This window comes from Seriola dumerili, unplaced genomic scaffold (assembly GCF_002260705.1).
Source record: "Seriola dumerili isolate Sdu_G_001 unplaced genomic scaffold, Sdu_1.0 BDQW01000216.1, whole genome shotgun sequence".
NCBI lineage: Eukaryota > Metazoa > Chordata > Actinopteri > Carangiformes > Carangidae > Seriola > Seriola dumerili.
In genome coordinates this window covers 4,873,549-4,945,637 of record NW_019174471.1, presented here as the reverse complement: position 1 = coordinate 4,945,637, position 72,089 = coordinate 4,873,549, and the positions used below count along the sequence as shown (strand labels likewise).

Sequence of the window (72,089 nt, the reverse complement as noted above, 5' to 3'; positions counted from 1 at the left end):
ACTGATGTGTCATGTGCTCACATCAGTCTGTTTCACTGACATTAAAGCTTCAATCCACAACTTTTTTTCCTACAAGCACAGTGGATTTAGGGTCCTTCCTGTGCAGGTAGTCACACTCCTCTCAGTCATGCTTACATGACTCTGTCCACCTGTGCATTGTTCTACATTCTTCCTGGGTATGACAGTCTCATTGCAAGAAGAGTAAGGACAAGAGTGACAACAGACCAGTGGGATGAGGGAGAGGGGAGATATTCAAACTCTGGTTCAGGCTTCAACAACACAGAATCCATGGTATGCAAGTATTCACTAATTGGCAGAAGATGATCTCAAAACTGAGCTGATGAGCAGGATCCAATTTTCTGAAATCAAAATTATACTCTATATGTACTGCAACAACATTTTCCACCTGTATTTCATTCACATACAAGCCGTGTCTGTTCAGTATTGATCATTTCCCCGTAAAGAGTGGATGGTCTTAGTTTAGTTTAGATTTAGTTTCCTGAAATCCACATTATGAAATATTGCATATGCCCTACCACGACATCTTCTGACTATACTTCCTCTTTTCCTGTCTAAGATGAATTCAAGCTGGTTCCATCCCTGGTCAATAGATCACTGAGAATAAATAGTTTGATGTATGTGGTGTGTGAAACAAATAAAACAAAAACTCTGATCTCCTCAGTCAGCAGCATCTTTGCCTATACTGCAGCCCAGACAGTTGTCTCAAACATGCTGTTCTTTATTCCCTCTGCACCCGGTGGGCAACAGGCTCGCAGGCCTCAAAGCCCCATCAGTCAGCTGAATGTCATCAAGTTCATATCCACACTGACCTGCAATTATCCACACTGAAATAGGGACTGAAGCTGCAAGATGTAAAAACTGACTGCAATCAGCTTTCAATAGTATATTTTAATATACGAGACAAAGATAAATCTATTTTTATGAATTGTTTTATTGTTTGTAATTTCAGAGAATGCCTTTGACTTTGTTTTGAAGAATACAGGATACTGAAATAGGTTGGTTTCAATACTGAATGACTGAATTTCAAGGAAATTAGTCATGGAATCCATGAAGTTTATCACCTTCTATTTTTGTGTGTACAATACAACAGCAATTTTACAGTGGGAATTCAAGCTGTAAATAGGAAATGGCTGAATGATTTCCCACATTTTGTTAATTGTATTCTATGGGGAAGATTGCCTGAATAGAATACAGGCAGGGGTACTGTACGCCATCTTGTAAGATGAACATGATATCATAGACACGGCAGTGAAACTCTGTCAGAAAGACAAACTGACTATAATAGAGAGCTTGTTAGTGGAAAAGGGAAAGAGTTCATCCTAAAGATTAATTGGTTTGAGAGAAAGGCTCCATGTTCGTGGGTTCAAGGTATGACATTTTGAGCCAACAGGGGAGTGAACTTCATTATAAAGATTTATGAAAATAATTCAGGTAGAAAATTCGATTCAGCTTCCTATTATTAATTCTATCTTAAAAGCAAACTGAATTAAGTGGCGCATTATTCTCTCTAATTATGATGTCCATATTAGTTCTTTTAAAAAAGCGATTGAAGCTGAATAAAAGAGATGCTGAAAAGCACTCTAACCTGACCAAATGGAAAATGAATAAGCTTTGTACTGGTATCTCTTTGTTGTTCTAAAACATAACTGAAGAAGGAAGCTCAGACTATAGACTTGTCTTTCTCAGCACAGTCTTGTTTGTTTCTGTAAAGCCAGCTTTGGCCATTAGTACACAGGGGAGATAAGGAGTTATTGAACCATTATTGATTGCACACTAGAAAAGTCTAGTGATTTATACATATTGTCCTTTCCCAAGGTAAGCAACCAATAAGTACCAGAATGGCTGAATTCTCCACTTTTGTGTTGGCAATTATGACAGTTTCTCATTTCCTTACTTTTGGAAATCACATTTCAGCAGATAGCAAGAAGAAGTATAAGACTATAAACAACTAGAGGGGCTCACAGCAACCCTCCACCAAGGCCAATCTCAAACAAACATACACCAGACTTCAGTGAAAAAAATTCAAAATGATCTGGATCTGCCATAAAATTCAAGGTTCTTCCTTGGCCCATGCCCCTTCCAAGTTTGGTGCAAATCAGTTCAGGACTTTTTGTTTAATCCTGCTGACAAAAAAAACTAACAAACAAACAAACAAACAGACATGGTTTAAAACATAACCTCCTCTTGTAGCATGTGCACAAGTACACGCATGTATGCATGTAAGCATGCAAATGATGCAATGCACACCAAGCCAAATGGAGAGGCGATGATGCAAATATGTAGTGCATTCAAGCTGTATAACATACCTCAGTTTAGTGTTTACCACTAATCGACAGTTGGTGGTGAGTCACTAACAAATGATGTGCCAGCAAAATAAGCAAAGAAGACAACTGATGTGAACACAAATGTAAACAAAGTCAAAATATTCCAAAAACTGACTTTGAAAATACTCGAGGAAGGAAATGCCTTCATTTGAGATACACATAATGCATTTAGTCAGCAACAGCAAAAGTATGCATAAGTGTGTTTACAAGAAACCTCCACAGGAGGAAGAACTTATTTTTAATACAGTACAGTTGCATGCAAAGCCTTTTTGGCAGGCTTATTAGACTGCTCCATTACATGCTCCAGTCCTCCTCTTTTTAGTGCAAATGCAACTTCCTTTGCAAACATTGGACCTCATTCACAAACAGCGCTTACACATAAATCTGTACTTTAACCGTGTGTACAAACATTTTAAGCACAAATCCAGGATTCATCAATATTTTCTTACCTGAATTTGTTCAAACAAATTAGAACTGTCTCAGACCATCTATACGCACAAAATGGTGAAGCCTGGCTGTTTTAGAAAATGATGAGACACCTTTTAACTAAATGCATTACAAAAGGCTTTTATAGACAACAATATTTAAAACTGTTAATTTACTAATGCACTGGCCAAATATATTTAATAACCATGAAACTGGTGCCCTTTAATCCTCATCAATTCTGTCATGATTCAAATATTCGAGTGTCGCAGTCATAGCTTACAATGGAGTATATGTCCATTTTGAAACGTAACAGTTTTGATTCTTCATTCAGGCTCGCCATGACTTAATGCAGCATCTCTGGTGGCCAACAAGATTCCGGCAATGTGCTTTGGGAATTGGACAGTATGACTGGCAGAGAGGTTGATGGCCAATACAGCTTCATCTGGACCTACAATTAAAATTTCAAGTTTTGTTTGCATACTATTTTCATTGGAATAAAATGTAAATGTTATTCTGATTACATTGTGCTTGTTCATAAGCTTACAAAAACACAGGCGATTGCAAATAGGCTACACTAGTTTATACTAGTTTAAGAATTACATTTTCTCTGGGTGAAAGTCCTTGCTGGATGTTATCACTTTCACCCTCATTTTTCTAAAGTTCCAATTAAGGATATTTGTCAGATAATTACAGTGATACTCTCACCTTTATCTGACAGATCAGCTGGTCCTGGTCCTCCACCTGTTTCCTTTGTTTTCTTCTGCTCTGTTATTCTATTTTTTTTCGTATCAACTTTAATATCAAACCATTTCTTTATTCATCTGGGCCACAGTCCTTATCTCAGGAGACACAGCGTCCACTGCCAGAGTTATTGTAGCCCAAGCCTTTATTTTTTTAAACCATGGGGACTCCTGAGGAAACACTCCAGGAAAGTTTTCCTTTGCCTCTGACTTTTGTTTCAATTTCTGCGGTTGTGAAATTCTTCTGCTTTTGCTTTAAGAACTACGCCTCTCTCTTACAAACACCGCTTTCTCCATGATACACATCTGCGCAAATGTATTTCTTTATATCGACAAATGGGCACGTAGCAGTGTGCTAAATGCAAATAGCAGACATGCAGCTCTCAATTTCCAATGATTCTGATTCAATAACATTTGACAGTGGTACCATCAAAATTGGTCGATGCGCACTTGTGAATATGACAGTTATTATGGGTGAGGATTTATTTTGTGCACAAAATAAGAACATTTTTACAGGCATAATAGTGAATAAGGCCCACTGTTAGCCCACATGGTAGGTGACACGGCATCAATGCAAAAGCTGGAGGACTGAAAAGTACACAGCCTGTATCTGCAAAGCCTGATTGATCCAGCACTGTTACTTTTCTCTGTACAATATCTTAAAAAATAAATCTTAACATTGGGGATCATAAATATAATATAATAAAAACAAATAAGAAAACCTTTATCAGATGTTGTGTTCAAAACTGACCAAAAAATTCTCTGCAGTCCAGTCCTGTGAACATTATGCCAAGCAGCCTCTATGTACAACTTGGCATAATGTTAAGAGGACTGGACTGCACTAAATGTAGTTTTACATTTCACTATCGTTTATCTAATATTTATCATATTAAAATTGTTATTACATTATTGTGTCCTACGATCAGCCAGCTAAAGCAGCCGGATCACACATAACTGCAAACAGTGCAATTGATCCAGAAAGACAGGAAGTGAGTCGGGATAAGCATTTTCATATGTAGCCTCTACATAAAAGGTGGGCGTGGCTTGAGGTGCCACAGGTACAAGTCACTTTTGCTCCACGTTTTACAGAGATGTTTGGTGCAAAAGTCAGAGCATACAGATCTTGCCATTTGAGACTCGCAGCGGAATATTCAAGCAGTTATGATTATTGACTTGTGTTTGTGCAATAAAAAAATATCCGGAATAAAAGTATTTGTGAGAAAATATGTTACAGATTTGCAACTCTCATTGCATGAATTCACATTCTGATTTGCAGGATTTGTGCACCTGCGATGAAGAATTTGAGAAGGTGTAACTGTTGTGTTGTGTTTGTGGGAGAGAAAAAAATCTAGTGTGCAACTCCTAGGGCATTTTTTCCTCTGTGACCTCAAATTTACTGATACACATGTGTGACTATTTTATACAACTACTAATTCCACTGTCACAGGTGCTCAGTTGTTTTGCACCAAACATACCTTCATACAACCAGCAACTGTCTCTCAAAAATATAAATATTACTTACTTCTATACAGTACATGTTTTGAGTGATGGTGATTGCAATTAAAACCAGGTAACATGAATTCCTGGAGCTGGAGTGTGCATGATAATGTTTTAGAATGTCAAAGCCCCACACCAGCAATATTTTCTGTCAGACCCTATTCAATGGAAGGAGCCAAAATTAACTTAGATTCATTTTGGGCCATACTTTCCTTAATTTGCCATCTGTGCTTGTTTAGATGGAGGTATCTGGAATCAGATGAGAGCAATTACAAATCTTCCTCAAAGTCCTTCTTTCAAAGCTGGAAGGCCTAGAGAGAAGTGACATGTTAGGGGGTTTCATGTGCAAGAAATTTCCATTCACACAAAAACAAACAGGCATTCTCTCGTGCACTGCTTTCCTCTTCTAACTCAACTGCTCTTTAATTTAACAGTTGATATTAGGGTAATCACTGATCATTACTTGGTTTTTCACCAGCATTTTCACCAGCTCTATTTGTATACATCATTTAGCAGTGACATGCATCCAGGAACTGAAAGTGTGACCTTTTAAAGTTAAACAAAACAGAAGATTCCCTCCAACCACATTATCACATTTACCTGCAACACACACAAACACCCGCACCCAAACAAAAGCATTGACAAAAGGTCTGAGCTGAAAAACTGACTAGATTCTATTTTCAAGTTTCAAGTTTCAAGGTGAGCACTGTCATGGAGACATCAGGTTTCTTATTACTTGGCTAAGCAGGCTCCCTTATTAAGGATTCTGGTTGGACGCATCTTCTCGAAGAATCCTAATTAGTGTGACTTTAACAAAAGACACAGGATTGTGCCATCTGCCTCACATAACGAGGATTCCTCACTAATTAAAAACACCTAGGAGTGCAGTTAGGAAGTAGTACCTGGTTAGGTTTGTAAGGTTAGGGAGATCTAATGAACATGAAAACGAGTAATACAGCTATAAGTTCTTCCTTTATAACAGCAGGCATTATCCCTTTAGGGAAACAAATCTGTGCATGACAACAACATTTTTGCTCTTGCTGGGTTGTTAGACACCTGCATTGTAATAACATGACAGAATAATAGTCACAGTTTCAGCCTACTAATCAATTTAATTTTAAATACTAATGTACAGTCTACTATATTCAGTTTTTATGTGGTTAAAATAGTTAGGACAGGTTGGTATAGTTCTTAAAAAAAGATATATATATATATATATACTGTATATATATATATACTGTTTATATATTTATAGTGGTTTAGGATTCTGCAGACAATTTGTAAGTGTTTTTTGTATGTATTATACAGCTGTTCTCATAACAATAAGTTTTACATTTACAGGAATTATTCATATCATCTTCTATCAACTTCTATACAACAAACAGGAGCTGGAAAAATCAATTACTTAAGCATAACACTGGAAGTAAGTGTACCAGTTACATTTTCTAGTGGTGAAACATCACCACACCAATTGCTTGTAATCACCCCCACACCCCACACCCCACCTCCACCCCCACCCCCGATGAATAGGCCCCAAAATGTTCCACTCGCTGTGAAGCAAAGTGAATTCCTCTAAGTCCTTAATTGATAGTTCAGACTAAAATCTGTTCCACTTGAAAAGATCATTTGTAAGAAATGAATTTGTCACAGAGAGTTTAGTCCTGTGTGCAGGTCAAGATTAGGGAAACACAGTTCTCCCCGGTTCTACCTACATCTGAGGAGATAAAAGGCGGGGGAAGAAATCTGACCAGTATTTGGTTGATTTTTTAGATCCACATAAGTCTATGCTGCACAGTGCGTTTTAATTGCGCTGAATGTAAACTAAATGGACTTGCATATTACATTACATATATATTACTATTACAATATGATAATGGCTGCCATGTACAAAGGCACTTTTCTTTGGGTTGTCTTTTTGCTATGTCTAACATACACGCATATTTACACACACACTCACTCACTCACACGCACACACATACACACACACACACACACGCACACACACACACACACAAATATATCATCTCTATAATACACTGCAAATGCCCTCCAGACACAGGTTTCATTTGAGCACATTCATTACCTTTTAATTGCCTCTAAATTGCAATGTGACCCATCACATCAATAACACTATCTTTGTAACAGGAGAAATGAACCGCAGCAGGATTACGCTGCGCGTGTACGTGTGTCTGTGTTTGTGTGTGAATGCTTGCATGCAAATAATTGTATATGATGATGATGATGTGTGTGTGGGATTGGTGTTTTTATGGGGAGTGGTTTCTGAAGAAAGGGGGGCAAGGTGTGTGCAGGGTGCAAACAGCCGCTGATGCTGTATGTCCTCAGCTGGAGTAGTCAGCGTGTTTTGAAAGGAGCAGATATTACAACGATGAAGGTGAATCAAAATGTGTTTCAATTTAATCCCTTCTGATTACACACCGTTGTGCCCTACCTAAGCTTGCCAGCACTGCTGATCTCAGACATTCCCTGTGACCTTCAGTCTATGCAGAGGTGGCATCCTGCTGGCTGAAACCATTATACAAGAAGAGCTGATTAAAACACTATTACCAATCACCAGGAATTTACCAGCATCATATTTGGCATTTTCTGACCCAAATTCTAGAAATTATATAATATCAATCTCTACAGAGTTTATACCAGAGTGGAGAAGTCACACTCCTGAAAACAAACAAGCTGGTCTCTCTGGGAGGTGAAAGAAGCTGCAGGATGTTAATTCCACATAAGGAGATCTCTGATATACAAATTAACCTGTATATGAACTCTTTAGGCAAAACTAGCTTGGATTCTTCAATTGATAAGACTTCAAATTAAGCTTGCTGGTGTTAGACAGGGAATCATGTATTAATATTACTAATACTAACAACCACTACACACACCACACTGATGAAAACCACAACAAAGACTGTTGTCCAACTACTAGTACGAACACTTCTTACAATGCTATTAACACTGTGGTTAGCACAGGTAGCACTGCTGCTACAGGAGGAAGAGCACAGGTATAAACATTAATGATGACTGAATTCCATTTAGCTGCTGTTGTGAATGCTGCCCTACTCTCAAACTTTCATGGCTTACATATATTTGAAAAGAGCAGAGCCTTCATTAATGTTACTAGTAAAACCTGTGATTTTCCTGCTTTAGTTTCCTCCTGAAACAGGACAATTAACATTATTAAGCTGGCACTAATGCAAAACTGTGACTCCTGCTGCTCGTGGAATGATGCAGTACCTTTACTATAACTACTACTTCCTATTGCTATTATTAATATTATTACAGTCACAGGTTGTTATTGGTCATTTTTGTTTGGTTCCAATCTCTTGAATCTCCTGCCTAATACGAGCCTGCCGAAGGGCAGATGTAACAAAATCCTATGAAAAAAGAAAGGCAGTTATATTTTCAGTTTTTGAAGAACACATCATCAATATTCACAATTATTCCAAACTAAAAGTTTCACTATTTAGCTGCTTTCATCCACCCGCCTTAACATGCCTGACAGAGAACGCCAATATTATCACAAGAGCATAAAGCAGAATAAACAGCATAAAGATATGTTAATTTTAACTAGTATGAAGCCACTTTGTATATTGTAAGTGGTAACAACAAGTGGAAAAAGTACTGGTTTGATTTTTTTTTATTTACTTATTTTATCTAAAAGCCAGTATTCCTGTAAACTCACATCAGTAAACTAAACGGAACGCACTCGTGTTTACTGTCCTTGTTTATCTGTGACCAAAGAGGCAAAACATGTAGTGAGGCCAGCTTTGACTTGCTTAAGAGAGACACTTGGATTTCCCTCTGAAGATGTGCTTCATAATTTCTTGTGGGAGGGAAGTGTTCATAGCCACCAGCAGAATCTAATCTGGCCAATCAGAGTGAAGTCGTAGTGTTTCAATTAGTGGAGATGTGATGATCCTCTCTGTGGTAATGTATTTAAAATCATCTCTATCAAGAGAGCAATTAGTCTCATGCAACACAGTTAGTGTATGTAGATAAGACTAACTGCACATGAACATACAAACAGGGAACAAACTAAACCACTACAAGTCTCTAATCTGACACTCTGCTGGACTGACCTCACATTTCTGGCTTTAAAAATGGAACACGCTGACAAAACCAGACAAGGAAAATCTGCTCCGCACAGACAGAACCAGAACTAGTATTTTCTGCTGTCAGGTGACAGTGCTCACCACAGGGCCACTGTGCCAAACCAGAGATAAGCCACCACAGTTTAGAAACATAACAAGATTGCTGAAGAAAGCACTCATTGTTCATGATGAAAAAGTCATGGCAAACAGAAAAAATGTCTCTAGCAGCATCTTTGAGATGCAGGTGAGCTCTGCTCTTACAGCCAAACGTGGCTCTGAGTTTACAGCCCAGTCCAGCATTCCCTCAAATCCAGCTCCTGCAGTGCCCCACACCACACATCCACTCTCAACTCTTGCCATGTTTTTCATTACAGGACTGTAAACCTGTGCTGTGAGTTGCATACGTGCATCATTACCTTTGAGTATCGCTAGCCACAGAATTAATTAAAGTCTAATATAGCCTTGTCTGGAGAATGTGGCAGACTGAGGGGTTGCTAAAAGCAAATCAAGACCAGAGCCCCCTCATGGACCTGAGAAAATGATTCTTAATTGTAAGGTGCAATTAAATGGGACAGCAGTGTTGAGGGTGGCACTGAGGGAAATCTTTACTTAAGCTACACTTTTCACTCGGTCTGTCAGTGGTCATATCTCAGTGTCTGACACAGTGGTAACAGGCCATTGTTCAGGTTAGGTTCTCTATAGGGACTACTTCTGTGTAAAGATGCTGATACTATGATGCACAAACAGGATCTACTGCAGCGCTCTGTAGCCATAAAACTATGGCTTTTCATACCCGGTATTTTGTTTAGGTCACTTCCTGGGTACAGCAGGATGTTTCCAGGGGAATACCTAGAAGACACTGAAGAATGGATTCACGTCTATCCGTCAAAGCACAGGGCAAATTTACGTTGCACCTTTCATTCAATTTGCGCTCCCACACTGCATGTAATTAGCACCTGATTTACTAAGGCAGCAGGTAATTACGTAGTCAGCAGGAGAAATCTGTGTAAGATATGCAAATTGGGGAAAGAAATTATAGTGATGCTGAAATAATGAAATGACAGATTCCAAAGCATTTACTGTGGCTGCAATTCAGATCTGCCTCGGATCAATTATTTGGGAATACTTTAGTTTATAAATTTGAATAATAGTCTCTATTGATAGAAGGATTTGTGAAAATTAATGCAACAGGACTCATTAAAGGAAATGAAAAACAGATGGAATGACATAATAAGATGCATAAAACAAAATGTATCGAGTAGAAGCTCAGGATGGAGCAGGTGGAGGACATGGAGGGAGTAGCACAGCTGACGTGTCCCTGCAGCCAAATACACACTAGAAATGTTCAAACAAAGGTAAAATTGAAAACAAAAACAGCTTAGTGAAGCTGAGGTTAAACTTGAATCAACATAACACCACTACCCCCTTGAGTCATATTTTTAGGTACTGTTATTCTTTTTTGAAATATGCTGTTAAGTTCATTTTTTATTTATTCTAAAGTTATTCAGTCCAGCTGCTTTATATATGTTGTGGTGCACTCACGCTGTCCGCTGCATTTCACGGAGGGTCTGTTTTAACCCACCTACACAAGTTGCACTTTCGCTTGACAGGGAAATTACAACTTAAGTCCTGGCTGCTGACATACAGCTGCTGCTAGGTCAATTCTACTAAATGTACTGAAAGTGGGAGGTTGGGAACAGTGGGGAAGTGGTACTGTACACGCATGCTGCTGTAAGTCTGTTTAAATCCACATTTAAAATTCCACATTAAACATATGTCTCCTGGGACACCACTGCCAACCAAGCAACACAGGGTTTGCTGTGGTCCTATCTGCTACCTGACTGGGCAGAAAGCACCCTGCAGTGTCTCTCATCTCGACTGAAAAGTCTGTCCATCCTGTTTGTATTGAGGAGTATTCTGTACTCTGACAGTGTGCCACACCTGAGCAAGGACTGGCAGGTAACCGACAGCTTATCATATCTGTTCAGAACTACAAATCATGGCAAATTCTGTCTTTTTTTAGTAAGTTATTTACTTCTAATGCCACAGCACATCCGAAGGTAATTTGGTCAATTGAAATTTTGAACTTGTCTTGATTATGTCACATTTAACTACATGATTACATTTAATGCCATGAAAACACACACTAAATACTTAACTTTTGCAGCTGGTATCTTTTTACATCACCAGGAAATCATACAACACGTGTCCTGTCAGACATTAATCAGAGTGTGACTTTAGAGTTCACTGCCAATTAAACTTCACAAATCAAAGCCAAATAGTTCTCCAAATTTTTTTTTTATTTTTCATTATTTGTTTTTCCTGAAATCTCTCTGGCGCACTCTTACTACCATCTGCAAATTTATTTTAATTTTCAACAGTTGTCAGTAGCTCCTCCACTTCCTTTGTGCATTGACTTATAGGGCTCTATTTTAACAGTACAAAGCGCATGACACAAGTGCATTTAGGGCATGTCCATATCCACTTTTGCTATTCTAATGGCAGAAAAAAAACAGTCACTGTGCCAGGCACATGGTTCAAAAGGCTTGTACTTATAGTCTCTTAATTATGGGTGTGTTATATTGTATTGTTGTATGGGTTGTAACATACAATAAACCAATCAGAGTGCCACCTCCCATTCCCTGGAAAGGCAAGGCATGCTTGCGCCTTGGCAGATTGCTATTATAATGGCGCAGGGCTTGACACAGAATTAAATTCTATTTGTCTTGACTTGATAACATAATGTGACTGACCAGTGAGCACAGTCCCATCACTTGCACGCAACAGGTCTGTCCACCCCAAGGGGCAAGAAGGGGCTGAGGGAATCGATGTGCTGCACACAGCTCTACAAAGGAGCAACAGAACAAATCACATCATTAAGTAGTGTAAATACATATGTATGCCAACCTTCTGAGGGTTGTAATGTTCCATTTGACTTATCCAAACACCTGAAGTGCATTTTCAGCACACACTGCTTGTGTGTGATGGGCGAAGTGTACACGTGTTGTGAACCCACCTATGTAGACGCATATTGAGCTACTATCTTGATAATGCATCCTTAAAATGGAAGTGAAATACTGCACCACCAGGTTTTTGTTGGTCAGGCAACGTTTGCGTTGCTTTGCACTGGATGTAAGATAGGGCCCATAGTGATAATGGGGTACATCACCAGGATACTCCAAAAGCAGGTGTTTTCTTTACTATGTATGCTGGCATTTTTCAGTATAATTAATTTGGAAACTTTGCCAGCGTGAACACACAGCATATTCAAAACCTTCTTAGAATTAGTAAGTGTTGTGAAGGAGGGACGCAGATTTGATGACAAACCAAAAATCTATTTTAGATAACTGAATCAAAGTTGCAGTTTTCTAATAATGATTATAAATGGGAAAACTGATGCGCTGAAACCATATGCTTCAGCCAGAATGATCAAACACTACTGACCATGTGAATATAGCTGGTCTATGATTAACCTCATCCTAATATGTCATTTCACACAATTATATCTTAAGACCTGTAAAAACCAGATGGCTCATGAGGATAAAAAAATAAATTGTGGAGGCATTTATTTTAATAAAAGATAATTCCATTGTCTTACTTCCACAGACAGCCAGGTAGCTTGATATATACTGAAGCATCAAAAGTCACATGTCGTATGAAGTGATTTCATTTCTTGAGTCCAAGTCCTTCACTTGGCTCAAGCTCCCCTCCAGGAGCTGATTACCAGTTCAAGGAAGGACTTTGTCTTCCTTGGAGCAAGCAAAGGCCACAGCTCTGTCGATCCGAGAGGAAGAGGAAGTGGACTCATCAAAGCCTTCCAGGCTCTTTGATGGTACCTTGTTCAGCCCATCCCAATCCCTTGCAAGATACAGCACTAAGGACAAGATAAAAAGAAATAGTTTCAATAATCTCCCTTCTCTATGAAACACAGTACACTGGGTGCAGGAATTATATAGGACTTGGGGTATTTAGATCGAGACTAAGCTGAAAATGTACCAAGTATAATACAACGGTAGAATCATCAGAATGTGAATCTGAATGTGATACTGGTTGTCTTGGTGGAAATTAGTCATCTGTGCAGCTACTTTCAGGGACTACTTCACAGAAAATGCTGAGAATTTCCGCTCAGACACTTCCCCCCCATGTGGAGGTGTTGATTACCTTAGCACTCGATTCCTGTTAGTATGTAATTCATTTTTGTCTGGCCCTCAGGTATTAACAAGATTGTCTAATATTTCCATCTTTACTGCTCCAGCCTCTTGCACACTTAATCACTCCAGGCACTGCTCCCTTTCTATATCCATCCACATCTTAAAGTGACTCTGAAATCACAATTTGGCTGCCTTTGCCTCTGCCTGAACTATGTTTAGCTACAGTTCACTGGTTATTTATGGGTACTTACATGATATAACCCCCCCCCCCACCCCCTCGCCTCTCTCTCTCTCTCTCTCACACACACACACACGCACACACACACACACACACATAATGACTAAGTAGGTGGATGAATATTTTATTCTCCACAATTCTTCTCATCATCTAAGTCTGGAGAAAAGAATGCATTGCCGGAATCAGGAATCATCCATGATCCTGGAAGAGTGATAAAAAAAGAGGCTATATATAGATGATGAATTACTATCTCAGGGAAAAACTGCTTTTTGAATATTTCATGGGACAGACTTTCACTTCCCTGGTGGAGAGACAGAAGAATTCCCTTTCTTTCTTCAAGAAATCAGTTATTTACTTTATCAAGCTTGTATGTGCCTACTATAGATCCATTAACTCAACAGAGTCTCACATACTGTTACCTCTTCTATTTTATTAGTTTCGGGTATCCTTGCATGGCCCTCAGCCACACGCAGAGCCTTCACTCTGCAGATTGAAATGGCAGCAAGTTTGTGGCAAAACATCAAAAGCAAACAGGTGTTTATAAATCTGCTGCCTCTTGGCTCTGTGCCTAATTTCCATAAAATGATGCATTAACATTTTCACTGAATATTCAGCCCTTTCTACAAACGCCTGCTTGGTCGGTCTTGTTAGTCATTCAAATGAAATTATAAAAAATGCAGGATGGTACTGCATCCAACAGGCTGTGCGGTGTCCTACACGTCGGCAGCATATGGTAGAGGGAATACCGTTCATTCGAATGCTTGATTGATTGGTGCGCCATTGCTATCCAGCTGTCAATCACACTTTTGCTCCGTTGAATGAAACCACCAGACTCAAAACAATTGTAATTATAAATATTCATGACATCCTCATGTTTTTCTTCAGTGTTTTTTTCATGTTGTATTTGTTCTCCACCGCACTGACGGCTGGGTTTCATGTGAATGTCAGGATAACTTACTGTTTGACTCTTTTGTTCTGCAAGATACCAATCTGAAAGTTGCTTGTTGTTATTCATGCTATTGTAATTTATCCTAGTTTCCTAATTTGTACTGCACCACTGGCGCCAACAGTTGCATATTGTAACATATAATCTATATACTGTATGTTACCACATAATCTTTGTCAAAACATTTTAGACTTTTGTTTATAATGTTTTTCAAAATATATTCCAAAATATTGTTACCTGTTTGAATATCAGATGCGAGAGGGAAATGCCGCATGCATGATACCAAACAGGAACACACACCTGATGGAAATTCACCACATCAGTCTCACATGTAGACAGGCTAGTGTACACAGCATGGCATGAGGCAATCTGTGACAGCAACAAAACCCTCTGTCAGCTCCCATGACTTCACAGTACTGTGATAATGCAGCCCTCTGTCCTGAGTTCAACCGCAGCACCTAGCTGCGAAATACAATAAAGAACAGTTGACACTCCTTTGCTGCCATATTGTGTCAGTAGAAGACATTTTGCAGTTCAGCCAGTGGGCAACAGCTGGAGGGGCTGTTTGATTAAAACAGCTCCCTACTTCTGCTCCAAAAACCCCACCCCTCTGTGAATATTACCCCCACCCGCACTGTGTGCCGGTGAACATATGGGCCACACTCTGGCTTTTATGATACAGCATGAGGTAACAAGTGAATGCTCACTCCCCAGTCATTCTGGGGAAATTACAGTCACGTCACCTTGCAATGCACTTTCAGTGTGTGAAATGAGGTGAAGACAGAATATAAACTGCAATTTCATAAATAACATTAAGGCCCTTAAAAGGCTGCATCTCTTGCCAGTCACAGATTAACTATCACTCGAGAGACATTTATCATTATCCATAACAGGATTTATTGCTCTTAAAGCTGCATGAAAGCCGAATGTCGCTTTATTCTGTTTTACATTTAACTGAGCAGAAACAAAACTTTGAAAAGGAAATTACAATGTTTGCAAATTGTTAGATTGTTGAAAAATACCAAAGAAAAGCTATTAAAGGCCATTTCAATACATGCACAGTGTATCCTCCTCCATTGTGGGCAGTAAATGAATCAGTATGTTTTGAAAAAGCCCTCCGATGTCATCTGTGGAAGGAGTTGATAAAATTGGCCAGGCCTAACTATTCAGAAATGTATTTTGAGTGCTCTCGGACACTACAGTTTATATCGAGAAGGAATCTTTAAATAAATACTGTTCCCCTGAGTGAGAAGTATGTGATGTTCTTTCTGTTACCTCAACACAGCAGCTTTTGAAATGATGCAAAAGGTGACAGTGTATGAATGCTAATAAACCAGAGACAGATTTTCTGGTTCCAAAACGTTTAAACTATTAGAAAATAATGATACACAAATGAGCCACACAAATTCAGCCTCTCATTAATTGTCAGAAGGCTGTTTGTACATCTTGGTTGCATCACACATCAAAGTCTTGGCTGTCTGCTCTATGGCTTTGAATGAAAGTTGTTCAAGTCTACAAATACAGATTTGAAAAGGCAAAATTACATGTCGTCTCTAAAACTGGGTGGTTATCAGTCGTTAATGTCTCACAGAGACTGCACAGTGGCACTGTTTCACAGCTCTACTAAAAAGCAAGCTTTGGAAATGTCTGGGTAAATTTTTGCCCCCCCCCCCCCCGCCAATGGCAGTGACTACTTTTTTCACTGCCTTTAGGTTTTATTTTACCATACATCTTGCCAGCAGAAAAAAGCCAAGAACATTTGGAAGGAAAAGTACTGTCGCCTCGAATGGTTAACATGGGAATTGCCGCAAGAGCTGTAAAGACAAATGTTATCCATCACATTGATTAAATTCCTCTTAGCTGGTGTCCTTGGCCAAGTAAGTTTGTGTGAGTGGCTGTGGTGCTAGCAGCAGCTCCATGGAGAGTTACTGGATTAATTAGAATTGTACCAAATGGCCGGTTTTGTGGAAGTCAATCTGCTCCCAGTTACATCACATGTCACCTTTCCCACTGCGCCTCTGGTGTCCAGTGACTGTTTTAATGTCTATATGTGATTTGGTAAACTCTCTGTTTCTGTGGCACACTGCTGCTGTCTATGTCTTATAAGAGACCTGGTGTATGTTTATCTATGCTTAGCCTATCATTTTCACACCATGGAGCTCATTAAAAAATACTGTGTGAAAAAAGTGTGTCACTTTATCCTCATAGAAAGCTTTCTAGTGAAAACGGCATATTGGATCTACAGCACACTAATAAACATCTATACATCTATAGACCTTACCCCCCACCTCCCAGGACATGTTTCTGCAAAGCCCTCTTCTCTAAAGTAAAAGTTCCCCAGAAATGCAACTACTTTTAAAGTCTCTAGCCGAGCAATTGCTGAGTCATTGTTGCTGATCTACAATCTTACAAAGATATTATGGTCATTTTGTTCAATTGTGGCCTGAGAAACTGTATTTTCAGACCCTCTGAGTTATCATTTTATTGCTTTTCTAAAATATTTATCTACCTGGCGAGAGGTCTGCTGAGCATGCAGCCTCATCTTAGTAATACACAGTACATAGTGCATACACTTACATACATTCACCCTGCATGAATCTGGTTACAATCACAGTCTTGTACTGTCTAACACGTTTAGCACAACATGATATTGACATTATATTTTCATTATCCAAAACAAAAATGTGACAGAATCTAAAATATTTGCAAAGACTGACCTCTGATTCATATAACAGGGAGTTGGTTTTTTTTTTTTAAAGTCTTGCTACAACACACCAGCATGCTTTGGCACAAGTCCTGTGGTGGCATGCAATCTGCTGCTGTTAATTCATCTTATTCATATTTTCCAGAAGGGTTCAAAGCAAAGATTTCCTTTACACGATTAGTCTTCACTGGGTGTGCCAACTCTGCGCTAGTTTTCCAAAGGCACATCTTATCACAACCCCAATCTCCATATAAAGTGCCCTCAGGTTATGTTCATATTGAATTAGCTCACATCAAAGCGATTCCACACGACAAGCCTTTTAAGATTAAATGCTCTTTTAATTCCCTGATTACAAACAATTTACTCCATTGGGACACTGTTACATAGACGCAAAACGATAAAGATCCTATTTACCTCTGAAAGGATATTATGGGAAAACAACACATCTGAATAGAATGAAAGATGAAGATGAGGCTCTGTCGAATGCATGTGATTCAAAGAATTTAATCAAGAACATTACAGTTACCATTTAAAACAGGCGGCAAAGCCCCAGTAAATAGCAGATTTTCAGCACACTGCAAATGCTTTCAGAAAATTGCTTTGTGGCTACACAACTGTATAAAGATATCTTAAAGGTAGGAGTCTTGATGATAGTAGGAGGTTTTTAGGAGTTTAAACAACTCTGTGGAAAAGTCAAGACACAAAGAAAAAGTCAGCATCAAAGACCAAAGCTTGAAACCACCCTGTCCCAATGATCCCTCCTCATTTTGATTTAGGATTGTAAATAGCAAGGATTTATAGAAAACCATGAGCTAACAGCCCTTCTCAAAAGGCTAATGCTGTTAACTGCCTATGAGAAACAAATGCAGATGGATGCTAACATGACTATCGGTATTGTCTTCAGAAGATGGATCACTTAGCTGTGTAATCAGTGGTTTGGTATGAGCCTTGGTTGTTTGTCAGAGTTGGTTATACCACGAGTCACTTGGACAGTCGGCATAAGTCGTTGCAGGCATTCAGTGAGATTGATTCTTTTAAGGGAGAATTGGGCTCCACCAGTCACCTAATCTTGATAGATGTGACAGTTCTGGGAAAGCTGAAGAAAAGCACCCAGACAGATTATTATGGATGAATATTTTTCTGTTGCTGCTCTATAGCAGACCAACAACAGCACTTACACGCTTACATTTTAAGAACAAAAACTTCCTTTGGATAAGCTAAGGAGCATAAAATGCCCTGTCTCCTTTAGCCACACACCCCCCCACCCCCACCCCCCCTTGTCATCAAGCTGCCAGTTAGAATTAGGGAGTGGTTTGGGATCCAATCAATCAAGCTGATTGGGAGTGTCAGGAAGTAGCTGCAATAAGCAGCCAGAGGTTGCGCCTGTTGCAAACACCATTTAACCACCACAGCATGTTTAGCCAGCATGATAATTAGGGCAAAGTCCTTGCTCATCTCCCCTCTTAATCTTCAGACTTAGTGTAAGTCAAACCGCAAATGGCACATACTATGTTGCAACTAACAGGGCTTCAAATGACAGCACTGATACTGTACTTTGATTTTTCCAGTTCAGAGAGAAATACTGAACATGGCAATACTCGTATTAGTGCCAGGAATGAATACATTAATACCCTGCCTCTTTCAAACACATTACTGCTGTCAAATAAAAACTGGATAGACACAAAATGTTGTATCTGAAAGGTCTGAACAGAGATTGGTATTCGTTGCCAAATAATTTGTAAGGTATTAAGATTTGATCAACATGCTAAAAAACAATCATTTTAATTTGTGAGAAAGCATGTGTGTGTGTGTGTCTCCACAAAGAGCAACAGTTGCTACGGGAAAAAGCTAGTACAGTATTTTTAAGGCAATTATTCCTTCACACAGCTAAGCTAGCACATTGCTATTTAGACAGATGGTTGCAAGATGGAACGGTGGCCTCTAAAACAGCCCATCTGTACATTACACATATGCCTAGCACAGACCACAAACATCAACCCATAGTGTGAGATCTGAAGAGGCTACGAGTGACAACACCGCAAGGAAGAAGGTTTTACAGTACGCTTCGCAACCCCTTGGCACAACACAGACGAGCCAAGCCCTCGGGTCAGGACTCACACATTTTGACCAGAGCAGACCAATGGTTTGAAAGAGTAAAAGACTGGAATGACCATCATTAAACAGACGAGGTGGTTTACAACACCACTTACCAGCCACTAGCCAGCTAGAACTGAAGAAGTCTTTCGGTGAAACGTCTTCAAGAATCTCAGGCAAGTCCAGTGGTCTCGTCAAGCTCTAAGAGATTAACATGACGTGGATCACTGAGAATCTTCACAGACAGTGTTTACAATGTGGCTTCACCAGCCATCTTAAAAATGTCTTTTTTTCAAGCATGGAGGAGGAACTGATTGGGTTCAGTATGCATAATCTGACTACCTGCCAAACCTACTGTAGACATCTTAATATGAAGTGGCAAAGCTAATTGCTTAATTAAAACAGTCCAGCACAGTAACAGAACCTCAAATCCTTCCTGAAGCAGATGCCATGTTTGAACTTTCTCTGACGATACCATCACATCACAGTCTTTACTATTTACAGAATGTAGACATTTATCAAAAGTTGCTGTGGACGTGTTGAATATAGACTTGACAGGAAGCTCCATGAAAATCCTGAACACTATTTCAGCTTAAAAATGGAGACTTTTGCTTCTCTGCTTTTTCTTTGAGCAAACGGTGTGACGGTGAGTGTGGCATACTCACAGTAAATAGAAAATTTAAAAAGCAAATGTGTAAATGAGCTTAATTTAGTCCAATCTGATGTTATAAAACTCAAGGATTTACAATGTGTCTTGCATTGACCTTGCCATTGCTATTGCATTACCCCTGTACAATACAACAGGATAAAAGGTCTAAAAAATTGTATTGCTTTACAGTTTTCCTGTTACAGTGTAATTGAAGCTGCACTTGAAATATCTACGTGTTTGATTTGCCATGTCTCTACAGAAATACCACCAAACCATAAAATGGGTTCATAAATGAAAACATTGCCAATAACCATGAGGTCTGGAGCACCAGAGGTTGGTTTCTTCTCTTATCAAGATTAGGGTGTTGATAGTGTCATAACTATAGAGCAGGTATTCACAAGAACAATATCAAGGTTATGAACAGAGCTTACAGCCAGGGAGAGAGCAGGTTTGCATTGATTACCAGAGTGGCCAGTTTGAGCAGAGAATATGACCCGAGCCCCTAAGCCATCGCTCCATCAGTCCTCCCTCCCACCTCAGCTCAACCAGTGCTGTCTGTCTCCCTGAGCTGTCAATACAGCCTGATGGGCCTTTTAGAGACTTATCAATATTTAACCAGCCTCCCCCATTGACTCAGCAATTACTGCCTAATTGATTTGAGATTGATTATCATCAGCACCATAATGGCAGTGTGGGTCAGCGACAAGTGCTGATAAAAATCCTTGATGTAAAATTAAATTATCTTTTTATGCAACCAGTGTGTAAAGTGGAGCGTGTGTGTGTAAAGAATTAAAAGTGACTGTACCATGTCAAGGTGCAAGCCTCCAGCTATCAGCTCAGCTTAGTGTGGACACACTCTGGATGTGTTTTCCCTGCCTTCATTGGCAGGGCTGAAAGAAAGACAAAAGTGCTGCGTACAGTACTAGATCTAAGTGAGCCTGTCATCGTGAAATACAAGGCTTTCTGGTGATGTAAAATATATGTACAAGTTCTTGATCTGAGGACTGTTACCCTACAGAGAGTTCAGTTCATTTTTTAACTTAAAACTTCACCTCCTCAACAGCTGGAGGTGACAAGGTTTATGTTTGTGCTGTCTTTGATTGATAATTTTCTGAGTGAATTATCTGTCTGATACGTTCAAATGATGTCATCTTGTTGGTGAGCTAACAATTGTGCCTGATCACTTTTGTCTTGCAAACACTTCCTAGAAGATCATATTAGTGTTAAATGCAACAACTGCATGTTTTCACGGACAGCTTAGCCAAATCATCATGTCTATAATTTTGGCCCTGTTCATATCTGGCATTAACATCCGTCTCAGGTGATCCGATCGCATGTGGATGGCTCTAAGTTCAGGTGTAAACGCTCCCAAAACGTATTGAGGACATATTTGAGATCCGATCACTTAGACCACATTCAGAGGTGATCTGGGCCACATGTGGCCACATTCTTTTGGCAGTGTGAACACAAATGTGTCCGGGGCCACATTGAAGGACTGCCTACTCAATTGACGTCCTCTGCCACAGTCTAATTAGCCCCCGCCACAGTTTTATCATAAACCAAAAATATTATACATTATATTTCAAATGGCTAAATCTTCTTTCATTGTAGAGGCATGGACAGCGCATTGATTCACTCAGCCCCTCCTTGCCTCGTTCTCTCTCTCTTTCACTCACTCTCACTAACACACAAACACATTGACAACGCACCCATCAGATTGGCTAAAAACAACAACGCATATGTCTTTATTTGCATAGAGAGCTGGGAAGTAGGATGCGAGCCAGGTCTGAACTGTACGGAGCTAACAAGGCAAAATTTAGGTTCACCTCTTTCATCCTCTTTTCAAGGATTCTAAAAAAGACTCAAGTTAAAAGGGTTCTCCATTTATTAAGTGGGTGAGAGAGACATTATTAACAGTCAGAATTAAGTAAATTAAAGGGTTGTATTTTTAAGGCTACAACTAAATCCAATTCCAATACGAGTCTCCTTGAACTAAACTGTGCTTCAGAAAAAAAAAAAACACGTGGTTAACACTTTGTGTATCAATTACAGTAAGGTGTACAGTTCATCCTTTACGTGATACTGATATCAAGTGTATCACTCATAGGTTTGGTATCTCTGCTCCCAAATCTATGAGGGGTAAACATATCAGCATTTCCCATGCCATCATTACAGAATGGAGTGATCCTACCATGAACCAAATTCAAATGGCTGAGCTGTATCACATCCTTTTACAGAAAACCACTGTCAAAGCTGCCTCATTTCACTTATGAGAGCTGTGAAAGAGCTTTTCCTTTTAGGCCAAAATACTTTATAGTTGATGCCAGAAACAGAGCTGAACTACAGAGGGTGATCCAACTTCTGACTAATCAAAGCTTTTTCTGCTGTGTGTGTGTGTGTGCGTGTTTGTTATGTATGACCGAACAGCAAGGGACGAGGCTTTCCAGGAAGTGCAGCCATCAGATTCATTCAGCACTGGCCAAAGCTTTAGACGCATCTCTGATGTTCCCTCTGAAATCTTTCTGGACATCATGACTGCTTACATTCGTCATTTCAGCATAAATGGCTTTCACTTCCCAAGTTCTTTATGAAATGCTGTGGACGCAAGTGTAGAATGACTGTATACGTTTATGCAATGAATGAATTTCTCTTGGTGAATTTGGTGCAGAAGAAACTCATGGTGTGACCACACTTGTAGTTAATGCCCTTCAGTCTGATTGTCACCTGGGAAATATTCACTGATTGCATCTAGTCAGATTAGTTCACACTGCTTCATCACAAATGAAGAGCTGTGAGCACAAGTCACATGCACTGACAACTCTTTCAGGTACGCTGTTGGAGTGTCATTCTTGTGGCATTGTGGTAAAATTAACACCCAGACCACTCAGAAAAACTCTAGTACGTTAACCTTGTTACATTCACTTGAAAATTACCCAAATATTTCAGTGCATTGAAATTTTTTTTAATATATCCTCACAAATTGAACAGAGCTACAACAATCAGTCGATTAATTTATTAGTTTATTCGTCCGTTTTTTTGAAAATAAATAGGCCGATATACTTTTTCAATGGAACCTCCTTCTACCCATCCATCACCAGCCCCAAATCATTGCCACTTCCAACTAAATGAATTATTGTATACCACTGACACAGACATTAGTTAGATTCAAATCTGTATATGAATATAATCCGTCTGAGTCTTCACTTGTTTGTTCATAACACTGCGTCAAATGCTCAAACAAACTGGCTTCAGCAGTAGTAGATGCACTTGTACCGTCTATACGGCTTGCACTAAGCCAAGCTGGGCCGTATCTATGGAGACGTTATGTGGCGTGCCGTAAAACTGTCATAAAACATGAGCTAAAACGTGAGCTAAAACTGTCGTAAAACGTCACGGTCATGTTCATCATTTGTAAACTGATTCGTTCAGTTCAGCGTTCACTAAAATGCACAACACTGACCATATGATAACTGCACACCCCCATTCTTTCACACACACACACACACTCAAACTGTGCTTTAATATCCGGTCAAGTCAAGTCACAGCACTATCCACTTAGTAAGCTACATTTAACCAAATACTACATTGAAATTCTGTTCAAACGATGCTGAATTCAAACTTTAACAAAAGATACAGAGATTAGAAAAGTTTAATGGAGATAAAGTGTGCAAGAACTTGGTGTTACCTGTTAGCTGGTATGTACTTTACATGTACTTTACCTAAATATTCCAATTCTTATATTGTACCTTTTACTCCAATACATTTGTCTGACTGCTGTAGTAGGCCTACTTTGCAGATTCATATCTTACATAGAAATAATATGATCAGTTAATAAAATACAGAATAATGCAATGTTATATCACCTGACCAGCATTAAAATGCTGCTGACATGCAAATAGTCATAATAATTCACCAATGTAACTACTGAATTAGAGTTTTGAATGCCTTTCCTTGGCATTGCTATTTTTACTTCAACAGAAGATCTGAGTACTTCTTCCACCCTCAATAAGCCATGTCAATGAGCCAACATGAATAACACAAAATCTTGGAACTGGCAAATCTGCATGTAATGTGGTAATTATGAATGTTATTAATTACACCTGTGCTTTTTGTGTCCTGACATGTCAAAATCTCTGCTGTCTGTGGGAGAAGAAGAACAACAGCAAAGGCAACAGCACAATAAGAGCAATAATTAGATTTTCAATATCTTTATTTGGTCCAAGGTGGAAGAATATATTAAAAGACTGAAATAAAAGTGAGTAAAAATGTTGTGGTCATCAAGAGTAGTTGTTATCATTAGCTGCTCAATTACTTAATACATTAACAAATATTTAATCTACAGTCCACATGCTGAGGAAATCATTTGGATGAATATTAAAATGATCAAACCAAATTCAGAAATCCAAACAATTTGCCAATCTTAAATCAAACAAGTAAAACTGAAAGCATTCCACCACAGACTTTCACTTGAACTTGGCAGATCTTCATATCTACATAGTACTGGTAAGTTTTAAAGTCTCAAACAACACGCAGCACATGAACACATGCTGGGTGAGTTTAGTTTGCTGCATACACAGATTAAGTATATTATATTTACCCACAGAGCCACAGATCAAGAGGTTAGGAACAAAGTAAGTGCTACTTACTGCTCCTCTTTGAATATGACAGCTTAGCAGAAGAGGATGGCTGTGAAGACCAATGCAGGTCATTAGCTCGCTGAAATACCTTCAGCTTAATTTATTTCTGAAGTGATTATGACTGCACGATAGGCTAATTAGGAACTCTGCTTAACATTTTACAGATACTGTTTGTAAAGCATTAACTTCCACTGATTAAATACAGAATCCCTGATGTGTGCTTGCCTGTGTGTTTGACAGAAAACCTCGCCTTAGCTGCATGCAAATTCAAATGCAGCTTTTAGGTGTTTTATGAAATGATGAGAAGTCAAGTGTGTATATCTCAATTACTGTGAAAAGATCCTCCCATTGTGGGTGGAGATCGAGTGGGTGCACACAGGCACCAGGGAGAGCTTCTTCCAGACAAAGTGATAGGCTGTCAAGTTGAAAACAGAAATCTTCCATCTAACATTGACAAAAAGTATTTACGTCATGTTTGTTTTATCTTAGACTCATATTTGGTCTCTAACCTTTTCTGCTTAACCTGTTTGCTTACACTGATTTAATTTTGTCTATTTCTCCATCCCCCACATCCTCCATCTTTTCCCTCCATCCTCCTACTGTCCTTCACTTATCCGTTCTTTAAAAGTCATCTCAGGTTAGCTGGAATGTCACATCGCTCAAGTGTGCCCTCTGGGGCAGCCCCTGTTATTTTAAGGGGTCATGTACATTTATCCAAGCAATGAATAAAGAAGCACCCAGAGGCTGGAAAAAGAGGCCTGAGCAGACCCATGGCTGAAAGGACAAAAAAAACAAAAAAAAAACATTTACTTTGGAGAAGTGGGATTAAACAAGGAGCCTTTTTAAAGATCAAAGGTCAAAGATGGCTTCCACCTGTCATTAGTTGGCCTTTGGCCTGGCTCGACGGACCTTGGTCTCTTGGCCATCCACCCAAGAAACTGGCTTATAGAGATTTTTCAAGGAGAGGAAATCTGTCAGACTGCTTTCAGTAACCCATCCCAAATTCCAGTCTTTACGTGTGAGCAGGAATGTTTCCACTAGAAAAACCTCTGCAACAGCATCAAGAGCATCAGCACACACCAAAACACCACTGAAACTCATACTAATGAAATTCTTTTAGGGTCAGCAGTTCCTTAAGGTAGTGTCACAGCTACTCACTCGTAAGGGAAAATCTGAAGAGACAGCTTGAAAACGGTCAGTTCTGAATACATGCCATTTGAGTGGTTGTTTTCATCAGCATTTGGACCTGGTCAAATCATTTTGACAGAATCAATTGCAGAAAGTTTCATCATCTACAGTATGTAAACATTTTAATTAACTCAGATGTATACTCATGCATACTCTGAGAAAAGCAAGTAAGAGAAAGTGCAGCTTTTTGACCATTAGCTGTTGCCTGGAATGCTTGCAGTGGGTGTAGTGCTCATTAAGCAGTGATATAAAGCACAATCTCATAATGACTTAAGATCTGTTGTCTGGTAAGCACTAACAAAACGATTGATTCGTAAGCAGAGGAAGAGAGGAAGCCAAGAGGAAAGGGAGAAAATTATAATGAGAGTGTGAGAGAGGGAGGGAAGGAGGGAGAGGCATTTAGTTGGCAGACAGTTTCCTGATTCAGCCAGGCTGGAGAGCAGGGGTAGCTGTCTTCTTCCATGTACCTCATCTATCACTGCCTATTTCTAGGAGACTCACCCGTTTCCCCCACCACACACACAGATGGAAGGGAGTGAGAATTCAATCTTTCCTTGCCTCACAGTCATCTGCAGAAATGCATTTGTTCACCCTTCGCGGCAGGGCCCCAAAACCTGCCAATAATCGTCCACCAGGGCGGGAAAAAAATCACTGCAGGTAACCGAGCTTTCTTCGTGTGATCTATTTCCAATCTGTAAAGTCCCACAGGTAGATTAGGGACAAGTAGAAATGGGCTTTACGGGGTAGAGGTGGTCTTTGACGCCAGGGATCCAGTGGCACTTGTAGAAAACACACATAGAGTATACCGCTCAGGACATATTCACATTCATCACAGGGGAATATTACTTTAAGGAAAATAATTAACATTTTTAAGAGTTTTTCTTAGTTATTCTTAGTCTTAACATATTCTTTTATTGAGTAAAAATATTTTAAAATATAGAGAGTGAGTACCTGTTAGACTGATGTGTATTTTCATAAATCGTATATGTAGTACAGGCTTAAAGAAAAAAATCAATAACAGATTTTTTCATACACTAGGGGGCAGCATAAACAAGCTGTGAAAACAAAACTTACATTATTAGCACCTGATTTAGAAAACTTGCTAGCAAACATTTGCCTATGTCCAAATCCAGCATGATGGAGCAAAATTTGACATTGATTTGTTTTTTCTGTCTAAGTGTTAGCATTAGTGGCTACTTGCTGTGTCATCATGAATGGTTCCATAAAAGTATTATTATTATTATTATTTTGACTTTCGATGTTTCGAAATGGTTCGGTCATTGGCCATTAACATGGTGAACTCCACAACAAGCTGAAAATCACAAACATTTGAAATCTTATGGCTGTTTATATGGTTAACATTAGCAGAAAATTGCCAGTGTAGACATTCAGGAGCAAAATGGTGGAGCGTTTTCTGGGCAACTAAGGAATGTCAGTCCAATATATACGCATGCAGTGGGTTTTTAAAGCTTTTTCACTGAAAACAGCTGCCTGCTGCAGCTGAAAACAACACAATCAGTGCAGTGGGAGTGAACCAGAACAGTCAAGTGGCTGGAAAACCAAAAGAATGAGCTGAAAGACACAAAAATGCTTCATAAAGCTGAGGGGAACTGCAATAAGTGTCTTAGGCTTCTTCACTATGACCGACCCCTTTTACAGACAAGTAACCATGTGATTTACTGTTAAGGTGAAAATGTTGAGTGCGGCTACTTTAATGTAATTTGGGAAGACATTAGTAGCAGTCTATTTATTGATGGAATGCATCCCAGAAAACATTTGAGTGTTAATAGGACAATTTGCACCTGTGTTGAAAGCATAGTGCCATAGGACCCAATATGTTACTGATGTTACTGAAAAGTTTCCAGAGCTGTTTAATAATACTTTCTCGCATGTCAAACTATGTTTGAACTCATTTCTTACCGCTGGGATCAAAATGAAATTTGTAAAACTTCGGGCCCTCCTGAATGTACTTTATCTTCGTGACAATAAACTATTCTCATCTAGATTTCATTTTGTATTTCAAATTGTGCTGGTATTCATGAATCAATGTTTGCACAGGTTTCTAATGTTGGTGCAAGCTGTCACACCGACAACTGCTGCACGTGAAAATGTTGGACGACTTATTCAAAAGGGAAATCATCACATCTTAACTCCTTCCACGCTGAACATCTCCCAACATAAAGACAACCTTTTCACCAGGACTATCTGTGTCAGGTCAGAGCAAGGGGATGATGATCACAGCCGCGATTCAACCCTTTCAAACAAAACTATCTCCCTCTGGTGAATGCCAACGCAAGTTTGCTGACGTCCAGACTCTTCTCTTTCCTCTCTGTCTCTCGCCGCTCTTTCTTATTCATTTGCATAATCCCTGTGACACTCCGATTAATAACCGCTGTGTGATTTGCATATCTATGCCTGAAATTGAGGACAGACATTCACGCAGTAAATACAGTCCAGCAAAAAACAAACTGTCGAATGTGGTTTTCATGGGACAAGAGATCTCCAGGGAGAGGGATGAACGTGGAATATTCTTAGGTTAAATTGCACTCAAGCAACCATGCACACACACAGACACACATATGCTTACAGGGTACTTTCTAACTCTTCTCCAATCCTTTTCTTAAACCCTTGGCCCCAGCCAAACACAGAAGGGCTGGGAAAATGGAGACCTTACTAGTGCAGCAGTTCCTGGTACAAACAGTAGTTTAAGAAGATACAACCCCCCAAAAAATGGCCAAGGCAATGCTCTGGTTGAACCGTCCCCTGAACAGTGAAGGCAGATTAGGTGTCAGAGGCTTGTGTTTGCTTCAACAGTGCCCCCCAGTGGAGAAAAAGATTGTGTCTTCACAGTTTCTGCTTGATTGACAATCAGATCACTGCAGTTTGCAGATAATATCAACAAGTTGAATGTCCATTAAGATACTTCTCATGGGCATGTTAGATCACAACAGCATATAACAGGAGTGACATTTTTTTATAATGGTTACAAGGTAGAATACTTAAGTTTTCAATTTAAATATTTATCTTTGTCTGAACCGATTTAGTCACAAAAACAGGCAAACAAGCTCAAAACTGTATTCTCAAATGGAGCTTTTATTAAAAATAAAAAAATGTTCTGATCATATATTTTCTGTAAAACTAATCTAAATCTTAAGTATTTCTTGGTATCTAAAAATTATCACAAATTTTCACAGATTTTCAATATAACAATACATTTCATGCAAGTATAATCATTACAGTTATGATAATAATGATCCTGACTTATAAATAATTTAATGTTTCAGCTTCAGTGTTTAGGTTTTCAGGGATTTGTTTTGAGAACAGGTAACTTTTGCGATTTAGTTGACCATCATAAAGCTTGAGAGTGAATTTCCTCTGCAGTGCAGGTCTAACTCATTTGTGTTGGGTGACTGAGTTGTACACACACCTTCGTATGCATACAAATCCTCGCTGCCTCTAGGAGACCAAAGGCTGGAAATGACAAGCCTGCAATGAGGTAATGACATTTCCTCCTGCGTAACTTGGCCAAAGGCGTCTCCCTCTCTCTCAGACAACGACAAGACGCTGATATCTGGCCAGTTCCAGTGACAAGCCCCGCTCTAATCGGCAGGTACAGCTTTCACTGCAGCTCAGGACCGAACCACAGAGTAGCAGCTAAATAATTGAACAGGTGCAATATGTTGAGGCAGGGTGGGGGAGGTTCGGTCGTGGGTGAGGGGGAAGAGAAGGACTCACCCAAAATATCTGCAGTGTCCTCTGTTTGGGGTAAAAGTCATCAAATGTTGGTTTGGGGAAAATGTCAATGTACTTGCCTCACATTTTTTGGTCCAGAAACACACCTTCCACTTGATTCCCCCAAAGGCACCAGCTGTCAGCATCTGCTCTGTTCTTTTCTTTTTTTTCTCACATTCTCCACTACACGGTCCCTTCATGCCACATTTTGGAAAAACAGTTGATTTATTATAATTTTTTTTTTGGCTTTTTTTTCATATTTTTGCTCTCAGGTTTTTTATCAAGTGTCCAGGTTGCCATGACAACAAATTGGGATGTCATGCTGGCATTTCACCCTTGTCTTGGCTCATGTGAACGACAACTTCACAGCCATACCAATTCCTGATTTCACGGAAAGGGTTTTCAGCGGTGGGATGTGAGAGAGTAGGTGTGTGTGTGTGTGTGTGTGTGTGTGTGTGGGGCAGGTTGACTGACCTTGAGAGTCTGTCCGTGTGCAGGGTTTAGGGAGAGGGAGGGATGGATTCAGTAAGCGAGATGCTGTGAAGCAGGTATCTGGTCCCCCAGCCACACATGGCGAGTGCCACAGCAGCAGTCGGCTGAAACCGACGTGGCCTCTTTGTGAAGGCAAGGCACTGCCCTCTGACACAAACAGCAACACTCCAGTGTACAGCTACAGGTATCTCTGCGGACACGACGTTACTTAAAAGGCTCACAGATGAAGGGGTTCAGGAAATTGAAAAAAGAACCAACAAAAGCTGAGATGGAGAAAATAATGAGACATTTCTACAGAAATAGCTGCTTAATGCACGAAAAATAATCAAAAATAATTAGAATTACCACATCACAGTATGCCTGCGACAATTTATAATCTCATCTCATATTCTCCACTTCTATTCCTGAGTTACAGAGTTGAATAATGGACATAAAGTATAAAGTAATGGATAAAGTGTTATCATGACATCACAGGGAAGTTGACTTTTGACTGTTTGGATATAAAATGTCATTACTTCATCATTTTATCCTATTGGACATTTTTGTGAAGTTTTGTCATAATGAGTGACCTTGACCTTTGACCAACAAATTCTCATGGGGTCATCCTTGACTCCAAGTGAACATTTGTACCAAATTTGAAGAAATTTCCTCAGATATCACGTTCAGGAGAATGGGACAAACAACTTGAAAACAGCTGTTGCTGGCACAGAGTCACTGTAAAAAGAGAAAGTGCATCCACTGCAGGTGAATCTCATCTTATCATCATCATCATCATCATCATCATCATCATCATCATCATCATCATCATCATGTTTCCTAATGAACTTCAAACTTGTCTGAAAGTTTCAAAATAAAACATCATGTTGCTCAAAACCAGCTAGTTATTACTTTATTAATACATTATTTTAAGATTTGTTTTAGAGTCTAATAGATTTTCAAGTTATGTAGTGGAGCATTTTGACATATATTGACAGATATATCAACCCTATCTTGTCTTCAAATAAAATGTGTACTAATATATGTTCTCAAATATTTTCTGATGTGAAACATAACTGCTGCCTGGATTATATTCATTGGCAGAGGGTGTGGTCATAGTGGATGAACATGTCCCGTCTTGTGCTTCATGTCACTGTTGTCATTTATTATTATACTATTGGCTCCTACAGGTTATAAAGTTAAAACAGGTGTTGGAAAAAGGAAAATCGCTATGAGTGACCAAACATAACCATAAAAACTGCCAATGTTCATCAAGGTTTAGTTGCTACAAGAATGGGTGTTGTAGAGAAAACAACAGAAACACACCAGTGAGCTTTTTACAGGGAGGAAAAATATGAAATTATTTTGGAGTTTGCAGAAACATTCGGTAAAAACCTTTCCTCATTGTACTGATAAAAAACATGTTTTCCTGTTGCAGAGTAGGAGACAGGCTTGATCATTCCATTTATTTTCCAAGTATTACTAATCGCAAATAACATCAGACTTAGACTTTCGTAATGGGAACTAAAAGTTTTGGGGGACATAGTTGTACTAGTTGCAATAAGATCTAGAATTACACATCCAGCATCCATAAATTTTCACTGGGACTCCTTAAAAAAATAAAACAAATCTGTGTCAAAGTCTTCTGTGGCATCACTCACTCCCAAACGTTTGACTGTGTCAATCAATCAAATTGGGCGTTATGGCAGTATAATGTGTGTTTTCTCTCAAGAATGCCCGTCAAAGGAGGCATTGTGGTGGAAACCTCCTCTGGACCCACAAAGGTGTCACAGTAAGCAGGGGTTGTCAGAGGCTTGTCACTGCTGGGTGGTTTGAAAGCATGAAAAATACCCTCTCTGGGGATGGAAGGAGGACGAGTGGTGCGGAGAGAGCGAGTGTGTCGCTGTATATGTGTGTGCGCCTTAACTCACTTTAAGCCTGTTGCATCAACCCTTGTCAATCCTCCAGACAATAGGTCTCCATCCACACACCCGATGGTTTTCACCTTCAGGGGTGACAGCTATATTATTCAGCTTGACAAGCCGTGCCACAGGGAGATCAAAATCTTTGCCTAATTGAATGCTGACACTTTAGGTTCACTCACACTCAGAGCTATATGCAGACTGATTATTTGACTGAATGGGAATATTATTGGGTGAAGATTCCATCAAAAAGTAATTCTGGCAGACTCAGGGTTCAGATTCAACGTGGCTTATATCTGACAGGAAAGCAACTTTGACACAGCTGACAGCCAGGTCTTAAAGGTAATATCCACCTCGCAGGAGACTTGGTATGGGCCCAGTCTTGGACTTTTTAAAGTCGCGTTAGGCAGATTCACATTTTTGGCAGCACAAAGTGACACTGACTGATGATCATTTCTATTTTTTGAACATTTGAAAGACTTAATCACACAGAAAATCATGCAATATTATGTTAGCAAACTGTCTTCTGCCCCAACGACCGAAAGATCTTTTTGCAGTTGATTTGGCAAAACAGGTTCAGCGAGTGGTGCGAACTCCAGCTTGGAGACAGGTTTAGATACTGATGTTAAAAGATTCTCTTCAAAGATTCTTGATATTTTCAACCAACATTCCTAATTTTTGTTACTGTTACTTAGTGTTTGTGTTTGCCAGTGCTTTTGCTGTCAAAAACACACTTAAGGGCAAACTGTTTTGTTAGTTAATAGAATTTGTTTGCCTGTGTCATTGGATGTGCTGCTGTGTTTACTGCTCGGGTCTGTACACTTGCACACTGCAATAGCTCCACCAGCAAAATCCGATACATCTAACTTGTAATTACTGCTAGAAAGCAGATGTGAACAGAGGTTCCCATTCGGCAAGTTCATGTTTACAGAACAATATAACAATATGAGTGAATCAGAGTCCCAGGCAGTCGTGCTAATCCAACCTCAAATAACATTTCTAATATCACAGTATATATACATTTAAGACAGTGTGTAGAGGCATCTGTGTGTCAGTGAGTCAGGGTGTGATGCTCCTGCCTGTTGCAGTTCCACTTTGTGATTTATGATGATATGTTTTGGCTTCAATTTTTTTTTTCTTTTTTTTTTTTTTTGCCTTTTGCAGCTTTAATTTGAATCAATTATTTGTTATCAAAAACAGCCTCTCTAAGACTGCTCCCCTGACAGCAACTAGAGCCCTGGCTTTTTGGCCCATATAAAATGTTTAAACCTACTCTCAAACTACTTTCCTAACACAGGTACACTTCCAGTTTTGAGCCATAAAATCGGCCTGTCACAGTATCCTCAAATTCAATTTTTTACAGAGAAACCTACTACAAAAAGTGACAGCTAATAGCACAGTGACATTGCATATCCTTATATGTCATCTTTATGCAATGCAAGCAAGATGGTGCCATGTATATATAGATGCAGCTTCATCTGGGTAGTGAGGCTTGTTCCTTTTTATAAATCCAGACTGGACAACTCAAGCGCTGCCCAAGTCAATAATTCAAATGTAGATTCTATTAAATGTTAAACAGAAATTTTGAAAATCTGGACTTCAAAAAGGCTGAAAACAATGTGGCTACATGAACAGACTATAGAGGCAAAACAAATGAAAACAAAATCAGTTATAACATATATAAAGGAATAATTATCGCATACCAAATGACTATCATCTACAAAAGAAACCATCCTCCTTGAGCCAAGCATGTGCTATTTTGGTGTGCTTCTTTTTCCGTGTCAGTTTTGATAAGAGGCCAGTGGAATAGATAATGCTTCTCAGGGGTCTCAGGGGGTCGGCTTGGCTCCTGTTAGAATTCATTTAGTCAGATAGCCTCTGTGGATTATCCCTGTTTTCAGAGGCCTGCATTTCTGACAGGTCATTATTGTACATCACACTGGGACCTACTGCAGAGAGCACCACGTAGCGAGCCCCGCCATGCATCCGCAGCTCTGCACAGCAGCGTCTCTGTACACACACACACACACACACACACTATCAAACACATGCCAGACAGGGGGTAAGAAATACCCGCTCGTCTGATGTGCCAGTAGTTCACTGGTGGACATGATAGATCTGCTGCCCCGGCTCTCCATGATCATTACTGCTGCTTTACAGACCCAGGGCCAAGGAGAGGACTCACACTCACATGTAGAAGCTGCGAGCAATGAGCAGAATGCTTGATGGATGGACCCAAAGACTGCCTTTAAATAATGGGAAACCCTGTATCAATATCAAAGGAGGAAGAAGGTGGGGGCGGAGGTTGACATCTCTGTCTTTCACTCATATGCTCACACACACAAACACACACACAAACACACACACACACACACGCACGCACACACACACACACACACACACACACACACACACACACACACACACACACACACACACACACAGATAAGACAAGATAAGCAGTTACATACTGCTAACTATTTTACCCTTAACAACAGGATTGCACAGTGTTTTCCATAGATTGTTCTGCTGGTCAGTGCTGCGTAACAAGATAGTGTGCATCCCACTTTGTGGCAGCGCTGGCATGAGAACACGAGCTCACTGTAAATGAAACTTAACAATAGCCTTTCCATTGGGAGAGAAGTTTTTAAGTTGCATATAACACAGTTTTTTTTTTGACATATTTGTGGAAACAGCCTCTGAGTGGCTGTTTCCTTTCACAGCTCTCCTGACATGTGAAAGCTGTTGCTGAGAGCAGACATGCTGACAGCTACTGACTAGAGAGTGTCACACTGTATCGCTTACAAACGTTTATAACAGAAATTTCTTCCACTTTTTAACAAGCTAGTTAACAGTCTCTCTTTCTTTCCCTGAAGTGATATTATCAGCTGTTGTTAGGATTTGCACTAATTCACTAAATTCATGTGCCCTGGAATACACCACGCTATGGGATGTTATCACAGAAATAATGGTAGAGGTCAGGTGCCGGTGACAGTTCATGTTAGCAATTTAAATGCATATACAGCAATCTACTCACACAAACTCATATGATCAGACCATTTCCTTTCTGCCATGAGCACAAAAAGACAAGAAAAAGGTGAAAGAAGGAGACAGATGTGATACTGCAGATGCACCTATTCTGTCTGTCCAAATCTTTCACCATAAAAGGTTGAGTTTATGACCATGAGTATGAATAGGATAATATTTAAGGAGAAGTGTGTTAAAGTATATAGTTATAGTATACGTAAGTATATAAGCCTCTTCTTCTTTCTCCACACATAGATTAGATTAGATTAGATAATATCTCCTAATAAATTACTTTAATAGAGATTAAAGGTTAAGTACTGTCCAGAAATGTATTTAGGAGTCTTATATAAAATAAAATCACTTTAGATAATCTTTAGATGCTCTTTAGATAAATATATTACACCAGAGAAGCATCTGAATTTGTAATTCCTTCTAAGATAAATGAAAATATTTGTTGATCCATTTAGCAACTAGAAACATGAAAAGTAGTAAGTGAGTTCCTGTGATAAGGTTTTCATGAATTTGAGAAAAGGCAAAATGCGTGTTTACGTTTCAGCAAAAGTAAATTGCAATTACCCTCGGAGAGGCGGTCAAGAGAGGCTCACAATTCAGCCAGACTCCACTTGTCCTCTCATAAAAGCCAATGATTGAGGCTTTGACAAATACCTGACCTAGCTGTCTGACAGCTGAGTGGCAGACAGATTTTACTGGAAAGTATGCTTTATCTGCCCAAACCGAGACAGGCTCAAGAACAACAGCAGACAGCTCATCGCATCCCTGAAGTCATGTGCGACTGGTCTTCACCACACAGTGTCATGCTTTGCTGGCTATAGCTTCTAAATAATAAAACAGCAAGGACTAGGATTTATGTGAAAGCTCAACGGGAGTACGTATACGTAAAGCCTTTCAATCTGCCCTAGCGGTATTAACAAATGACTGACTCCCATTAAGGAGCATTAGAAAAGAATTTCCAGAGCCGCACACAGCTAATATTCACAGCTAATTAGTGAGTGTTGGCCGACTGTCTATCAAAACCGTGACAATAGAACAGAATTACAAAGAGCTGCCATGGGAATGACTGGGTATCTAGACGGGATTAATGTAAACAAGTGAGAAATTGTTGATGATGAGGTTCCTGGCTGCCGGGGGACCATCCCCTGTCAGCGCAGTGCAGAGAATTAAGCAGTGAGAAACTACATTGTCCCATTGCAAATTGCGTCACTGAGTACACATCCAGGAAGGAGGTGCCTGTTGAATTTTGAAATGAGTCCACACAGTCAACCAGAGAGACTTGTTCTGCAAGGTCACTGTTTCTGACCCTTTCTGGTAATTATTCTTGATACAAGGATTAATATCTAATTCAAGACGTAGGTCTGGATGACTCTTTTGTTATTAACTTTGCTACAGTGGGGAAACCTTTCAGGATTATTTCAATTCAAAAGTGATTACAATTTCAGAAGTGATTACTTTTGACCCAGCAGCTGATTGCAAACTGTGCTGGTAGGTTTACTCACCACATTGATTTCCTTGCCAATATTGAGGGTAGAGCTCCCAAGACATATCACCCTGCTCTCTCTGCTATACTCTCTGTAAATCTTATTAGAGATGGAAGCTGATGGAAGCTGATGGAAGCTGATGGAAGCTGCTTCCCTGCACGATACTGAAAAGAGCACAAGGTTAAAAGAGGAGACAAGTTTGACTGAAGTTTAAAAGATGTAGTCTTCAACTTAGTTCTGCCAAAAGATGTCAATACCTCTCTACATACTGACTGTAAACAAGTATGACACTTTTTTACTTTTTCTTTACTTTCTCTGTCCAAGTATGGCTTAGTGAGCTTCACTCACTAACTACAGCAATGAAGGAGATCATGACAATATTCTAATGTTACTTTAACTGTAAATTTGGTTCTGTTCTCTTCTCCAGTATGCACTTCTCCAGATCCATCTTTTGAAGTCGACTATAATTATAAAGAGCTGCCTAAAGACTATAAAAATATTTCTTTCAAAAGTTCAAAAGTTTCATACTGCAACTGTTGATTTAGGTGGTTTATATTCCTCAGACATGGAACTGTCTGCTACCTTGAGCAGTTCTATATTCACTCCTTTCCAAGTTTCTCTCCCTTGTCCCACTTTATGTTTACCAAATAATATTGACATCTCCATCCATACCCACGCTGGGTCACAGGGGCACCAGAGTCTATCAACATTTGCCTGGTGGAAGGAAGAGAAAAACCCTGCACAATTTACCAGTCCATCTCAGGCTAAATACAAAGACAGATGCATTCCCACCTACAGTATGGCCAATTTAGATGTCTCTTTTCTTTCTGATGTCAAACAAACATGTTTAACACAGAGAAATGCCCCAAAAGTGCTGGTCACAAATGGACTTGTTATGAGGCATCGGTGCTGACCACTGAGACCTGACAAAAAAAATATTCACATTTTTATCCATGCACGCACTTTAGCTGAGCTAGAATGTAGAGCCATTTCTCTAGTTGCAGTACATTTTCTGAGTTAGCCGTCTGGCTAGCTGCAAAACTCTGCTAGCGTGCTGGTTAATTAGCAAAAGAATATGCAACCATATCTACTTTGTGTTGTGAAAGGTCAGAGTGATTAACGCAATGGAAATTATCAAAAAACTGTAAAGACCTTTTTAGCCTCTTTAAGCTTTTAACTGTTTTTGTTATAAGGCCTGCATGAACCCACTGTACGCAGATTTCCCAGTACAAAATAACAAAGGAATAGACACTACTAGGGGAACATCCTATAGGGTGGAGCATCTAGCAGGTCAGGACCCAGAAGTTTTTTTCTCAAGAGCTGGTGCGAAGCAGAGATAATAAGTGAATATTGGACTTACATTTGTCAAGTGCCCCCTGAAACACAACTGCAAATGAATGCTAATGTCGCTCCAGGTCTGCTCGATGTGTAAGTAGGCAACTGTTTGCAAACACCATAAAAACTTTACAAGCCGCTGATATGTGGTGGCTGTAGTGTGTGCCAGCTTCCTTGGTTGTTTTTCTGCAGCTGCAACAGTAAATCCCACTTACCGTAGACCACGTTACAGCACTCCTACATATCCTTTGCTCTACACACTACTTTAATAATTTGCTTGTACTGCAACTACAATCCCCAAACAAGCCAAGGACAGGGTGCAAAATGTGCTACACATACACACATGCACACAAACCAACTGCTGAGTCAGGTCCCTGTTGGGTGTTAGCAAATGATACCAGCTCATGGTAGATGGATCGCCAGGCGGTGCCTCACTTCAGAGGCGAAGGCCAGCTTGGCCATATTAAAAGCACAACAGAGTCACCATAGCACTCTTTGGCATGCTGCTCGGCCTCTGTGCGTTCGTCACATAGAGTCACCCGGGGAATACTTTCTACCTCTACTGATCACCGGCCTGCACCTCCTGGCCCTGAGAAATCAACATCCAGGATTTATAGATTTACCTTAGATTGGCTGTCCCACATTTGTACCCCCATAAATACTTTTACAGCTTTGCTAATGCCACTGTTGGGAATAAACAAGGTTACGGCAGACAAGATGAGGCTGAGATTTAGTTGGCATCTCGGACAGCACAGGGCAGAGCAATGAGAAAGGAGGTGTAATGTCAGAAAAGGGAGGAAGCAACTCGCATTGGGGATGAGCACTTTATAGCAAGGCAGGCTGTACTTTTACATACCGATACAGGCTTTACAGGGCTGTGCAGTAACTGACAAAGATCTTGTGCTCTCACTAACTTCAGAAGAGAGTTGTCTTATTTGAAAAACCTTAGGCTAAACGAGAGCTCAAATAAGAGAACTACTTTCTTTTTCTATCACTCCATATGTACTTAATTATATTCCATCCATAAGGTTCCAAACACTACATTAAATATGTAATTAAGATTAATAAATAAACTTCTTGGTTTAAATAAAACTGATGACCTTGGTCACATTTCTTATCAAACACATTATACATTAATTATTCAAGCACATTACTTCACTTCAGTTTTAAATGCTACTCATTTGGACAACTTCATGAAACTTGCAAGGTTTAAAAGCATGAAAAATGCATGGTCAAGCCATCACTCTCTTCATAATGAATAAGCATACCTTAGAATTGACACATTTGCTCTCAGAAAGAGTTCTAAGGCCGACAACCATATATACAGCCTGGAGTTGACTAAGCACTGCATGTCCTCCCACTATTTGCTCCTTCAAAGTCAGCAAAAGCTCACAGTTAAGTTTGGTCCAGGCAGGAAAAAAATTCAATGAGGGACATTAATTGTTTATACTGGCTTCAGTTCAAACACAGGTCAACTCATCATTGTTTCAGAAGAGCTCATGTATATACAATCATCTAATTTGTCTCGACAGACATTTTCTTTTCTTTGCTGAGATTTAATTTAGTCTCTTTGGCACATAAACTTGATGAATTGCATGAATGGTATGCATGGTACAATTGCAACAGCATTTCTTATAGTAGGTTTAAGTATATCACTGACAGTCACCTCAGATGAACTGTGCCAGTGAGTCTTGAATTTTGGTCAGATTTTGGTGATCTGTGACTCACACACTGATGAATGCAGTGAATACAACACTGCCTCTCAGTGACCTCTTTGGCTGCGGTCATTATTAATCTGTAGGAAACCACCCACCTTCAGGACATGTATTCATCATTTAAAGGTGAACATTTACAACAGCTTTGTGTTTATTGATGTTAGTGTGTGGCTGCAGGCCCACAGGGTCAAGGGGATTTAAAGCATTTCAAGAAAATGCACCTTGATTACTTAACAGCCAACAGTGTGCAGAGGGTGACATCTACCCAAGGCTGTATTTTTTGTTTTTTTTATCATCTACTGTGCTGATTGTTCTCCTGTCATGAAATGTTGAGACCGTGGTGATTAACTTTTCTATTGATGAGCGCTAGATGAGAAGATTGGTTCAACTCTCCCATGTATATTCTAAATATCAAACTACAGCCAGTAGCCCGTTAGCTTAGCTTTGTGTAAATGGTGATTAAAGACCGAGCAGCAACCTCAGGGGCTGCAAAATAAAGCCAAAACTGAAGTGCAAAACCTGCAGTTCCTAAAAAACGGCCACTTGAGGCTGGCTCCAAAAACCAGTCAATCCCCATAGACTCCCATGTTAAAATGACCAACTTTACAGCAGAAATAAACATGTCTACAGTCTGGTACATACGCCCCACCTCTTTGCCCATTTTTGGATTAGCTGTAGGTCAGGTACTGCCAAGATGGCGACGGCGGGCCAGCCCACCCGAGCTTCAAAACTGCTCTTCAGAAACCTGTGGGTGATGTCACTGAGGCTAAGTCCATCTAGTCTATGCTAGAGTCAGGAGAAACTATCTGTCTCTGTCCAAAAGTAACAAAATGTGCCTAACAGGATGTCTGAAGTTCACTAATCAACATGTTATTACCGAATTTGTTTATTCTGCTATGTGTCTTTTTCACAGTTGAGTTTTGTATAGATTATATCATAAGAAAGGGACAATAAATGAGCGACATCTAAATCTAAATTGCATACTAACACAAGCAGTTTCAAATTCGCTGCAGGTTGGTAGTGTTCATTTATTTACTGTACTCACCACTGGGGTTACATGAAGACAGCAGGAACGAAGGCTGTGGGGGAGGAGGCAGATGGCAAATTGAGGATTATTACATCCTGTGCTGAAAAAAGGAAGATGCACAGAATAGATGGCATATGCACAATCGAACAAGGAGACAAGATGGAAAGCTTACAGCTATAGGAAACCATAAATCTTGAATTTGAGCTACACGCTGTAGGTGGTAGTTTTGGTAGTGCCATGCCATCAGCCAAAAGAAAGGCCTTCTCAACGTGTGCATCCCTGCTGTTCTTTTAGCTTGAGTTTTTTTAGATTTAGAGATTTAAAACAAGATATCATGGTGATGTTATTTTCTCTAGATTGGAGCCAAGAACCCGGGGGACAGAATCCCCATCTTAATACAGTGGTCTTAATGTGGTCATTCTTTGTACAGTCAATCTATTAATCTTTGTCAGTAATAAAATGCCAAGGGGCAAATGATTTTGGATTTTTGGGCACAGGGGAAGGAAGGGTTGCCAAAAAAGAAAACACTGCTTGTGGTGAAAATGGTGCCAAACTTGACAAAATATATTGCATCTCCATTTTACTGCACTGCTCACCGTTTAATTGGTTAAAATACATTTGATTGCTATTAAACAAAACTGGACAAAGCAGCTCCAGCTCATCACTCACTGCAAGTGAACAGCAACAATACACTGACATTCAGAAAGACTGTGTATTTTTTAAACCAAGGCTTTGAAAGATGTTTCCATTAAAATGTCAGCCCAGGTTATGCAACTGTGGTGCTTTAGTTATCCATCTTTAATTCAGTGTCAGAAGCAAGGAGCATTTGATTTTGCCCTTATTGGGCTTGTCAACAAGACTGACAATTTTTAAAAACAAAACAAAAAACAGAACAAAAAAATTGTTCTGTTTTTTGTTTTGTTTTTTATTCATTTTCAACCTCCGGAGTGGCGTGCCTCCTTTAAAAAATGACTGTACCATTACAGTCCAAGTGGTAGCTGCATCTTACTGGTTTGCTCTTAACTTAAAATAATGTTCTTGGCTTGGGCTCAGTCGCAAATGGCAAAATATACAGTGGTGTCATGCAGTATATCTTACTGAGAAATAATTATCACCTGATATGTAATAGGTTAGTATGTGATGGATATTTCAGTGGTGATAAAATTTCCACAGTAGAGAACAGTTGGTTTTAATGGCCTTTTTCAAATTCAAATCGATTTCTATCTGACAAATTAAGCCCATTAAAGTGCATGTTAAAACAAGGATTGAGAAAAATACATTCATTAGTTGCTTGTATGTGTTTTTGGCACAAAGTAACTGAAATTACCCCTTCGTTTCAAATCTTCTGTCTGTGCCAAATTACATACAAATGTGAACTGAAAGTTTTTTTGATAAATAATATGAATATCTCTGAGGTAAAATTACACCTCATTAAGCGTTTTAAAACACTGGGTTCATACTGTATGTCATCTAGTAAAACAAACACAAGCAGAAGTTTGGATGAATCAGACATTTTTTTTTACATCAACTTCATAAATTTTGCATCACAGTCCAACATGCAGTAAAAAAGCAATTACATGCTAATTTGGTCTGAGCAAGTAACAAATGATGTTAAAACCTTTGGTCTACATTTAATAAAATGCTCTTGCTGAACAGCACCATTGGTTAAAATAATTTTAAACCATTTTTTTTTTTTAACTTTTGCTTCGGCTAGTTGACCTCACACACGACCAGGAGCAGGCCATTCATAAAGTGATAGTGTTAGTCAATAATTCCCCAACAGACTGAGAAAAGGACATCATTTATGATGAACTGAGACCCATCTAGCACAAAACTGAGACTCTTAAGGCATTGAAATTAAACATTGCATTAGTTCAAGCAGAGCACTGAAGTCGCACTGAAATGATCGGATTGGCATCAACTGTTTCATTCACGATTTATAGTCACTGATTCATTCACAGCTGACTCATAATGTCCAATTATATTCATGCAGGTGTGAAGTGAAGCCATCACAGCGTGCCAATTGTATTACTCCACTGATAGGCCAACGCTCCTTCTACCACTCCAGCCTCATACTTCAGTTTATTTAATTTAACAAAAAGTTAAGGCTCATGTATTTATCTGTAAAGCAGAGTCATCGTTGTTGCTTGGATTTTTTCAGAGCTCCCTCAAAGAAAACAGCCTTCATCTCCATTTCTATCTGCATGACCATTGCTTTAAATGGTCAATTTGTTGACATCTCTCTCACTGAACATTTGTCCCTGATTCAACGCAAAACCACCGCTTTACCAGCACAGCTAAACCCAAAGCAACACAGCAGACAGGATCATGGTAGCCCTGTGTGCAGTGGCATGGGGAATAGACTGACTGACTGACTGACTGACTGACTGACTGACTGACTGACTGACTGACTGACTGACAGAGTTTCAGTAAAACAGAAGGTGGCATTGCACCAAACAAAACCTTGGCAATACTGCACAGAAGCCCACAGACAATTTCAGATATCGGTGTTGTCACCAGAGGTGTCTGGAGATACTTTTTAGCCTGAGGCATGTTGATGTTGCCTTGAGTTTTAACAAGATAATGCAGTGCAAATGAATGTTGATCCATACAGAGTGACCAGAAAAACAGGCCACATGTGCTCTCGTCCTGCAACACTTAATGTCCAACACTGTGTACATATACCCAGCAATCCACAGGTTCCATCCAGCAAACAGACTGCACACCTGGTTGAACCCAAAATGAGAAACATATTATCATGATTTTACTTCTGGGTAACTGCAGTATTACATAGAGATGGAGCCTGTGCAGAGGAAAGGGAGATCATACATCTTTATCTGCGTCCACTTACAAAAGGTTATCTTTCATATTGCTCAAATGTTACCTGATAAATGTCCTGGTAACTCTCAATATTTCCACTGCGGGTGGCACATTTGTCATCGTTGAGATGGCGGGCAGAGTAGGGCACAGATGGGAACTCCTCCCTCACACTGGCGTTGACGTATGAGCTGTAGGTCGAAGCAGACGAGCACATGTGATTAATAACCCCCATGTGCCTGGATCTTAACCGGAGAGAGGCTGGACTCATGAGCAGGGCTGAGACCTAATGAGCTACAACCGATTTCACAGCAAAGTTACACAAACATAGAATCTGGAGGATTACAATGGATTTCACACTTCACAGGAAACAACCTGGAACGTTTCCTGCACCTATATCAGGCTGCCTGTTTCTATAAACCAGTACAGTAAATCAATGGATTAAAGTTGCATGTAAACAGCTTCATAAAAGGTTAATGATGACGTTTATGATTACAAAATACACAGTGGCACCCTTAGTGCTTAAATTGCAATTAAAGGAAGCTTAAATAATTGTTTAATTATGGAGATTTTCCCCTCTGGAGGATACTGAGGTCAATCACATCCCATTAGCCTGTCATTGCTGCATCTGCAGATTACAGCCCCTATCAAATCAACTGGTGGCTACATTAGAGGGTGGATGTGATGAAACAGGACTATGGTACATGTGCATGTTCATGTTCATCATCACACAATTCCATATTTCTGATTCATGATTGGTTAGTGGCAGCAGTGTATGGAATTAAGTTTTTCACTGAAAGATCTGCATTACAGAGGAGAGAGAGGAGGTGTGCACAGAAAACAAGCAAACGGTTGGTTGCTTATTCAAATCATTTTCAGGTTTTTATAGTGCAACATGCCTTTTTCAAAATTAAACTTCACTTTTGCATTCTGTGAAATCTGAACATAAGAAAGGAGGCAGCATGACAAGACTTGTGACAATGTTCTTGCTTATCAATTAATGAAATAGCCTGTGGTGTCATGGCTGCTTCCTGACATATTTCATCGCAGTAACATGATTTACATAGTGTTCTGAATGGGTTCAGTCAGTTAGTTTAGTTTAGTGGTTCAGAGAAGCTTGAGACAGACTGATGCATAATGAGATGATGAACTGAGATAAAATAAAGGGTAAGACATCCAATTTGTGAAATTTGGAGCTTTGACTTTGACATTCAACAAAAGTTTGTCAAAATCAAAATTTTCTACAAAACTTTAAGCCCCAGAATTTACATATGAAATTTCCAATCTAATAATATTCCATTGCAAATTTGAAAAAAAATATTTCTTTCCTATTTTGTCTCTTAAATCTACATTTCAGATTTTTTTTTTCCTGAATTTTAATCTAGCAAAGTACCATGGTTGCACCTACCAATACAAATGGATTTGCAAACAATAAAATTAAGCTGCAAAGCTACTGTCACCTTCAATTTAAGTATTTACAATTTAGTGACAGACACCTAGTCACTGAATCTGTCTGGTCTTTTACTCTCTGCAGGTGGACACTAAACAGAGGAAACAAGACATATCAATGCCGTTCTTGTATGAATCATTTATTCATCTAATAAATCTGTGTTTTTAACGTGCTGTGTCCTTCCTCTCTCTGAGGGTTTCCACACATTGTCTGTGCACTGTATAACTGTCCTGGCACAAAAATAAAATAAAAACCTCTGAAAGTTGGTACTGTAGGTGTAGCAGCAAGCTTCATCACCCCTATTTTAGAAAAAGACAGACTTACACCACTATGGTTCGTCTGAGGCTCACACACACAAAAACAGGAGCTTTTTCAGCCCTGGCTAAAACATGGACCGATACACATTTCCATTGTAAGGACCTGATGCATTATAGAAAACGATGGGCTGCTTTTACATGTGTCGTCAAACCACCAAAGTGGTGTAAAAGCGAATCAAACCAGAAAACATCTGGGCAGCCACTCACTACAGTAATTTGAAGTTTTCCCCCTCTTCAGAACTCTTCATAACAAACTTTAATTTAGCTCTGACTGACATGCAACCTGTACACATCCAGCACCGCTTACACCTAAAGAGCACAAAAACCAATTTGATTTCCAAGTCTTCAGATATGATGCTGAGGGAAGTTCATCCACCAGTGTTTACTCTCAATAATCACACAGATGGGGCCAGCCAGGGATTGTAAAGGTAGGCTAACCCAGTCCCAGCAATTTCCCACAGGCTGCAGTCTGTTAGGTTTGTTTGCCGTCTCTTCAGGACTGTGGGTTTGTGTGTTGACAGCCTACCATCTGCTGCAGAGACAATCTAGATCTCATATACCTTCCCCAGTCTGTATTTACTCTGCTGTTAGGACTTTAAGTTTGGGATTAAAGATAACACATATGTGTGGGGCTGTGACAGACAGAAAACATGACAAGAGTTATTTTAATAAAAATACTTTATTTAAACAAGAAGACGACATCTGACGACCATCACCTGAAATTCAGCCAAACAAGATAGAGAACATTGTAAAGAGAAGTTTTAGAGACTCCAAAATAGCACAGGTTTAGAGTCTACACTAATCAATACAATACAATACAATAAGCCTCGGAAACAATGCGTGGTACTCAGTCTTTTAGACTACAATACTGATCCGGTTGTTTTTAAGTTCCAATTGTGCCACAATAACTTCTAATAAACTGCCCCCATTTTCTTTTGTTTTTCCCAAAGGATATTCCAGAATAAGGATACAAGTGGTTCTGCTGGGCCACAGTATCAAACCTTGGTATCTTGAATACTTAAAGTGTAAACACAAATGTAAAAGAAAACACCATTAAAATTATATTAGGGTTGTTCTATACATACAGATGACAAACACTGTGACATACTGAAAAAAATAATACTCTTTTCATTGGTAACTTTTGGCACATCTACTGTCTTACTCACCTGTTGAGTTCATCGCTGCTTTGGACCTCTCTTGGTATCTGTGCTGTCTTGTTTTGGCCTTGCAGATCGGGCAAATTGCTGTGGATTTAGAGTTAAGGCTGTTGGCATTTTCATTAAACAGGTCAAAGTTTATCCTCACATGATGTAGGACCTCGTTTTCAGGCAAGAACATGAATGGTCCCGTTACTAAATTCCTACAATTATAAATGTATTTTCAACAACCGTATAACTTTCTTTCTATAAAAATAATGCATCAGGTGCACCACAGAAAATATACACCGAAACTGGCTTTCAGCACAGGTTGACAGACTGATCATTTATAAGCGCAGACTGATCATTTAAACTCATGTTTCACTCTCAGAGCTGTATGCAGCAGCTTTCAGCCACAGGGACCCTCTTCCCTGTGACACTGGCCACCTCATATGAACTCAAGGTCGCAGCTGTTTGCTCATAAATGCCAGAAGACAAAAATGGACCTTGTAAGACTTTGAGTCTCTTGCCTTCCTGAGGTTGGCTCACTTCGTCGGTGACAGCTACTGTCATTCACACAGATTGCTAAAATTGCTCATCCATGTGAGAGGTTAAAGAACAGGGGAGGGGCCGGACGTCTGAGGCTCTGTCACTGTACTGCTGTTTAAACTATATTTAGGAAAGAGAATCTTAACTGGGTCTTGCACAATGCAGAAAACACCTTCTGCTGGGACCTGCACAGTTGTCAAACCTGTTTTAATAAAATCTAAGAAATCCAGCCTCTGGTCTGATATCATTTTTCTGAAATAGCCATTTAATGTGTTTGCATTTATATAGTATTTTTTATTGGTAGTGTCAGAGTTCACCATTCCTGCACTGGTTTCAGATTGCCTACCTTCCTGTGAGAGATTGACAGGAAACGATGCATGCACACAATCTAGCAGTTTTATCTCATTGATACACAGTGTATCAAGACAAAGAGTGTTGTGCATCCAACATACAAAACCTAAAAATGTAAAAACCACCATAACCACCCTCCAGTTAGCAAAACACAGTCACATTTCAATACTCCAAGCCACCTCTTAAATGGCTGTATGGTGACTAAAGAACAATTCTATTTTAGTTTTGAACATAATCCAACACAGGAGTTGTTGGTGGATGAACTGCAGTCAGTGCTGCCACCTTGTCTACAGGCCAACACCTTCAAGTAACTTGCAGTGGAGACATTTCTGTTCATTCTTTAAACTCAAACACTCAATACGCCGTTGCCAAGCTAACTGGATATGGGGTGCACATTAAAACACCATCGAAATCAATAGCCTTGTTCCATTAGACAACGGAGTTCAAAAGTCCATGTGCAGTTATTGGTGTGAGATGAGGAAGAGCAGGTGGTGGTTCTGGGCTGCCAGAAATTAGTCCTCATCTTCCTGAAGGCACTGAGGGACAAAGCCAACCACACATCTGTGAAGGGAAGTGTCCATTTAATAAAGCTAATAAAGCATGCCATTTTATGTGTATTTAGTTATCTGCAATTCTGTGCAATGGCCAGTTCCAATTCTATTTTATCTCCATCACTTTTTCATCAGTATAATGTAAGTGCTAAAACTTGGTGGTAAGCATTTTCCGCATAAGACAGATCTCTCAGAAATTCTGCCAGTTTGGTTACATCTTCTGATAATTAACAATATTTTTACCAGTAAAAGAAGTGATATTTATAAACAGTTAGGTCTCCAACTGTACAAACCAAATAATCAAACCCCACCAAATAAACATAAAACCTGGTTTTCCACCACTTCTCATAAACCCTCATCCTTGTTTCATATTGTGAGAGGGAATGAAAGGATACAACGACGAGGGGTTTGTCATAAAGAACGTAGCCGTTGGTCTCCCGCAGGGCTTTCTCTGCACTCCGCTCACTGGGGAGTCCTACGAAGGCCTGGCCTTTCATCCGCCCCTCCTTCATTAACACAATGTCAAACCTGAGGGAAAAAGTAAAGCGGAGGCACATCATTATCACACTGAGTCAAAATCATATTGTGGCTGTTCAGTGTGTGGAACCATATAACTCAAGTGCAAATTCAAACCAACTCAGAACATAAATTCAGAAGTGCAGTCCCCACCTAGAAAGCTTGGGCAGTGTGATGGTTGACAGACTACACCAAGATAATTTTCAAAATGTTGTTTTTGTGTGACTTGCGTCCACACTAGTGTTTCCAGGTAGTTTCAGTAGAGACTTATCCCCAGAGTAAAACAGCTGAACAGAAAATAAGCTTTATCTCTTCTTCTTTGCCTTCTTTTCACTAGGCTGTTTCTGTTGTTTCTAAATGGAACAAATATGAAACAGTGATTAAATACTACGTGTTAACCAGCAGTCATTCACTGTTGGAGAAACAAAAAAACCTATATTCCATGATCATAATGTTATCTGACTACATATACAGGTGAATGACAGCAGCTGTGATGTGTATTCTGCTGATATTTACAATGGGATATCACAACAAAGGTAAGATGCCACATAAAGTCCTTGTTAACTTTGCTACCACACAGCCCCCAACCATCACTTTTATCAGCAAGAATAAAAGGTCTGGATGGAGGCTGGAACACAGAGGAAAATATACCCAGGTTAACATGGAGAGTTTAAAGATGCTCTCAAAGCTAATATTTAGATTTCATTGGGAAGAAATATAATTTTCCAGTACATTATAAGATATTATTACTGGACAAGAACAGTTTCAGCATTGTCAGGTAACATTAAATCTGGAAATGACTAAATCCAAAACTACTTTGCAACATCACTGTTGGAACAGGCCAGAGCAATAAGCAATGCAGCAGGTCTGTTTTTGCCTGCAGATGTGAGAGGACACTCAACAGTTGAAAACAGGGACATAAGGCATGTGAAGAGCAATTAGGAGGTTCCATCACATTTTTCCATTTAGACTGCTTACTGACCATATATGAAGATTTCAGTGTATCAGCTTTTACAGCATGAATGGTGGGAATTGTGTGATGCATTATTGTTAAGTTGTACTTCTTAATATTTCTTTTCTTTTTTTTTTTTCTCAATAAATTAAGTTAAATTTTATCCTTCACATTTGCTTGTTTTCCATACTGTATCAAAAACTGTGAGACAAAAACCTATTGAATCACACATTTGGCATATCATTGCAACTCTTTACCAAACTGCTCTGTAAGGTCTGCTGTTGTGTTTGGGTGACATGAAAACCTGCAGATTTAGGGGTCAAGATAGGATACTTGAAATCACACAGAGGTTAGGATTTCTAAGAGCATTTTAAAAGTATTTACTTGCATAGCATGTTTAATGATCAAAACATTAACTGTAGGAACGCTTAAACAAAAAAAGCCATAATTTAGACAGGCACGCTGTTTCTCTGGGAGATTTGCACCCTCTTCTTTATCACCTACACCTGAGTTCAGAGTCTGGCCGTCTACTCAACATAAGCTTGGTTTGATGACTCAGGTGGAATATTCATTTGAAGTACTGCTGATGCACCAACATAACGTATCCCTCATGATCTCTGCGTCAGGTTGGGTACTTATTAATAACACAACACACAGTCAGCATGAATTACTAACCCCTCTCAAGAGAAAGTGACAAATTGCTTAAGTCGAAAATAGCTCAAGAAGGGAAGATAGGATGAAGTGACATGCAAACCATGTCAAGAAGTAAAGTCAAGATGCAACTGTGACTCTGTGACTGTGCTGTTTACATACATGTTTCTCTCGGCTTCTAACAAAGGGTCGATGTATCTCCCGTAGATGTACTTCAGTTCCTGGAAGACAAATATAAGGCATATTGGGGAAAAATGAAATGAACACATTGTTGATGCTACTGTTTATGCAGGGAGCTCGTAGGATCTTGGGATTTACATCTCATTGCAAAATCTAACTTCAACGTTTAATAAACAGAATTCTGATGACATATAATGAATTTAAGCAATAAATAAAAAACTCCAGAATAAGCATTATTTCCAGTAAACCAAACACACACACACACACAGACACACACACACACAAGTGGGTCAAGTTCTATAAATGCACCTACTTTCTCTTCCACTTGCTTTGCAATATTCTTCACGTACAGTCTGCAGGTTGGCTCACCAGGTTCATAATTTTTAAACACAGACATCCTTTTCATCTCTGTTTTAAAGGAAAGAAGGAAAAAAGGAAGAAAAAAAAAGGAAAAAAAACTTGATACAAGTTGCATTTCAAAACCAGGTACAAAGGATCACAGAACTGCCTACAAGTCATTCCAACTCAGTATCATCCACTCAGTGTTTTATTTAAGACAGAGTGGACTGAAGAACCAGGCAAAGAGATGCACAGAAGCATTAAAGCAATAGTTATTCATCTCGGCCAGCCCATTCCTTTCAGCTGCTCTGTACTGTATTTGTGTGGAAAACGTGTGGAAAACATGTGTGTCTGCGGAAGGAAGAACAAATACCAACACTGCACATAACTCTTGCTCACCAACAACACAACTGTGGTTGACTGAAATTGCAAATGTGGAGGTTTCATTATTCAGGGAAATTTGGATTTTCTCATGAACTGGCAGCTTGATGCTTCTCCAGGTTATTTTGATTGTTAGATTTACATTTTAGAAACATGACTCTAATGTGAACTCAGGTGGTGAAAGGTTTCAGAGATGGAATTTAAAAACCAAAGCACCAATTAAACCATTTGTTTTCACACATGTAATCGTAATTGCAAATACCTATTAATTCTTTTCTAACATGTAGTAAATATTAATGGATGTGTAAATATTAATCATTGATTGTTGCACCTAAAAGATCTTTTAATGTTTGTATCACTGAAATGCCAATGACTTTAACATGCTTAAACATGCAACCAAACTTTAAAAGTTGGTATTGGAAACTTGTTAAACTTGTTAGCAAACAGTTGCTTAATTACATATCCAGCAGACTCCAAACAACTTTAGCATTCATGTTAATGTATTCTGTTTCTGGTCACCTAAAAAATGTAAATCGATTAATCCCTCTCCTTTTAGTCTTGTTTTAGTCGTCATCATCTCCTATTTGAATGCAAGACTGAAAATGCAAAGACAGGTTTTTATCTCGATCAGCCTTTCTCAGAGAGTCTGCAAGTAGATTTGTTAACACATCATCTTTGAAATTTTGTGTCCAAGTTACCTGACATAACAATTACAACAGGCAACAACTTAATGCAGGTGGTTAAAAATTAAACTCTGTCCCAGCTTCTGCTACTGAGATAGTAGGCCCTATAGTTTTTGGGGATGTTTGGGGAGTGGTTTGGCTTTAAAGGGATAGTTTGGGTTATTTGACCTAGAGTTGTGTGAGGTAGTCATGCTTCGTCAATGTACTGTGTTACGCCGCTGTTATTTCTGCTGGCCCCCGTGCACAGCTACACATCGCTCTGCTAGTGTAACGGTTCTCCTGGCCGCCTCTCAAAACTGGCAGCGTGCTGATAAGAAACTACTGCAGGTAATACACTGGCTGTGCATGACTACCTCATACAAACCCAGGTCATCTAGAGTAAGTTGAGAATTAATTCAATTAATTAATCCTTTTTTGGGATTTTTTTTGTAATGTCCATCTGCATGGAACCAGTTTCTTTTGAGGTTTATATTATTTGGCCTGTTAGTGGATATCAAGGAGGCTGAAACATTTACAGACACAGCGGATTCTGATGACACTGTGTCAAGACAAATGCTCCTGTTAGGTTTACATTTATTTCTCTCTGAACATGGTCTGTAGTAATAATCCATGACTGTTTTGAGGGTTGGTGACACCACGGGTGACAGGTGGTCATTGCTTTGATGTTCTCCACTCAAAGTTGGGAAAATACTAATAAAGACACTGGAGATAGGCAGCAGCTGATTACCAACAGAATCTACCATTCTGAAAGACAAACGGCTATTCCCCATCTCTGCTCAGTCCTTATTGTGATTTTAAATACCAGAAAGCTAATGCTGATGTTAAATGTTTAGTACCAGCTCCTCTTCCTCCGGGGGATCTATCACTTTCCTTTTTCAAGTCTGATGCCCCTCAGTGCTCACACTAACTGCCAAATGTTTCCAATATGCATTTCAAACAAACCACTGTTGCTGCTTCCATTCTTCTTACATCACTTCTACACAGAGGACAGGGAATAAGGATGTTACAGCTGTTTAAAGCGGAAAATGCCAAAAAGCATTTGCTTTCATGAAAAAGTGAACGTTATCACGATAAGCTCTTCGGTAACCTGAAACTTGAAGTGTTGACTAACAGTGTTTATTTGTTTTGAAAACTTCTAAGATCTAGTTTTTTTGATTTTCCTGTCTCTGATCACCAGTTCATGCACAGTTTTGTTCATGTTCAAGCTGAGGACCTTCCTTGCGGTGAGATGACAGTGCTAACCACTGAGCCACTGTGCTGTCCGTACAGGTTATACTTACCATCTCTTGAGAGACGTCCTTTCTCCAGCTCCTTTCTGGAGATGACGCCTGAGGTGAGATCCTGCTCGTTGTCGCTGTGCTCCTCTTGCTGTTGGGACTCCTGGGTGCTGGGGTAGAGCTTCCCAAAACCTTCAGCGACTTCCCTCTCATCAATGAGAGAGGGAGCAGCCTCCTTCTCATCCACTTCTGAGGGGTCATAGAAGATGTTAAAGAACCAATTAGTAACACACCGAACACTATTCCCAGCAGTTATAATGCATTTTATTTTAAGTGCTGCTGAGCTAGCTTTAGTGGGAAATCAGCTGAGTTGCTTGATCAGGATGAGGACACTACCTCTGACACGAATACAGATGGAACTTTTCAAAGTTTCTAACAATAGCAGATGGTGAAATAATCACTTCCACAATGTTTATCCTCTTCAGTAAACAAAACAAGCTCAGGATGGTAGAGTGGAAGCAAATCCTCTTGGTCATAATTAGTTTAACACATTGATGTTTAACATTTCTAAACATGGAATCATTATAAACTGAGCTGCAAATGATGACGTCTTCATCAGTTTAATGGAATAAATACAGAAATAATGTTAAAAAAGTGAGACTTGACTGCAGAAATAATTGAAAGAAGATGGTCTCAAGAGTGAGCTATGAGCACAGACAGTCTATGTCAAATAAAGAACTGTAATCAAATCAAATCCATCCCTGTTTTACAAACACAAGTTTGAAAGGCAGTGAGAGGGATAACTCTGGCAGACTTTGAGGAGTGCATGCATGCGCACATACACGTCGTAGATGGAATTACTAAGAGCAGTGAGCCTGTACAAATCCGAGGAGGGAAAAAAAAGCTTGTCATTCACATAAGGTGTATGTGTGTGTGCACTGGAGCAAGAATTGTTGGGGAGCTTTTCTGATACACTCTCAGCAGAGAACTAGATCACTGCTTTCAAAATTATCCTCCTCCTTATCTGTCCCCCACCTCCCCTTTTCATTTAAATAGCTTGTTTATCGGATCCCACACCCCCACTTCCCCAAAACAAGACTAATCCAAAAAGCCACCTGTCATAGTTTATCTTTCCCCTGCCTTCAGGAAATCTTTTGTGTTTGACTTTGAGATCTATTTTACTGCTCAGGGGCTTGCCAGGGACTGAAGTTGTAGTTAGAGAGAAGGGAGATAAGGTGACCAGGGAACAGCACAGCTGACAAGTAACACAGGCTGTACCCCCAATGACATTTCCTCATACTGATAATGGTAAAACCTTTTTGGTGCAAGTTTCTGCTGTGATATGCTGCTGTGTAACACTCAGCTCTGACTTCACCCTGCTTGTGTCAATAGAACTATCAAACCACCTCCTGCTTCAACGTGACAATAAGCATGATTTATAATAACAATCAAGTTCTTACAGTGGCAGAGAACTGTTTAGATGGATTCCTCCATTATATTTGTAGATTATAGTATTGGTTTGATTTATTGTGACAGGCCAATTGTAAAAGTAGCATTTTTGTTATATCTGTCACTCAAAACAACTAAATTTGCTCCACAGACACATCTCGTTAGTGGCTGGCATGTTTGCAGATAGAGGGTGTTAGTATAACTTAGAATATATCTTGACAAAGACTACACTGATCCTATATCTCATTGACACATTCAGTGCCCGTATTTATGAAGACAGATGCTGATGCAGATTGGTGCTTCAAAATTCCTCCTAGTAAAGTTAACCTCTGGCTAAAAATACTCCAGCCTCAGAGTGGAACTTGAGAATCCTTAATGAAGCTTCCTACAGTTATTTCTAATTAGGAGAGAGATTGCTCCTAGGAGAGAGCGTGACGTTGCTGTTTTACAACACTCTCAGTTGCAAAGTATAAATTAGGACCATTTGTATGCTCGTGATGCTCCTGACAGTAGTGGATTGGAATATCAGATAATGATGAAATTAAACAAGCAGAAAACAAACATTTTCTATTGTGTAGGCATTACATTAGGCCATTAGAGTGGCCATTTACTTTAGCTTGTAAGGAAACACTGGCCAGTAACTTGTAAGCCATATTTAATCACAATATTTTACAATGCCTATGATAGACTATGCCGCAATCTTGTATGAATTGCACAAGACTGTGGGCTGTGGAGCAGCTCTCTCTCACTAAAAATAAGGAATGTTCTCTTCTAATGTCCAAAGAGGAAATTGTCACTTCCTGAACATCTTGTTTTTGCTGCCCTCCAGTGGTTTAAGTACAGGCGGACTCCATAGCCCAGTGACATCACTGCTGGGTGTGGTCATAGGTTTAACAGAGCACACTTCTGACCACACCCTGTGTCCTTTTGGTGGGTAAAGTTATTTATTACTGTAATATAACCCAGTGTCAGAAATTGATCAATACTTAGCAACAATACACATATTATGTATAAAATGTAGCTCCTCCATTGGTAATTCTTAGATAAAGAAATGATGGAATAATTAAATTAACGAACCCACCACTGCTTGAATGCAGCTTGTTTTTACAAAACAAAACAAAATAAGATAAAATAAAAATAAGAACAAGCTGATGGTCAACAATTAGCTTTCTCCCCTCCAACAGAACACGCACATGTCCCTGCCTCTCCAGGCATCTCCTACCAAGTTAGGATTAGCACTAAAATAATTGGTTGATTAATTATTTTGATAACTGCTTAATCCTTTAAGACTCAATTCAAGTTAAATACAAAACATTCTCCATTTAAAGCCTCTCCGAAGTTGAGTGGTTGCTTTTATCTGTTTTCTACCCCTATAAATTCACTGTAAACTTGGTTAAACAAAACAAGAAATTCAAAGGCATATACTTGGGCTATGGAAAATTGTGATGGGCCCTTTTCACTACCACGAAATAGTAATCGAAAGGCTACATGATAAATAGACTAACAATCAATTGCAGGAAGTGAGTCAATGGGAGCCCTTACCTCTGCCGTCATCAGACTGTGCCACTGTAACTGGCCCTCGTCCTTCCACCATTGAGGCTACCTCTGGAACCGAAATGTGGAATTCAATTTTCTTTGGCCCGGCAGGGTGGGGCTGCTCAAACACATCACAGGGCTGCAGCACTGGAGCACTAAGGACAGGAGAGACAATCAGCACTCCCCTCAACAGCATCCTCTAAAGAGGAACCACAATAAACCTGGCTCCTGAGCGGCTTATGATTTGGGATATCTTGTTCATGTCAACGGGAGATATTTCCCAGCCCACAAACTCGTGTTTGTGGCCAGGAGATACTGAGGTGTGTGTGTATTTATAGTTCAGAAACAGAGTTTGTGGTCCGTCATTAAGGGAGGGTGTGCGTGTTTGGTACTGAAACAATAAGTCTCAAAGTCACACAAGGCTGTCTTTATGAGGAAGACTTATTGTCTGGAGGTTTTTGTCCTCCTTTTTTAGCTGCCTATGAATGCTGTCTCAAGATGAGCAATGCGTGAGGACTGTGACATGCATGAGTGCCTTTGGTGTACCTCTGAGAGTCTGGTTTGGGAGCATAGAGTAGATCCTTGATCTTGGGCTTCTTTCTCTTTGAAGCTGTTTTTGGTCTCATGGGTCTCTTGCATGCTTGGTTGACCAGGCCTATCAGACGAACAATCCTGAAATAAAGCAAGCATGGGGAATAAGGGAAAAATTTCTACCATGGATGACAAAAAAAAAAAACTGCCCACTCGTTGGAATTTAAAAACATTTCCCTTCAAGCCATTTGTGTTTCCAACAACATTATTACTGATGAATGATACATGAACATGCTGGCTCAACTGGTAGTGGCTGTATGATGCAGATCAATATGAGAGTCAATTCCATTGCCTGGAGAAATATCTATACAGAGTTGAGTCCTCTCCACTGTGAGTGATAATCTGCTCCTTACCTCTCCTTGTCTTCGTCATCTCCACTCTCATACTCCGACTCTTCTTCACTGGACAGCTCCATCGCCTCCTCTGGTAAAGGGGGGTAGTCAGGAGGGAAGGGAGGGGGCATGGGGATGGGTGGCGCAGGTGGCAGGAGCTCAAACTAGAGCAAACAACACAAGATGGCTTACCTTACAAATACCTCAGTGTTCAAATGATTTCATGTGCGTCTTTCCCTAGTAAGCCCTGGACAAAACTGGGATTCACTTATGATCACAGTAGGGATGATTGATGTTATGCTATCTTGTTATGGATATGAACACCTCAAATAAGACACCAGAAAAGTGTAAAATATGGGACCTTTAATATGGTCATTTTACTCTCATGTAAAAAAAATGCATCTTCACCTTTAAAAAAGTTGGAAGCAGAACATTTAATGATCAACTTATCAACCAGTCATTTCAGCTCTAACACTTCAGAATCGATTCATTTAAAATTCTGCAAGAAAACAAACTTGTCCAATGTCTTCCTTGAGTACTCAGGCTTGCCTTGAAAATGGAACAATAGTGCTCTACTCTTGAACCATCATCACACTTAGAAGATATAGCTCTCATTTTTCAAACTCTCATTTTATAGAAGATGTATAATAAAATGGCAAAACACTGAATTGAAAAGCTTCAGGTCCTTTGTAATGTAAGTGCCTTGCTTCCCACCAACACTGATTTTTCAACGTGTTGTTTGAGCTTCACTGTGCAGAATGACCTATGTGCTGAGTTATATACTAGAAGGCTGTTTTCACTTTGATCTGCTGAAGGTGGAATTTTTATCTGTTCATGCTCATACAAGCCACATCTTGTGACATTACAACTAGTTTGGAAACCATTTATGATCCAACATGCAGCTTACACAGGTGTAAGAATGGACTTTTCAGGGAAGTAGTCAGTGTCAAACATCTTGTATCCAGCAGTTAAACGTTTGGTTCGGAAAATATTTGTAAATTCATAGATTCTATATTTTTCAATGATCAATGAAGGAGTAAGTGCAATTTTAAGTAATTTAAATAATTAATTAATCATTTTTGTGGAAAAAAACACATAATTCCAACATACAGTATTCTCATGTATCTTAAAACATGTCTGAAGTGGATTTTTTAACATGAAATACTGGCCACCTTATAACAACACAGGTCTTCTTGTTAAATGTCAAATAACCTCTGTCTAAACCATCAGCCTGCTCTTCATCATTCAACAGTCATCAATATGAGCTTACCATGGGTGGTCTGGCAGTGACTGGGCCAAATGGACATGGTAAATTCATCTTGTTCATCAGATGAAGTACCTGTGTAATTGAAGATATGAGTATTAGAACAGTGACAGTTGCATCTAGAAAGTCATACCTGGAGCAGGGTGGAAGCTGGTAATATAAATATACTGCTGCTCTCAAACAGGCAGCCTGTAACCTGGACTCCATATGTAAAACAGATTGCAAGGCTTCTGCATTTTCATTTAGAATACCAGGATCAAGGTGAGATTGAGGCTGAAGTGAGATACCAGTGGTGAGGCTGAGCATAAACGGAGTTTCTCTGCAACACACTAGCACCACCAAGATGCTACCACTGGAAGTAGCACTAATGAACATCCAGGCAGCGCGGCTCCCAGGGAAATGTTAAACCCATAACTCATGCCTCCCACTTATGGTTTATTATTAATACTTGGTTCCCAAATTGAAATTTAAAAGGCAAATGTTTGCTGTTTGATCTTTAAGAGGTTGGATGCAGTTCAAAAACCTCTGGGACACTTATTCCAGAATCTTATTTCCATTTTACAATATGAATCTGAAGGCTAGAAATCTGTCAAATTAGCATTTATTACACAAATTCCAACTTTCCAAAAAAGGCAACTAAGAATACAGGGGAAGATTGAAAAGACACACAACTAGAAATGCATACACACAATGACCAACATCTGCATATCAAAGACGTGCTGGTACTGGATGAAAAATAAAATGTTTTGCGAGAAGCAGTAGTTACTCACTTGAACATAAAACTTTGGCACACTCATGAGGGCATGCGTTATATTGGTCAGAATGCCATTAGAAGGTGGTGGGTATAAATATTTCAAAGTGGGATTCGATTGAAATTTCAACCTGTGGAAGAGAGAGAGTGAGAGGAAAGACAGAATTACTTAAAAGGAAACCCTGCAGCTGCAATTCGCTGCCTTAAATACAATACTCCCTTCACTTAACTCACAAAATATGTCAAAATAACAGAGACTCATGAATATGTGGCCCAGCCGCTGAGCTTTAGCTAGGTAACTTATTCTTTATGACAAGCACTCAGCCAACAAAATGTAAAATCCAGCCATTAAGGGACATTGGGACCAGCTTGCCACGTCAGCACCATGGCCTGTCCACGTGTAATAGTAACTTTTATAAAGGCAAGAATCAGCACAGCATGAGAGAATAAATCTTAATCTACTCAGGCCTGGTAAGCAAAGACTTGGTGGTGGGGGTACAGAGTATATTACTTTGTCTGTTAGCTGCCAGCCCTGCTGAGACTGAAGTAATGCAATTAGTCAGAGTTCAGTTAGTTAAATGTTATCAATTTCATTTAATGTGTGCCTCCTTTTTGATTTTATTTTGTAACTCTGGATTGGAGTCATGGCTGTCCAAAAAGCTGCATAATAATAATGAGAAATTTGTAATAAAAAATGAATAAATAAAGCAAATACAAGAATTTCCTTTTTTTTTTTTTAAACTGTCATGGTATTGAATTGTGTCATAGTGCCACTCTCAGAGTATGTATCCAATTCAACATTCTGGTGTGAGAAATTACATTTTATATGGTACAGTGTTTTAAAATAAAATGTGCAGTTATGGTAGTTATATCCCAGTCTGTCAGGCAGCTCCTCCATTCTGTTTATCTAATCAGCTGGACTTCTTTATGATAATGATTGTTGAAATGATTTTTGCATGAATTTGATGATCTACCTTCTGCTTCACCTGTCAAATTTTTAAATCACTGGATGAACTACACTCCTGTCCTATTATTCCTTTATTAACAAAGTCTCAATTAATTTTCCAGAAACTTCGTATGTTTTTACATCAAATTTTGTGATGTAAAATTAGAGACTATAATAGAGGATTTCATCCATATCGCCGATCCACAAATAAGTTTCACTAGTAACACTAGCAGTGGCTCTGATTGAACTGCTTGCGGCTTCAATTGTTGGCTGCTTGCTGACAGCGATGCTGGATGACCTCAACAGATGGTTGGATACAGTAGCCGTGTTCCTGCAGTATCTCAGTGCAGTTTTTCAAAGTTTACACACTGCAGATTGAAACAAGAAATCCCTTTTTTTCTTTCAGAGGCCAAAGATTTTCTCTTGCAGATCAATGGAGTGAAGTCTGCGTAATTTATAACTGATACATTAATGCAATGAGTTCTGGAGCTCATCAGCAACAGTGTTACAATTACACCGCGTCATTTCTTTTTTTGTTCAATTCCATCGAAATCGACATCGCTGCAGTATTTCAGCAGAATTCTCAACTGCAATACACCATAAATAGAACAAAATAATTATTTGCATACACCTATATGAATCCCAAACAGGATATTTCATCTGCATTTATTCACATTAAGAGCTTCACATAAATAATCAGTTCAGTATAGATCCATGCTACAAATACATTATCAAGCAAACTGCAGCATATCAGCATATCACAGCAAGAGAATAATACGGGCTCTAATATTGAGCCATCATTTACCAACTAACACATTTCCACACATAACATTGTATTAGGACATTAGATTTTATAACATTAGAACATGATGCTCTGTAATATGAGGGGAGGGAGAGTGGGGTGCAGTATCTGCAGCAGCCTAGACTGTCAGTATTGAAGCAAGAGGTATCAAAGACCACCTGGTCCCACCAAATGGCAGGACAGACGGCATGTCAGATGATCAGTGGCGGCCTGACCATCTAATTGGACACAATGCTGTTGACTATTCTGACTGCAGCTCTCAGATTCTCATCCAGGTTAACCGTCAGCTGGCCTCTAGGCAGCCTCTCTACACAACTAAACTGACAACACTTTGACCAGGTTTGGAAAGTATGTGTCACACGTGCATATTTAATAGGATGAGGAAGTATTTGAGTGGGTAATGGCTTAGACCAGTGGTCACCAAGAGTCATAGGGAACCGCTTGTTACCAAACTGTGGAATGTAATTTAACCTCTATTTTTACCACACAAGGCAGGGCGACAACACATATTTAGATTTCTACAGAGTAATGCACTAGAGAATGACATAGTAACACACTGTTTGTATATAACTGATGTATAAAAGTGTCTAAATTTCTCAAACTGAGTGTGGGAAGTGATCTTACAGATTTATCAGGCAAAAAACAAAACAAAACAAACGTAGATAGCTTCACGGCTCATTTGAGAAATTAGGTTCAAATAAAAACATAAACCAAAATTTACTAATATCAAAACCAAATCTATACCAAAAACTGTATAATGACATATTCAACACTTACCCAAGGCTTGGTGCAACGCCAGTCTCTATGAGAGGAATATTTGTCTGTTGGGTCTCCTGCTTCTTCTTCTCTTCTTTAACACGTTTACCACTGTAAAAAAAGAGAGAGAATTTGTTGAGCTCTGTTGTGCTTACATGATGTTCAGACTAGGGATGCTCATTTCGAATTTTTTTTACGCCCCATAGCCGACACTCGTTAACTGACAAAATTAAAATGTACTATTTAGAACAGACAAGTGTCTGTAAACAAAACACATATTGAATCTTCCAGCGCTGTGTATAACCAGCATAATAGCCTCTACTGTGTAGGAAAATATTATACAACTTATAAATAAATAAATAGCAAATAGTAGCCAGACTTTCTAATGAACAAAAACAGATTAACAAAAACAAAAACACATATTGAATCCTCAAGAGCCGAGAGCACAGTAACGAGAACCGCCTCCTCCTCCTCCGCTCTCAGCTGATAATGATCAGAAGCAGCCAACAGGTTAACAAAATGGAAACTTGCAGTTGCATTTTTCAGACCTCAAATAAAATAAACAGGCTTAGTCTACCTCAGTCCTCAGCATAGGACAGAAACATGTCCACATACTGTGCGGTTATTCTGGTGCGCAGTCTGCAAGACCTACAGTGGTGAATACCCGCTAAGATGGTACTGATGTGCCATGATATTTTAACTGTTTAATTTATAGTATTAATCGGGCTTAATTCTTATTGTCGGTTAACGGCTAAGCAGTTAATTATGAACAACACAATTTCAGACCACTACAATACGGGCAAATGTTTGGCTCCAACTCACAGGGTTATGTGAGTTTAACAGCCCATATATTTAAGTGAAAAACTAATGAATCTGATGTTACAGTTTGTGCAGATCAACAGTTTCTTAATTCACATGATTCAAGCAACGTACCTGTCTGAGACTGGTGGATCCTTTAATACTGTCACATGATCTTGGCCTTTAGCAAACTCTGCAACTAGCGTATGATCAAGAATCTCCAACTGATGGAGCCTGGTAAGAGCCTGAAGGAGATGTAACACCATAAAGGGCAGATTAAGGGAAAATGACATCATGTCTACATTACAATGAGCTTCTTTCAAAAAGACTATACATACACGGCTTGCTGAAACTTTATCTAATTGCATACACTGTAGAAAAAAACTCACATTTGCTGCTGACTTCTCACTTCTAAAGGTTGCAAAGGCTGTATGTTTCTGTGGAAAGTGAAATTATTATGTTATAAACCTCAGAATGGACAGTAAATCCATCGAATTTCACAATGTAAAGACACTGACAAGGTGGCAGTGAAGCCCAACGTACCAGACGACCTGTGCTCGAGAAGACCCTGACTGATTCAGCTCCAAAATACTTCAGGAGGTCCTCCTTCTCGTCCTGGCTGAGCTCAGCTGGTAAGTGGCGGATGAGCAGTGTTTTACTGCAGTTTGTTTGGACCAGGTCCTCATTCTTGTCCATTTCACTGTGGGGCAGCAGACAATGTTACCTCTCACACTTGAATGTGTCTAAAACCATGGCCAACAACAGAATCCCATATAAATGTAGATAGGGTTGCAATTAATAATTATTTTCACTACCAATTAATCTGCTGATCATTTTCAGCAATAGACGGTTCTTCATTTAGTCTATAAAATGCCAAAAAGTGGTGAAAAACAACCATCACAATAAGTGACCACACAATTTGTCCAGCCAACAGTACAAAGCCTCAAAATACTAAATTTACTATCATACAGTATATGGAAAACAAGATCTCTGAATCCTCATATTTAAGAAACCTGTAGCAACAAATGTTTGCTATTTCTGCTTGGAGAATTCCTGAAATGATCATTTCATTCAACCCAGAATAGGTAAGCCTACTGATTGATCTACTAATCGATTAATTGACCAATGGCTAAAGTTCTATATGTGATGCTACGAAACGGTCAAGCAACAAATACTCTCACTGTGAACTGTTCTTAACACTGTCAGAGATGTGTTTATTATGCTGTACATTGCCATGTATTTCTAACATAGTTTGTCGTCGATATAAACCATGTGGCAATGCTAATAGTATTAGTATTGAAAGTAAAGATGGATGGTAAATCTGTTCCATTGTTAAACGAACGCTGCCGAGTGAAACAACCAGCCCTGGTAATTTCTTAAATAGCCCCTGCCACGATCTATCAGATTTGTATGTCTTCCGACAGGTGAGGCAGAGTTTAATATCCATTTCTTTGAATGAGGAACCGTAGCAAACTGCACAAGGCTAGCTCCAGCCTTAGCTCAGTGCTAGTCCTACACGTAAATTCATGACTTGTCTTAACCGTTTTATTCGTCTGTTGCCAGCTCTAGACTGAGCCAAAGCAAATCCGTTATATGCAGCTAATAGTAGCAAACAAATAACTGTTTAAGCAAAGATTAAAAGCTCAATTAATGTATTCAATATCATACCTCCCTCCAACAGCAGCAGCAGAAGCAGCCGGTAAACAAACACTGCCGCCCGCCTCTTCCTCTTCTAACAGAGACAAACATCAACGAGCTTTACCGCCACCTGCTGGACTGGAGCAGAGAAAGTTTTATTTTTTTTATTTTTTGGAGGTCGTTTTAGATTATTATACCAAAAATCACTGAACCCACATCTTTGAAACTCGGATCCTGCATTTTGGATTCTGTAATCCAGGTAATATGTGAAAATAATGTTCACTTTTTCATAAAACCATGATAGCCACTTTGGGCCCCGAACATGTCCAGAAATGGAACCATTGCTTGTGGTGGCATGGATCCATGATTGGCTGCCATAGCGGTCATTTTAATTTCTGGCATAATCGAATTATTTATTACACCATATCTCCTGATCTAAATATGATAACACAGAAAGCTTTGATGATGAAGGATTAAAATGGTACCATACATCATCATGAATTCCATGACATTGTGAGAAGGAAATTACAGTATCTGAGAACTGATAGGCTGGACCTTATCCTACCAGGTCTGTTACATGAATGTTGTGTAGTTTTACAAGCGTATTCCTTTTGTTCATTGACCCTGACAATACAGTGACTGCAAAGAGTAGAATGATGTTCTATATGACCTTAAAAACTTTGCTTAAAAAGAAATTCATCTAACACTAAGATTTACTTGAAAAGTTAATTAATTTCAGAAACACATTGTTTATTCTTGCAGCCTTTCTTGCAACCACAAGAGTTCAAGAGTGGACTGACTTTCCTGTGAAAAAATTGACCACAGTCATCTACAATCACTTGGGTCCAGCAACCCCAGTCTGTTGGAGATGGCATATTTGGCCTTTGGTAGAGCCACGAAGGCTTATGTTGCCATGTCATCCACATTGCAGATATCCCATGCTGTCATCTCGCTGCTGTTTGCAAATACAGATACTGTGCCAATGCCACTGAAGGCAAGGAACACAGGTAGGGCCTTGAATTTGTCAGGATCTTGAGACTTGGCAATCTCATGGGAAGGTATCTGAAGGCCTTGCTAGATCCAAAGTCACCCATCTCTGACACGTAATGGACCACAAATGTTGGTTATATGTTGTCAACCTCTCATATGCTGTGATTTCCTTCTCACAACATCACTGAATTCACTATTCACCTGAACAGTTTATGATGTCATCATTGCAATCCTTGTCCATCAAAACGTAGACATCATCTTTGCTGTGTTATCATATTTGGTTCAGGAGCTATCATGCAAAATACATAATTCAGTGAAGGCGGAAAGAAAATGGTCACCATGGCTGCCACAAAGTATTTTTGCCAGGAACAGTTGACAGTTGATTTGAGCGTATTTAGAATCATGTGTTTTCATTACACTCGAGTGGCCACAGTCAGAGACTGCAACAGAGTGAATTGGTTATATTTTGCATCAGTGCAGATAATGAGTACTTACGAAATACAGAGACCAAACTGAAACAAACTGAAACAAACAGAAACCGACGGAATTCACCTTTACATTATTATGATAATTATTCTCTAGTGGTCACAAGCTAAAACGCCATACTCTTTAGTGGGAATTATAGAGATGTTTGTGGTTATTATTAATAGATTTTAGAGGTGTTAATGAAAGTATAACTTATAGTCATGCTAGTAATCTTTATATAATTTATAATGAACACTTTGAAATCAAGCAATATAAAGTCTGCACCATGTAATGTGTTCCAGTAAACAGCCAGTAAACACACTAAAAGTTTAGTTATCACCAGCAGGTGTCAGTCTCATCATGTGAAATAACAGCTGCTGCACCAGTAATGGATCTGATATGTCAAACTACTGTATGTAGGTTAAAAATTACTTTCAGTTTCCCCCCTTCAGCCACAATATATTGGTAAGCAAACAGTTATAATTTAACTTAGAGTATAATGTTTTAAGGCTGATTAAAAAATGTCCTCTATATTAACCTTCATTAGAAGTGGAAAAGGTTAGACTGTTCATTAGTAGGGATCACGAAATGCAAAATGTACCCCCTCCAGCCCTGAGGTGATTTTCTGTGAGACAAATGCTAATCTATTAGAATCACAGGGAGGAAGTACCAGCTTGGGAAGACCTGTCCGTCTCCTGTCCAGCCTTATGAAGGCCTTCAGCTTCCCATACCCACCCCCGAGAAAATCTCCCCTACACTTCTCGAGATGCCTCCAAATTCCTGGCCAAATGAAGCCTTTTCTTTGAGGAACGACGCAAGGGCATTCCTCATCAGGGGGACACAATACCCCCTTTCACCGTGGCCTGGCTCTGAAATTTCACAGGTGATGGGAGGAACAGTGGACACTCAATCCACCTTCCTCCTTCCGACGTAATGCATCACACTTAGGGAGAGGAAAAGGGAGAGAGATGCTGATCAGGAATGTGGTGGCAAGGGAATAGCTGATATTTTCTGCCAGTAAAACTTTGGGGTTTGACAACTTTTATGACAAACATCATGTCTCCCAGTGACTGTACTAGATCTCATTTTTAATGAAATGCCAGTCCCAGCCCACATAACAAAAGAGCTCAAAGAAAAGGAATTGGACAATGGAGGAAAGGAGATGAGTAAAAACTGAAAAAGTCCAGAGTTACAAGTGGTAAAGACAGGTGAAGGGCTGTTGCTGCCTCTGTAGGCGAGATTAGGTCATGTGAGAGTCAGAAAATGGCCTTTGGTCCTGTCAGCAAGATATTACAAAATACACAGCAATCACCGTGATGAATGTTGATGTTTGAATTTGCAGAGACATTTACATCAATTGGCTATGGAGTCTGTCGTATTCAAGTCAGTGAGAGGAAACATCAGCAGCCTGTTGATAATTAATTAGAAAAACAAACTGAGTCATTGAAGAAAGGTTACCACACAATGCAAATCACCCTCCATTCAAGTGGCAATCTGTGAGAATGTGAGGTGTACTTATCTTTCACTTGAGTGTACAGTGTACACAGGTATACATTTACTTTCTTTCCTAAATGTCTGTTGATAGTGCTCATTTTCTCAGAGGGGTTATTACCACCCCTGCAAACCACTATAACTAACCTGTTGCTCCATTGACTGAAAAAAAATGGACCTACAGTATCATGTGTGACATCACTCCCAGGTTTCTGAAGACATTCATGTATGTTTTTTTCATTCATACCTTGACAGTTATTGACGTCAGGAAAGCCAAATTTGGGCAAGTAAGGGTGGAGCCTGGATAAGAAGGAGGGGGAACAGATACGCAGCAACAAACATCTCTGAGTGTGAGAGTCCTGTTAATCCAGCTAAAAGGAGCTGAATATGTCTCAACAAATATGACTGAAAACAGAAATCACTTTTTCAGCTAAAGGTTTTGGAGTTCGTATCTACTGGCAATCAGTGGTATTGCGTCCTAATGGGATACTTCGAGATTATGTGGATTTTGCTTATTTACCCAGTTAGATGAGAAGATCAGCTGTAAATGACTCTTATGAGAGCACTGAGAGTGAACTAAAACAGAACTGCAGAATCAGGTGATAATTATCCATGGGTTTGTCACTATGAGTAATAACCTTCTCATTGTATGTTGTTATTTCATCATGTGTTACTGTAAAATTATTAATTGAAGCAGCTTTAAATGTAGGCTCCATTAAACTCTCCCAGAAGAAATGTCAATATAAACAATGAATGAATTATGTCAAACAAAAATTCAGGTTCATTTAAAAAAAGTCACAACTTTAGTACCAGAACCTAAAAGTTGGTTGAGGTATTTGGGCAGGAGGTGGTCTCTGGGAGAAATAATATGAAGTGACAATGACACAATGCCAGGGGAACTGGTTGTTCCAAATTGGAAGTAATGGAATGAAAAATAAGGAAAAACACCCAAGAAGAAAAACAACATTATAATCTTTCTTTGGTATGTGTTGAAGTGATGCTACTTTTATATTGATGGTAAGTTTCCAGACACAGTTTCCCACCTGTTTGCTCAAAATGGCTTTCTTAGAAATAAGGTCAACATTCAAAATTCTGCTCATGTGTCTCCAGTTTTTCATCTCCTCTCTGAGGTTGTCCACAGAAATATTTTCCAGCTAGGTTCAAGCCTCAGATGAAAAAAATTGGCAACTCCACACATCCATTCCTGTTTGTGAGTTTGAGGGATTTACTAATAAAAAAAGAAACGACCCAAAAAATCCCTCCTAGGTTTGCAGCATTTGACCTGAAGAATGAACCAATTTAAATGAACTTTTAATAAAAAAAACTATATAAACACTTAATCAGGATCATTATTGTCAGGATCAGCCACAGTATGACTTCTCTGGAAACAAAATGATATATACTGAATAATAGTTCACTGTATATGGAACAAAATATGTACAGTAGCCTTGCAGAGGGTTAGAGAATCTGCACCTTCAACAGGGTTCTACAGTCCTGTTCAACTCCCCATGGCCTCTGTTTTCTCTGACTGGGCACAGACGGAAGGCTAAAGCACCATAGACAGTAAACTCAGGTCATGTCCAGCCCCTGAGGCTTTAAATGGACTCTTTCATGGTCAGGGCAATGAATGGAAGAGCGAGGGCCTCTTTGGTAAGAAAGTGTGTATTTCCAGTGACCTGCATGGAAACTATATTTTGAAAAACTTAGGAACTCTTGAGCGTATTTTGCCTTCATTGTACCTCTAAAAATATGTCACAGACAAGACTCAGTTTATTTCACTGGAAACTGGTTTGAGTTTACTGGGACTCACAACTTTTAGTTTTAGCGTTGTAGTCTCAACTATCATGTATTTTCTTAACAACCTCATCGGAAAAAAGAAATAAGATATAGCCCCACCCCTGTTGAAACCCCTGTTTTTACACTTCGGTTTTTGTAAGGTTTATTAGATAATAACAAGTTAATCAGTGACCGAAGCGGATTTTATCACCTTTACACATAACCAGACTAGCTGTTTCCTCCTGTTTCCAGGCTTTATGCTAAGCTAAGCTAGCTGGCTGCTGGCTCCAGCTTCATATTGAATGGGCAGAGGTGAAAGATGTATGCACATTTCCCAAAATGTTGAGCTATTCCTTTAATAGCAGTAAGAGGCGGCAGTTGCCTCCTTTCCTCTTCCTGTCTGACTGTTTAACAGTGCATGTGTGAGTGTTTGACAAAGTCCATCTCTCGGATTGGTGTGGAATGCCAGTACATAGTGACTTGGGTTTCAAGTCTGTGCTTTCCTCTCTCTTAGAGCAGTCATCCTTCTGCCTGGGCATTCATGATTACGGATGCGTATAAGCCAAGCTAATTGTTTGAATGGTCTATTTATGTTCGTACAAGGTAAATTGGGATTTTCACGGTGACTTCCACAAATTCAGAGACTCTCCTGAAAGATGAGCCATTAGGGTGACTGATTTTATTTAGTTGACTAATGCCGATATGACTATTACTCTTATTATTGAGCTGAATGCTAGCATACTCGTGTGTAGCAAGTAATGTCTATAGGTTCACCATCTTATACCCCCATTTAGACTGACACAGTGACACATGTTAAACCTGTGTTGGCGGTTTATCTGAATGGGTCATACCATGTCAGCCGACCCTCCTTTACCACCATCCTCTTGACCAAGGATGAAAACAGGGTGAATGCTGCACATTTAGTGCTAGTGCAAATTTTCATCATGTTTTAATAAATTCTGCAAAAGGAAATGCAAATTTATGCACATTTCCATCCAATGCTGTTGCACAACATTAAGAGATGAGCTAAATGGTGTAATAACAATGTAGAAAAGAGGATGGAAATATGACATTTCTGTTTGTTTCATATTTTTAATTTAAGTCTCTCTCTGATGTTTTCTTGTCTTCATTGGTCATGAAGAAGGGTTGTTTCCATTGCACTTTCCTTTGCCCAAGGGTAGAAAGTGTTTATCAATATTTCGCAATTGTTTTTAGATTTCCGCCAGTTTCCACTCTGTTTTTTTAATGTGCGAATTGAAAATGCGAAAAGTTGTGGATGGAAACCCAGCCAGAGAGAGAGAGACAGAGAGAGAGAGAGAGAGAGAGAGAGAGAGAGAGGGAAATAGCACACACATTGGCAATCAAGATAGGGAGTGTGTAGATGGAAAAACGGGGGTGAAACTAAATGTAACTATTATCAGGTAAATTATTCAACATAATTCTGTGAAATTCTTAGGTTTATTAGTGAAGTGTTTGAAACTATGCTGCAGACTGTAGCCTCTGCTGACAGTGAGAAGCGTTGAGAGCTGTCTGATGAACTGGTCCAATGCAGGTATTCTGTACAATAACTGTCAATATATTTCACTCTGAACCAAAAATGTCAACCGCATGGTGGTGCACACTGGCACTACAGGAGAATAGGAGGGGAATGAGCAGGATTCATGACAGTGTCGCGTTATTAAGACATTTCAGTCTAGACCAAAGCAGCTAACCGACAGACAGACATTGTAGTCCCTAGAGCGATTGTCTTGTTTTAGTCTTAGTATTTAAAAAGCAACTTCAGTCCAATTAACCTAGGCAAACTATTAGCGAGCAAAGTAACACAAGGATACCCAATTCTAATGATATCATTAAAAAGCAACTACAATATGTTGCTACAAGCCACTAATATCAGCAGTGTCTGCTTCTACTAGATTCAGTTGCCTTGTGCTCACATCAGAGTACAAGGCAGATGGTCTTAAGAGGTCACAATGTCCCAACCTGACAGTACAATATTATATTTCATTGTATTTCAACCAGCAACAGACACACCATGCTGTTTGTACTGTGTTAAATTCATGTCAGAATGGATGACAAAGCTTTCTTGCTGACAGATACACTGTATGAAGCCATCTGAGTACTGAAGACCCATGTGGCCTACAGATGTGCCATATTGTGTTGTATTAAACTGTTTCATTGTCATTATCATTTATGCAATAGTTGTTATTGTCTGATTGTCTGTTTCTAAGTAAAAGAAAAGTGTTTTGCATGTCCTCTTTTACATTTACACAGTCATTCTTTGTTACACAAAATCGCAGAGACCTTATGGGAATAAAAGATAATATTTATTTTCACCTTAAACCTAAATAATGCTTGTTCTGTGCGTACTTAAAGCTGCATATTCTGGATATGACAGAGGTTGATAATCATGGCATGTGGAGGATTCCGGCACTGACCTAACCTCTAATTCTCAGGAGTCCCCACAGCTGATCAGAGTCCATGCTAAGTCAGAAATAATACAACTCGTGGTTAGTCTCTGTTTAATCAGTACTTCCCAGAAAGCATTTGATAGATGGTGATGCAGAGGAAATGGCCAAGTTCAGCCTGTTCGGTTTACATGATATGTAGGTTCAGCATCAACCCCAACATGCACAAAATATACACCAGACAAAATGATGCGAGGAGCAGCTACAGTTACTAAAGACATTGCTTCAAGCTTCATTTTGCTGCTAAAGGTAACATAGTCTCACAAGTACAGCTGCTGCACTCAAATCATTCTTTTATCCTGTTTTCAAACTGAAACAGAGCTTTTCCTCCCCACTTTCGACAAGTGCTGCTTATTTTGGGAACTGTTGGGTTTCTCTCTATAATACTAAATACCCTGTAAAGTTCCTTGAGATAATGTATGTTATGATTTGGCGCAATACAAATAAAATTGAACTGAATAGAAGATAACAACCTCCTATGATTCTACAGGTGAAACTGAGCACCAAATTCCTCCATTTTAGGATCCATGTAAACAAACTTCCGACTGGAGAGATAACTGAATTAATGGTAATGAGGGCCCTCAGTTAATGTCACCTGCACTCCCATTGGACAGGCTTAAACCAGTTTACATGTTTACCTATCTGCCCTCTTCCTGGCCACATCAGAGCAGGATCATTGGAGGAAGGTAAGAAGTGTGCAGGGATCAAACACGGTGTCATCCAATGTGGAAGGAGACAAGGGTGAGAGGAGGTCAGGAATCCAGGGATGAGGCAGAATGTGTGGAATGTTGCCTGCAGACCTCAACAGTGAAACCAGCGACCACAAAGAGATACCATCTAAGGATTTGCAGAGTAATGGCTCAGGGTCAAAGTTACAGGATGAGTGACATTAGCGAGAGTCCAGGTCCAAAAGTAAATTCACGCCAAAGGCATGAAGTTGTTTGAAGGAGTGCCACTGAGACAGATTTGCACTGAAGAAACTCTGCAGTTCATCTATTCAACATGACAGATGATTTTCATTATCCAAGACAACACAGACTTCTACTCTGTAAGTTATTATTCCACATTATGAATGTGTACATGTAACTAGTCATATGCACAGTAGAATGTCACTTCAAACGTTTCCTTCCTACTCAACAGCTTGTTTTGACACAATTACATGTCTTCAGTCTATTCTGAGGGTTATGCAGGCCACACAGGGCTCTGGCATTATGTTCTTTAAAACACAAGCACTACCCAGGCATTGTCATTATGATTCACTCAGTCATATGGCCTGGAATATGACATATCTCACATAACAAGGTACAGAACAGTGTGAAGAGAAATCAAGAGGGAACTTTTCTATCGTAGGTAGACGGTAGGAGGTATATCAGGTTGTCCACTAATTGGAAAGTTGGTGGTTCGATTCCAAGCTCCTCCAGTCCGTACTTCAAAGAGTCCTTGGTCAAGATACTGAACCCCAATTTGCCCCTGATGGAGGCTATCATTGGTATGTGCATGGTAGAAAAG

The 72,089-nt window shown here is 39.4% G+C and overlaps 1 protein-coding gene across 3 annotated transcripts; it reads right to left on the bottom strand.

Moving 5' to 3' along the window:
- Positions 1-43,390: 43,390 nt before the first annotated feature.
- On the bottom strand, positions 43,391-63,465 carry rnpc3 (RNA binding region (RNP1, RRM) containing 3). 3 transcript variants are annotated; one of them, XM_022754099.1, is made up of 17 exons: positions 63,424-63,465; positions 62,299-62,455; positions 62,145-62,192; positions 61,891-62,000; positions 60,979-61,068; positions 58,473-58,584; positions 57,709-57,777; positions 56,460-56,602; positions 56,062-56,187; positions 55,522-55,670; positions 52,594-52,779; positions 50,224-50,318; positions 49,893-49,951; positions 48,007-48,139; positions 46,191-46,268; positions 45,703-45,740; positions 43,391-43,448 (listed from the first exon to the last, which is right to left on the bottom strand). In XM_022754099.1, the coding sequence occupies exons 2-15, from the start codon at positions 62,449-62,451 to the stop codon at positions 46,200-46,202; spliced, it is 1,542 nt and encodes a 513-aa protein (XP_022609820.1). In that variant the 5' UTR covers positions 62,452-62,455; positions 63,424-63,465; the 3' UTR covers positions 43,391-43,448; positions 45,703-45,740; positions 46,191-46,199. The 3 variants fall into 3 exon arrangements, with proteins under 3 accessions (XP_022609820.1, XP_022609819.1, XP_022609821.1); XM_022754098.1 differs by lacking the exon at positions 43,391-43,448 and having other exon boundaries at positions 45,685-45,740; XM_022754100.1 differs by lacking the exons at positions 43,391-43,448; positions 45,703-45,740 and adding an exon at positions 45,747-46,041.
- Positions 63,466-72,089: the final 8,624 nt, after the last annotated feature.

Bases quoted from the DNA above. Each gene is read 5' to 3' on its own strand.
- rnpc3 (XM_022754099.1), bottom strand. From the start codon at position 62,451: ATGGACAAGAATGAGGACCTGGTCCAAACAAACTGCAGTAAAACACTG. The intron at 56,603-57,708 runs GTAAGCTCATAT...TGTTTGCTCTAG, and splicing joins TCACTGCCAGACCACCCATG to TTTGAGCTCCTGCCACCTGC. The intron at 49,952-50,223 runs GTAGGTGCATTT...TTTGTCTTCCAG, and splicing joins CAAAGCAAGTGGAAGAGAAA to GAACTGAAGTACATCTACGG.